A 72089-nucleotide genomic window follows, 5' to 3' on the forward strand; every position below is an offset into this window, starting at 1 on the left:
ATCTAGCTTTTGATTTTTTTTTTTTAAATTCATAATAAATGGTGAACATTGACTATTCAAATGGGCTTGGGAGTTGGGGGAAAAAATGATCTGCAGTCAAATGGGCTTGGCCATGAGCAAATAAACTAATTTGTCTCTTAACTATTTTATTGAGTTTCATAAAATAAAAATTATTGGGTACTAAAGTGTACTTTGTCATGACTTAAAAATAATTTAAAAACTTAATAGCTATTTATGTTTTTTTAGAATTTAATAATTCTTATTTGTATTATGAAAGTTATGTTATAAAAAATACTATCTATATTTGTTTTGGATTATTTTAGTTAAATTTTTAATTTTTAATTATTTAATATATTTATTTATAATTTAAATAATTATTAAATTAATTATGACGTCATCACGGTTCGACTTCAGTTTAACCCTGGTCCAACCTTAAAAACCTCGAACCTCTCACTTTTACGATTCATTGAAAGGTCCAGGTTTCAAAACCATGCCCGTTTATGCATGGAGATCCCATGCAATATACCACTAGGTTATTGTAGAGTGAAATTCTCTCACAAATATTTTGACATTTTTACTCTTTTTTTTTTTCAATTTTTTTTATTCAAGGGTTTAGATTCAAAGTTACAGAAGCAACTGTCAATCCAAACCTTTTAAAAATCTTTCTATTGATGAATAAAAAAGCTGGTGAGTTTATTTCATAAAGTCATTTTTTTATTCTTAAGTAGAAAGGATAAGATTAAAAAAATGCAAAACTATTTTATTAGCATGCTAATTACATGGAAACCTAATTCAATTAGGGGAGAAGTTCAATTAGAATTAGGAGAAGAAGCTGCAGGTCAAATGGAAACCTTATTCAATTAGAATTAGGAGACATAAGTTACCACATAGAATAGAAACCTAATTCAACCAAAATAGAAACCTAAATTCAATTAAAATTAGAAGAGACAGAAGTTACCACGTAGAATAGAAATCTAATTCAATTGGAATTAGTAGAGATAGCTAAGAACCTTGTATAATATAAAATCTATAATAGTGTTCCGTATTATATGTTAATATATTTATTTTTGGTTTTGAAATTTGCTATTATTGTTTTAAAGTGTGAATAATAAAAGAAAAAATGTTCCAGATTCAAAAGATATACTTTAACCCTCTATTCCAAATGTTAGTTTTATTACTTTTACAGTTTTACTTAAACTAAGTGATATTTGAATGTCGGTGGAATTTTCATAGTGAGGTTGTGTTTGAAATTGTAACTTTTAAATCAGTATGCTGAATCGTGATACTTTTTCGATTACTAATATTGTTTGGTTCCTTAGCATAATAGTTAGAACTTAGAAGCTATATGGGCGTGGCCATAAGAATATGTTTGTTCTATTTTTTTTTTTGTTTTTGAAATGAATATGTTTGTTCTATTCTCTGCCTTGTACAACACTTCAATATATAACATTGGTTAAACATTTTTGGATTGAATATTCACTTTAGTATGTTGATTATAATGAGAAGAATTTTGTGTAACAGGTCACCTTCTTTGAACTCTACCTTGGGGCCCAAATATTGGAAAAAATATTTCTTAGAGGACCTTTAATCCTTCCTTAACAATTGTAGTTGCTCTTGCTTGGGCTAAAATTTCCGACTTTTTAAATCAAATTGTTTTTCTTCTAAAAGCTTGTGTTATTACCCAATCCATTAAATATCATTATCTTTGTTTTCATACTAAAAGTTTGTGTTCTGGTCAATTAACATCTTTGTGGTGGGAAGCTTAATGAAAAGTTTTTAAAATCTCATATTCAATAGCCTCTCCGTGCATCGCACAAGTTAGCGACTAATTAGTATTATTTGTTTTCTTAATATGCAATAAATAATTAAGCTTTCTATATTTTATATTGTGTTTTTTGTAATTGATGCTAAAATAAAAACCTATGAATGATTTGTTCTGAATTGAGGAAATATTTTATGGTAAAAATTTATATTTATTATAATACACACACACATTTATTTATTTATAAATATAAAAATAACAGTAAACCCAAAAAAATACATCGGTATCAACCGGTACCAAAATATATCATTCCATTGGTCAAACCAGTACAGCCTCCAGTACGAGATTGACTCATTTGGTTTTAGCACAAATCCGAACTTTCAGTTTCCACTTATTCCTCATTGAATTACCAAATGCCTTTCACTTGAATGCTTAAAAACAAATTAATAAAAAGTAAATTAATTTTTTTTCCATTGATTTTTAGATTTCTAACCTCACCTCACTTTAGGATTGTTTTTGCTTTACTTTTCCGTGTTCAAGCCAATTTGGATCCCTTGCATTTTTCCCCCCTTTCAATTGTTTTGGCTAAGCTTTCTTTGTAATCGCTCATCAACCCTATCCTTGACTCTTGTACTTCTTTGATTAGGCAATAGTCACCAGACGAAGAATTAATGGGTATTCCCCTTTTTTTTCCTCTAAGCTTACTTTCGGTGCTCAAACTTGATGGATACATTTGTATCCGTGTATTTAGGCCAAGATTTCAATCCATGACCTAATTATACTTTCTTTCTTCTTTAATAATCATGGCCTAATTATAGTTAACACGTTTTGTTTGCCAATACTTTGAAATTACCAGGAACGTGTCATCTATCAACTGATGGGTTTGACCACCAAATTAAAAATATCTGTTCCCGTATATATTAACGAATGCATTTCTACCTTGACTAACAAATAGTGACTTGATTAGGTAAAGGAAAAGACTAACCAAGCAAAATGCCAAAGACTTAAGGTTTTAGGTTTTAGCAAAGCTTACTACAACATTTTCTAGTCTTGACAGTTAACACCTGATGATACATAGCAAATCAGTAGGCTAAATGCTCCGAGTTTCAATAGGCTTGAGGTTATTTGGAAGACCTGAAGAGAAAAAAGCACAAGATTAAAGGTGACCGAGATGAACCGGCCTAAAACCCTTCGATATTTAAGTTAGTTTTCTCTCTCGAACTCAGGAATTCTAACTTTATAAGTGGTGAAAACTTATCTTGATTTGACATGGCTGAGTCCTTTATATAGTGAGTTTTGGAGTGGTTACTTGTTTAGTAACTTCCCCAACGTGGGTGGAAGTTAGAAAGCTTAGACTTAACTTCTACAACTGTTATTGGAAGTTAAGAACTTAGTGGAAAGTTAGAGCGATCAATAAGGATTTTGCTCCCACTTCGGAATGTTAGAACATGATCCGAATTATAAGCTTTTGGATAGAGATTTACTCTCAAAGTTTCAAGCGTTGGGCGGTCGTCCAGGTGACTTCATGCTGGACAACCTTCTTGCACTTGGATAACCTCCTTCGGAGTCACTCTTAGGTTAAATCTCTATTGCAATTCTGAACATTTAATATATCAGGTGGACTACCCTTCTAGTCCTAGACAACACGATGGACAAACTAGAAATAGTCCAATTTTTGGTTCACCATCAGTACCCATACATGCAATTGACTTTAATCCATCCTTTCCACGGTAATTAAGCTATCTTGATGATTCTCTTTGGACTTTTCCCTACAATACGTATCCATTATGATTCTATAGGTTTCCAACTAGATAGTAGGTTGAGACCCTTATGGCTAGCTACTCAAGAGCACATTTTGTGTTACTATAATTTTAAAAAACAGAACCTTTTCTTTTTTCTAGAAACCATGCCAAATGTGAGGTGGTTTCTCATGCAACGCAAGGGAAAAATTGTCCTAAGAAAATGGGGACATGAACCGCTTTGTTGGACTTCCATGTACCATGATAGACTTTCCAATTTCCATGCCACTAAGAAGACTCACAATGATGTCCACCATTGACTACTATGATACATGTAAAGCTGCCTTGTAAAACAAGTAACAGAAAAAAAAAAAAAAAAAAAAAAAAAAAAAAAAAAAAAAGAAGAAGAAGAAGTTGAAGTTTCTTGTCCTTTTCATTTATTATATAAGCTTCAACTCAGAAAAATGAGTAACACCTGATGATACATAGAAAATCAGTAAGTTAAATACTCCGGGCTTCAATGGGCTTAAGATTGCTTAGAAGGCTTGAAAAGAAAGAAGCACAAGATCAAAAGTGACCAAGGTGAACCGGCCAAGAACCTTCCGATGTTTAAGTTAGTTTTCTCTCTCGAACTTAAGAATTCCAACTTTATAAGTGGTGAAAACTTACCTTGATTTGACATGGCTGAATCCTTTTTATAGTGAGTTTTGGAGTGATTATTTGTTTAGTAACTTCCCCAACGTGGGTGGAAGTTAGAAGGCTCAAACTTAACTTCTACAACTGTTATTAGAAGTTAAGAACTTAGTGGAAAGTTAAAGAATCAATAAAGATTTTGCTCCCACTTCAGAATGTTAGAACGTGGTCCAAATTATAAGCTTTTGGATAGAGATTTACTCTGGAAGTTTCTAAGTGTTGGGCGGTCGTCCAGGTGACTTCATGCTGGACAACCTTCTTGCACTTGGACGACCTCCTTCGGAGGCACTCTTAGGTTAAATCTCTATTACAATTCTGAACATTTAATATATCAGGTGGACGACCCTTTTGGTCTTAGACGACACGATGGACAAACTGGAGATAGTCCAATTTTTGGTTCACCATCAGTACCCATACATGCAATTGACTTTAATCCATCCTTTCCACGGTAATTAAGCTATCTTGATGATTCTCTTTGGACTTTTCCCTACAATACGTATCCATTATGATTCTATAGGTTTCCAACTAGATAGTAGCTTGAGACCCTTATGGCTAGCTACTCAAGAGCACGTTTTGTGTTACTGTAATTTTCAAAAACAGAACCTTTTCTTTTTTCTGGAAACCATGCCAAATGCGAGGTGGTTTCTCATGCAACGCAAGGGAAAATTTGTCCTGAGAAAATGGGGACATGAACCGCTTTGTTGGACTTCCATGTACCATGATATACTTTCCAATTTCCATGCCACTAAGAAGACTCACAATGATGTCCACCATTGACTACTATGATACATGTAAAGCTGCCTTGTAAAACAAGTAACAGGAAAAGGAAAAAAAAACAGTGGAAGTTGAAGTTTCTTGTCCATTTCATTTATTATATAAGCTTCGACTCAGAAAAACGAGTAACACCACTGTGAGCATATGTAAGAAGTCCCTATTCCAATGGCATTAAAGCTTTTTTTGCTTCTCTTGTTTCTCCATCTATTTTCCATAACAAAAGCTCAATCCCCCCCACAATCAAACATTACCACTGGCTCCACCCTTTACACAAATTCTACCCCAAATTTCTGGCCTTCTCCTTCTGGCTATTTTGCATTCGGGTTTTACCCTAGTGGCAATGGCTTCAAGGTTGGCATTTGGCTCGTTGGCAGCCCCAAAAACACAATAGTGTGGACGTCACATCAGAATGATACAGTGCTCTCACCTGGTGCAGCTCTTCTCTTTTCTACAGATGGTAGACTCTGCCTCCATAGCTCCATTGGACAAGTTGAATCAATTGCTAAAACAAATCAAAAGGCTTCAGTTGCTTCCATGCTTGATTCTGGTAACTTTGTTTTGTATGACTCTAGTTGGAACATCATTTGGGCCAGCTTTGATTATCCGAGCAATACCCTTTTGGTCGGACAAAAGCTAGTTCAAGGCCAAATTATGTATTCTAGCATCTCCGAAGCTGATAACTCAATTGGAAGCTTCAAGCTATGTATGCAAAGAGATGGAAACCTCAATGCTTATCCAATAAGAAGTTTTTTTGATGGAAGATATGCGTATTGGTCATCAAATAACCCACATGCTGAAAGAAACTCATCCTTGAATCTAGCAGCTGACAGCTGCATCTACCTTTCCAATTCCTTTGGGTTAAGCATAATGAATTTAACAGAAGGTGGATATCCTATTGATGTTAAAGCCTTGTATCGTGTAACGTTTGATGTGGACGGCATTTTGAGACTTTACCAGCATCAAATGGGGCTTAAAGGCAGCTCAAACTCTTCAATCTTGTGGACAACAATCCATGAAGAAGATCGTTGCAGGGTTAAAGGGATTTGCGGGCCAAACAGCATTTGCACCATCAATGATGCAGATGTTTCTTGCATCTGTCCCCCAGGTTTTGACTTTGTGGATTCTGAAAATCCTAATATTGGCTGCAAGTTAAACTTCACGATAATAGAAGATTGCTTTGGAAACAAGGGTAATGCAGATTATACTATTTTCCATCTTCCAAACACTCTATGGGAACCTAGCGAGTATGATGCACTGCTAACATCGAGTGAAGAAGCATGTTCCAAAGATTGTTTGGAGGACTGTAATTGTGTGGTGGCAACATTCAGAGACCAAATGTGCATCAAGCAAAAGCTTCCACTTAGATTTGGGAGGAGGAATAGTAGCAATCCAACTAAAGCATTGGTGAAGATTAGAAATGAAAGTTTGCCAAATGACTTGCCCACAGACACAAATGTTGTTGTCATCACAAAGAAGCTAGGGAAGAAACTTGGAGTTGTTGCTGTGGTTCTCATCACCTTCTCTATAATTTTTTTTCTGTTGTCCGGTTATCTTATTTTCTCACGTCGGATTTGGAGCTCTAAGATCAATACAAGGCAAGCTAGTAGTCCACCTGATGTTGTTGAAGAAATAAGTTTGAGATCATTTACCTATGATCAACTAGTAATAGCCACAGATAATTTCAAGGAAGAGATTGGTAGGGGAGCATCTGGGAAGGTTTATAGAGGCACCCTGGCAATGAATGGTGGACGAGAAATTGCAGTTAAGTGGCTATTGAATATGGTAGAAGGAGAACCAGAGTTCCGAAACGAAATGAAGATAATAGGAAGGACTCACCACAAGAATTTAGTCCACTTGATTGGCTTTTGCAGTGAAGGATCAAGCAGGCTCCTTGTGTATGAATTCATGAAAAATGGCTCATTGGGAAGCCTTCTCTTCAATGCCAGGGAACGTCCTAGTTGGAATGAGAGAATGAGAACTTCACTAGAGATAGCAAGGGGGATTCACTATCTCCATGAGGAGTGTCAGACCCGGATCATCCATTGTGACATTAAGCCACAGAATATACTCATGGATGAATCTTGGTCAGCCAAAATATCAGATTTTGGACTATCCAAACTATTGAAAACAGATCAAACAAGGACATATACCATGGCAAGGGGAACAAGAGGCTACGTAGCTCCTGAGTGGTACAAGAGCAATTCTGCAATCACAGTAAAAGCTGACATCTACAGCTTCGGGATACTGTTATTTGAAATCGTTTGCTGCAGAAAGAACATGGTTTTATCAGCCCCAGAGGAAGAAATAGTACTAATGGATTGGATTGATAGATGCTATGTGGCTGGAGAGCTTAGAAAAGTGGTGGGAGAAGAAGTGGTGGATATGGAGGAACTAGAAAAGATGGTCAAAGTGGGACTTTGGTGTGTGCAGACTGAACCAGATCAGCGCCCCTCGATGAAGTCTGTGATTTTGATGCTAGAAGGAACCATTGTGACACAACCACCTCCTCCACCATGTTCCTATGTTAGTGTCTAACTCCTACTCCTATGCTACAAGAATTCCGTTGTGACCTATATTGTTGCACATCAATGAAATAAATCAACACATCATGTTGACTTGAATAATTAATTCCATTTCTGCATATTTGTCATTCAAGTTTGCTATTAACGAGGAGGGGGTTAATAGACGTGTGATTAAAAAGATAGAAAAATGTGGGAAGGAACTTACTCGTTGGAGCCAAAATTGCTTCGGGAGTGTCAGAAAGGAGTTGGAAAGGAAGAAAAAAGAGCTGGCTCGGCTAGAGAAGATGGCATTACAGAATGGAGGGTCATCGCAGCTTGTGGAACTTCGAAAAGAGATAAACGTTCTCATGGGAAAAGAGGAGAGGATGTGGCGACAAAGGTCAAGGTCTCTATACTTAAAAGAAGGAGACCGAAACACACGATTTTTTCATTGTAAAGCTACCCAGAGGAAGAGGCGAAATAATATAGCAGGGATCCGAAACCAGGCTGATATGTGGTGTACAGAGCAATGTCAGATTCAGAAAATTTTCTTAGACTATTACAACCAGCTGTTTACTTCTTCCAACCCGAGTGAGATGGCTGCTGAAGTGGACTCTATTCCTAAGGTGGTGACTGAGGAAATGAATAACATGTTAACCAGGGAGTTCCAAACATGGGAAATAGACAATGCCTTGAAACAAATGGCACCATTAAAAGCTCCGGGACCGGACGGAATGCCTCCATTGTTTTATCAGAATTTTTGGGATTTGGTAAGAGGTGATGTTTGTGATTCTATTTTAAATTTTTTGAATTCGAGTTCCCTCCCTAACCCTTTAAATCATACCTTTGTGACTTTAATCCCCAAAACAAAAAATCCGGAAAGAGTGACGGAGTTTAGACCTATTAGCTTATGTAATGCGTTGTATAAAATTTTCTCTAAGGTGCTTGCAAATAGGTTGAAGAAAGTGCTGCCCTACATTATATTCGAACATCAAAGTGCCTTTATTAAGGGTCGTCTTATCACGGATAATATCCTAGTTGCCTATGAGACCTTACACTATATGGAAAACCACAACTCCGGGAAAGTTGGCTACATGGCACTTAAATTGGACATGAGCAAAGCGTATGATCGGGTTGAATGGTCCTTTCTTAGAGAAGTCATGGTACAAATGGGTTTTCAAGAACGATGGATAGCTTTAGTCATGGAGTGTGTCACCTCGGTAACGTATTCTCTCTTGATTAATGGAGAACCTTGTGGTAATATTAAACCAAGTAGGGGGATCCGTCAAGGTGATCCATTATCACCCTATCTTTTCTTGTTGTGTTCGGAAGGTCTTCATAGAATGATACATAAGGCAGCAAGCAATGGAGATATTCAAGGGGTGTCTATTTGTCGTAATGGTCCTAAACTAACCCACTTATTTTTTGCAGACGACAACCTTTTGTTTTGCAGGGCTACATCACATGATTGTCAAAAAGTGTTAGAGATTTTATCCTCCTATGAAAGAGTTTCGGGGCAAAAATTAAATAGGGACAAAACGGCGCTCTTCTTTAGTAAGTCCACTCCCATTGACATGCAAAACAAAATTATGGATGATCTTGGTGTGAATACTTTGAGAAATTATGATGAATACCTTGGATTACCATCTATGGTGGGGCGGAATAAGAGGGCCAGTTTTGAGCACTTGAAGCAAAGAGTGTGGAAACGTCTTCAAGGGTGGGAGGGGAAATTGTTATCCCAAGCCGGAAGAGAAGTGCTAATAAAGTCCGTCATTCAAGCTATACCCACTTATACAATGAGTTGTTTTAAACTCCCGGTCACATTGTGCCATGAATTAGAAACTCTTATTCGGAAGTTTTGGTGGGGTCAAAGGGGAGATAGAAGAAAAGTGCATTGGGTGAAGTGGGATGAATTGTGTCAACATAAAAATTACGGAGGTGTGGGATTCAAGGATCTCACAACTTTTAATGAGGCCATGTTGGCCAAATTAGCGTGGCGGCTTCTCCATGATACAAATTCTCTCTTCCATAGAGTCTTCAAAGCAAGATTTTTCCCTTTTGGTACAATCCTAGAGGCAAAAGACTCTTCTTCGGCCTCGTATGTTTGGAAAAGTATTCTCATAGGTCGAGATGTGATAGCTAAGGGAGCTATGTGGAGGGTAGGCGATGGGAAACAAATTAGAATTTGGGGTGACAGTTGGCTTCCAACAAAGAATAAAACCAGAATTACTACTCCGGTGCTACTTGGACAAGAGAATTCATGTGTTGAAGTGCTGATTGATTCGGTCTCCAGAAGGTGGCGGACTGATGTGATTGATCATGTTTTTGAGATAGCTGAAGCTGAAACCATTAAGAGTATTCCTCTAAGTTCTACCAGTCAACCCGACGTAATGGTTTGGCCTTTCACTCCTTCAGGCTGTTACTCAGTTCAGTCCGGTTACAGATTTTTGCAAGACAGTTCGGCTACAGAAGAGAGAGTAGACCGTGACTTGGATTTTTGGAGGAATCTATGGGGAATGGAAGTGCCAAGCAAAGTCAAAAATTTTGTGTGGCGAGCTTGTAAGGAAGCTCTACCAACAAGAAAGAACTTGCTTTGCAGAAAAATCACAATGTCTGGTCTTTGCGAAAACTGTAACTCATGTGATGAGGACTGTGCACATGCTATTTTTTATTGTTCTAACTTGCAGGCGATTTGGAGCTCGGACCCACAATGGAGTTGGCTGGTGGCTTTGCAGGGGAGTAGTGTCAAAGAAGTATTTCAAAGAGCCTTTGAAGAGAAAAGAGATGCTGAACTTTTAGCTTTTACGGGATGGGCAATCTGGAATCGCCGGAACCAAGTCAGGTTTAAGGAAGCTGTGTGTCCTTTAACCCATGTATTGCCGCTGTCAAAGGATAGGAAAGCTGAATTCCAGAATCTCCAACCGGCTGCAAAGACTGCTCAACACAGGAATCATACAAGATGGAAGCCGCCGGAGATCGAAACTTATAAGGTGAACTATGATGGCGCGATGTTTGCAGAAAAAGGAAGGGCTGGTATAGGAGTAGTCATTCGAAATGCTGAAGGTTCAGTCATGGCCTCTCTGTTACAACAGGTTCCTCTCCCAACAACGGTGGCCCAAGTAGAAGCTATGGCAGCTAGGAGAGCAGTTGAACTGGCCCTAGAGACTGGTTTTACAAATGTGATCATAGAAGGGGATTCAGATACCATTTACAAAGAACTCACCAATACGAAGCCATCCCTAGCTTTACACGGGCATGTGATCCAAGATATTAGGTGCTTAGCTTCTTCTTTTGTTAGTCATTGTTTCTCTCATACTCGTCGTCAAGGGAATAAAGTAGCTCATGCTTTGGCAAGATGGGCAATTAAAACGCCCAATTTAACTGTCTGGATGGAAGATGTACCACCAGACATTCAATATCTTGTACGGGCTGATTTAGCCGCCAATGATTAATGTTATGCTGCAGGATTCTCAAAAAAAAAAAAAAAAAAAAAAAGTTTGCTATTGATTCAAAAAAAAATTAGTAAACCACTAAGTACTGTCATTTATACAACTTAATTATAAAGATCGTATTTTTGTCTCTTCAAAGATGAGTAAATATGAAGGGTGATGCTGACAAAGCTTTTTTTAGGTTCACCCTTGTCTTGTTAATGAGTTCAATGCAATGATACAAGTAAATGGATTTTAAAAGGATTTCAGGAAACTATTCTTTGCATTAGAAAATGAAACACCCAACCAGACCTAAACTAATTGACTTCTCTGTTGCACAATAAACTTAAATTTTTTAACTTTTGGCTAGGCAATAGAAAATGATGAATCAAGGAAATCCCATCGTCCAGAGAGTCTGGACAATGGAAGAGCCATAAAGGCGCATTAAATACGTTTTCCGTTACTAAACGGACGAATAAATTAAGCATGACCATTGGACGGATATTGAAAGCACCGCAATAGACCACCAAAAGCATTACCAAAGCCATTAAGGCTACCATTGAAAACCTCCAACGGCTAGAAAAGCAAGGAACTATATAACTACATTAGACCTCAAACAAAGGTACAAAAATATAAGATACAATACTCTCTATTTTATCCTTATCTCTCTCTCTAAGATATCTAACTTTGTCATTAGAGGCTCATTAGCTAGTATCACGTCGGTGACATTTTCAAGAGAAACACTACTTCAGAGCTTGTGCAGGAATCAAGATTCAATTGGTCATACTCTGTCTGGACGAACCTATCGACCGACAAATTTGGCTTCATCAGTTTGGTGCCGTCTATGGGGAATGATCTTTCAAAATCTAGTTTAAAAATGTAGCTCTACCATTCTCAATATCCAGATGGAATCCAACATACCACAAGATGTCGCGGCATTGGCCTTGTAGATCCAAACACTCACGACCAATATAGAAGAACTCACCAGGCAGAATCAAGAGATGAGACAGTGGCTGCAACAAAAGGAAAATTGTTCACCAAGAAGGATCGAAAACAACAAGAATGAAGATGAGGTTCAAGGCACAGAGAATAGCCACGGAAGAGATGGCTCAAGGAGGAAAGAACGTTCTGATGGGGTGAGTGACGACCTCCTTAGAAGCATGAGAAAAGAGATGGACAAGTTAAAAAATACAATGAAGGAGAAAACGACTAAAAATTTGGACAAACTGGTGAAAATGACTGATTCTCCTTTCACAACAAAGGTCCTGGAATGCCCCTTACCACCGAAGTTCCGCCTTCCTCAACTTGAGTCGTATGACGGTCTAAAAGACCCATTGGATCACATAACCACCTTCAAGATGACCTTGAGCCTGCAACAAACCTTGGATAAGATTATGTACCAGACTGTCCCAGCGACCCTCAAGGGAGCCACACGGGTGTGGTTTAGCAAATTGGCCCAATCATCCATAGACAATTTTGAACAACTAAGCAACTTGTTTGTACATCACTTTGTTGGTGGGCAACAACTGAAAAGGTTAGCAGATCACCTACTCATAATTAGACAAAAAGAAGGGGAATCACTGAGATCACATGTGAAGTGCTTTAACAGGTAGTGTTAGAGGTTAACGAGGCTGAGGACAAAGTGCAACTAACTACATTCAAAGCCGGCTTGAAGTCCAATGAATTTGTGGTCGCACTTGCAAAAAGCCCTCCAGAGTCAATGACAAAACTATTATTAAAAGTCCAAAAATACATGAACGCAGAAGATGCTTTAACCACAATCAAAGTGGGCAAAACTTGGAGAGGCAAAAGAGACGTTTAAGAGGACTCAAAAGGGAAAAGAGGGAAAGAAAGGACTACTCATCCAGCCAAGATAACATCAAGCCTAGAAATGATAAGACCAGAAGGATGGTAAATTTCACGTCCTTAGTAATGCTTGTTGACAAAATCTTAATGCAAATTAAGGACGATCATCCACTCAAATGGCCGAAGCCGCTAAACTCTTCACCCAATGTTTGCAATAAGAAGAAGTATTACTGTTTCCACCAAGATCACAAACACTACACGGACGAGTATAGAGACTTAAAAGAATAGATAGAAGAGCTGATTTAGAAAAGGGAGTTAAAGAAGTTTGTGAAGAAAGATACACTAGGAAGGTACAAACATGACCTATAGGCAAGATTAGAAGATAAGCCCAAAGAAGAAGAGAAACAGCAAGATCGTCCAAAGAGTGTTATAGGAGATATAAGGATAATCAATGAAGGTCCAACACCAAGAGGATCTTTCAAGTCCCTCAAGAAGTCACAGCAAAGACAGATCAACAGCATCCACACAGCACCACCGTTGAAGCACAGAAAAAATAAATAAATAAAAATAAAAATAAAAACCATGGATGTGGTCTTCTCTGAGAAAGATGCTGGCGGAGTGAAACAACCACATGACGACCCACTAGTTATCATGCTCATGATAAAAGGATTCAACACTACACGAGTCCTAGTGGACAACGGGAGCTCCGCTAACATCATTTACCTTTCACCTTTCTAGCAGCTAAAGGTAGATCTAAAAAAAGTTCGTCCATTCAAATCTCCCCTCATCAATTTCAGCAAAGATAAAGTATACCTGAAAGGAATAGTAACTCTAACGGTCACGGCTAGCTCATACCCTCTTCAAGTAACCAAACAACTTAATTTTTGGGTAGTTGACTATCCCTCATCCTATTATGTGATCATAAGATGACCTACACTCAACTGTTGGAAAGCTACAACATCGACATACTACCTGAAGGAGAAATTCCTAACGAAACACGGGATAGGAGAGATAAAAGGAGACCAAGTGTTAGCTCGTGAATGCTATTGGGCAATACTGACCTCAAAAGTAAACCACACATGGATGATCAAGGAAAAGAATTCGGAAGTAGTAAAGGCACTGGAAAAAATTAAGCTAGTAGAAGGGGAGCTAACAAAGGTAACAAAAGTAGGGACGAGCCTCGATCCCTCAACAAAGGGAGAGATAATCAAGTTCCTGAATGAGAATCTAAACGTCTTTTCCTAGAGCTATGAAGATATGCCTGACATATTCGAAAATATCATTTAGCATCGCTTGAATGTAAATCTCAAAAGAAAACCAGTCTAGTAAAGAAGAAGGGTTTTTGGTCCTGAGTGAAATAAAGTCATAATGGACGAAGTAGACAAGTTGCTTATAGCCAATTTCATTTGGGAAGTCTATTACCCAGATTGGTTGGCCAACGTCATCATGGTGAAAAAGGCAAATAAAAAATGGAGAATGTGTGTAGATTTCACGGATTTGAACAGTGCCTGCCCAAAGGATAACTTCCTATTGCCAAGGATTGACCAGCTCGTTGACTCAATGGCAGGACATAAGCTCCTAACGGTCATGGATGCCTTCTCAGGTTACAACCAAATCCAGATTTAGGAGGATCAAGATAAGACGACATTCATCACCAATCAAGGACTAAAAAACGTAGGAGCTACTTACCAGAGGTTGGTGAACTAGATGTTCAGCAAGTTGATTGGAAGGAATATAAAGGTTTATGTTTCCAATATGCTCGTCAAGGGTAAAGAAGAAGGAAGCCATCTAGACGACCTTAAGGAAACTTTTGAAACACTAAGACAATACAAGATGAAGTTGAATCCGACAAAGTACGCATTCAGAGTTTCCTCTAGGAAATTCCTCGGCTTCATGGTGTCACAATAAGGAATTGAAGCCAACCCAGGAAAAGCGAAGGCCATACTGGAAATGGCATCACCCAAAATCGTCAAGGAGGTACAGAGACTGACTGGAAGAGTTGTAGCCCTCAAAAGATTCATCTCTAAGGCAACAGCCAAATGTCTTCCCTTCTTCAAGAGTCTCAAGCAGGCTTTCGCATGGATGAGCGATTGTGAAGTAGTTCATTCTGGGAATTAAAACGTTATCTTTGTAACCCACCACTTTTGAGTCCATCCAAAGATGGCAAGGACCTATTCTTGTATGTAGCAGCATCAGCCATAGCAATAAGCACTGCATTGATTCGAGAGGAGTCTAAAGTTCAACGCCCTGTATACTACATCAACCAAGCTTTCCAAGAAGCAAAGGCAAAATACCCACGCATGGAGAAGATCACCTTTACCTTCATCATCACTTCTCAAAAATTGCGTCCATACTTCTAGGCAAATCCTACTCCAGTAATGACTGATCAACTAATCAAGAAGGTAATGAACAAACCAAAAGTAGCAGGGCGAATGGTCTAGTGGGCAATTGAACTAAGCCAATTCGACATTGAGTACAAACCTGGAATAGCGATAGAAGCTCAAGTATTAGCTGATTTTATTGCTGAGTTTACTTCATCAGAATATGAGAAAATGCAGGATACATCAACACTATGGATGGTTCACACAAATAGATCGTCAGTACAAAAGATGGGTGAAGTAAGAGTCGTCATTACTTCCTCGGAGGGAGACATCCTGAAATATGGAATACAGCTCCAATTTCCTGCTACCAACAATGAAGTGGAGTATGAGGTGATATTGATGGAACTCAGGGAGGCAAGATCTTTAGGAGCCAAAAATGTACTCTTGAAAAGTGACTTAAAGCTAGTAATAGGGCAAATCAACGGTGAATACGAAGCAAAAGAAAGCAAGATGCAAAATTACCTAAAGCTGACGAACCAAATGATTGGGAAGTTAGAACAGGCAAGTTTCATACAAGTCCCACGAAGTCAAAACTCAGAAGCAGATGAAGTAGCTAGATATGCGTCATTAAAAGACTGAAGAAGCTTGCCAAATCTAAAGCTGGAGATACAAAAGTTCCCTAGCATCGAAGAATTCCACACATTTTCAATACAAGGTAACACCAGTTGGACAACCCTGATCCTATCATACCTCAAAGACAGACAATTGCCATCAGATTCAAACGAGGCAAGAAAGATTAAAAAGCGAGCCACCAGGTTCACAATCCTAAACAACATACTCTACAAAAGGTGCTTCTCACTACCCTACTTGAGATGTGTTGAACAGGATGAAGCTAAGTATATTTTGGACAAAGTTCATGAAGGTATATGCGAAGATCACTCGAGAGCAAGGTCTTTAGTGGGGAAGATCATCAAGACTGGTTATTTTTGGCCTAAAATGTAGAAAGAAGTAAAGAAGTTCGTTAGGAGGTGTGACAAATGCTAAAGGTATGGAAATGTCCAACGAGTGCCTAGGGAGAAGATGACAACCATAACATTACCATGGCTATTTGCACAATGGGGAATCGACATAGTGGGTCCCTTGCCTTAAGGTAAAAAGAAGGTATCCTACTTGTAATAATCGACTATTTCACAAAGTGAGTAAAAGCAGAGGCCTTGGCAACCATTACAGAAGCCAGAATACAGAATTTTGTATGGAAGAATATAGTTTGTAGGTTCGGCATACCAAGGATAATCATCTCAAATAATGGCCACCGATTTGAAAGTCAAGGATTTAGGTTGTTCTGCTCAAGCCTCAAAATCAAAAACCAATTCTCTTCACCAGGGCACCATCAGGCCAATACACAGACGAAGGTAACTAATCGAACACTGCTAAAGATCATCAAAGTTTGACTAGAGGGAGCAAAGGGTGCATGGCCTGATGAACTACCAAATGTCCTATGGACCTATTGAACCACAACCAAAACCCCAACAGGAGAAACATCATTCAATCTCACCTACCACACTAAAGCAGTAATCCCTGTCGAAATGGGGGTCACCAGCATGAGAAGGGAGTTTTTTGACCAAAAAGGCAGTAACGATCAACTGAAGGTGAACTTGGATTGCCTAGATGAAGTAAGAACTGAGGCGTCCCAAAGAATAGAAAAGTACCAACAAAAGATGACTAGTTACTACAACCAAAGAGTAAAGCTCAGAAGATTCAGCATAGGAGACCTCGTCTTACGAAAAGTCACACCGGCGACCAAAGATTCAACACAAGGCAAACTAGGGCCCTACAAGATCATCCACTACTCAAGACAAAGAAGCTACCTTCTGGAATCCATGAATGGAAGCAAATTACCTCGTCCATGGAACATTGAATACCTCAAGAGGTATCATTAGTAGATGTCAAGTTTTGTAATCAATGATAGTTTTTACTTATGTTTTAAAGCAACTCAATAAAAGAATTATTCAATCATAATCTTCACAAATGTGTTCAAATGATTGTTCAAAAGAAGAACCAACCAACCAATGTTAAAAATCCTTAACCAAAAAGGATATAAATCACCTTGATGGGGCCAGTGATAAAAATCTTTAACCAAAAAAGATATAAATCACCCTGACGAGGCCAGTAATAAAAATCATTAACCAAAAAGGATATAAATCACCTTGACAAGACCAGTGATAAAAATCCTTAAAAAAAAGGATATAAATCACCCTGACAAGGCCAATGATAAAACCCTCATCTAAGAGGATATAAATCACACAAAACATCCAAATGACAAAAATTCAATTAAGGAGAATGTGAATCATACGATGAATTGGACTAGCGCAAATCTTCCTAAGAACAAAAATCACATAGATATTCAAATGATCTGAATTTTCCTAAAGCAAATTTTGCACCATTGGACGAACTAAAGTGGCTTAGATCCTCTTAGCTTAGGAGAATGCAAGTCATCAAAAGTTTTCTTAATAAGGGTGCAAGTCATCTGACGAACCAAAAGCAAATGCAAAATCCAATATGCAGAATCTTATGGGGATCCATGCAATACAATAAAAAGCAAACACATATAAAGGTTAGCATTCAACGATCAAAGAAGCAAAGGATGAAGAAGAAATTAACTTCAACATAAAGAGGAAATATTATTCAAAATAAACCCAAAAGTTATACAGGGTAGATGTTTGAAAATAAAAGCCCAAAAACAAGGAAGGCACCAAAAAAAAAAAAAGGAAGAACTTAAGTAGGAACATCATGCAACAAGAGCATCATCTCAAACCACGAGTCCAAGGACATCGTCCTCAACCTCGGGTATATTGCCTTCAACAACGACCTTAGCGGCTTGGTTAGTTTCTATTTCTTTGTGTACTACCTCAAAATCTTTTTCAAATAGACCCCCAGATTATGCTTCATCAAGTACCTCCTCAGAAGTTTGAATCCTTTGAAAGCTGAATAGGATGGTGTTATACTCGTCAGTATGCTAGAAAGCTTGCACGGCCTCGGATTCTGCAAAAGTTATCCTCTAGTTGGTAGTTTGGAGTTACTCATCCTTCTACACCGTCAAAAGTTTCTAAACCCTCAGTTCTTCGGTCAAAGTCTTAACCTGCTCCTTCACCTTATTCCCAATGTCCATGGCTGTTATGAGATCCTTTCTTAGCTTAGAACTTTCAGCTTCAAGTGTCTCCACTTTTGAGTCAGCCATGATCACCTTCTCTTCATTAGTAAGATACTCGGTGGTAACCTACCACATATGAAAGTAAGTAAAAAAAGAAAAATGACTCTAAAGAAAGCAAAAAAGGTAGTACAGATGAAGGGTACCTAGATGAGCTTATGAATATGATGATTCACAATTTCGTGAGAAGGAACCCGAGAAAGCTCCTTAAGGTCATCAGAAGTGACAACGTTGTGAGCCCTCCCCAATATTGTGATGGCATCTTCCCAAACACTAGCTCCAATCTTGTCTTTTTCTTTATCACCACTTTTGTCCTTCTTATGACAAGGATTGATCTCTTTAAGAGAGACCGTCGGAGATTCAACTCTTGGCTCTTGAAGAACGAGCACATGTGAAGCCTTCTTGACAACCTCTTCCTCAGCCACTCTTGGCCTTTTCTGGCCAATGCTAGACAAAGGCTCGTTCTTCTTGGTCTTCATCTTAGCATACACCTCCTAGCTGAATCTGGTCGCCATTTTTGTAACAACAACAAAAATTGCAAATAAAGCACAAGTAAGCCATATATAAGCATGAAATTTTTCATGGCAAAACACTTACTTTGCTCATCTCTCAACTGTCGATTCCTTATGGCAATCAATCACCCATCATGGTGACGCTCGCACGCCCTTTGATCACGTACACAGGTTGTGTATGCGAGTTCGGAGCTCGGGTGCTGTGACGAAGGGTAGACCTCTAGTGTGTGTGACGTAATCAGGTCAATTTTAAACAAATTACCAAAGGTAAGTGAAGTCATCACCAATCATTGGATTTTTTTTAAGGTGTGATTGGTCACCTGATTCTATTTGATTTTTTTATTACCAATCCTAGTTTATGAAAAATGTCATTTTTCCTAATCTAATATGGACGAATAAAAAATCTTGATTCTTGAGATCGGAAGTCTGGTTATGTGTGGGAAATGTGTTAGACACCCCATAACGCTTGTTCATAGACAGTCCTTTATTTTGGTAAAATCTTAATTTTTAGACATTGGCAATTAGAAACAAGCTATTGGCATTGGCTTTCGAGGCTTTATCGGAATTGGGCTTTGATGTTTGATTTCAGAAAGGGTGTGGTCTTAATCAATGCTTCGCTAGTATATTTGGAATCGTTGCCAAATTTCCACGACAAAAATCCGGCAGCATTTTGCCTTGTTTTCACGGCATCCAGCAACACTTTGCCTCAAGTGCGTCATAGCACACAAAACGCTATTCTCACTAAACTTTTGTTATAAGAATACGACAATGAAGGTGCCCCATTTTTACGACAAAAAACTCAACAGAGTTTCGCATTTGGTGCCCTATGGTGCACCAACAGGGTTTCGTGCCTGTGTATGTAGTGTGTGGCAACATGCTCGTACTAAGACAAGCTAAAGTCCCTCAAAGCATTAAGCATATTGATGCGTGTAGCATATACGGGGAAACCAATGTCACTTAGGTGACATGGATCGAGACAATTACACTACAATGATCACACTCACAATATAGCGTGAATATGCACCTACGGCAAGTGCCTTGAGCACATACCCACACTACAAGGTCAAGAGCACTCATGACTAGAGAGGGTCACTCTCCTAATCATGAGAGTCTGTCATTCAAAGTGCACGATCACCCACAAGCAAGCATATATAAATATACATACATCATGCACAATGCTATCACACAGAGCGGGAAAGTAAAGCAGACATCACTAACATCCTAAAGGTATCACCTAGCAAGGTACAGGAAATATAAAATAGACATTGCCATACCCTAGAGATGCGGCCCAAGCAAGGTCCAAGGAAAAAGAAACCCTAGTACATGGATCTAGAGAAGGCTAAAGAGAGAAAGAGAGAGAGAAAGAGAAGACCATTTGAAGAGGCTAGGCCTCCTAATCTACTGAACATTGCCCTTTTCGGCTTGCATCTTCTCGCTTGCATCCTTGCCCTTTCTGCTTATGCCTAGGAGAACGCGTCCTTGCTCCAAGTATCCTTGCTCCATGTGTTTACATGCAACAATCAAAGAAAACAAACCAAAAAACAAGCAAAGAAATAGCTAGAAAGAAAGCATGTGAAAGGACAAACTAACAAAGGGAGCCAAACGGGGGCAAACAAGTATGTTATCAAACAAAGAAGGTGTCCTTAGAGGACAAAATGTAGGTTTGGATTGGGTGTTCACAATTCCATGAGATTGGAGTATGGACGACACACGTGTCATCAAGCAAAATTCCTAAAAAAGACTCGGGGTCAAGGACGGGTGTGAACTCGCATGAGATTGTAGGAATTAGGCTTGATGACACAAAGAAGCACACATAAGGACACATGTATGAACATATATGCAAACATACAAAGATGCAAAGAAACAAAGAGAGCCAAACGGGATGGCACAAAGCAAGCAAGGCAAGCATATCATCACACGAAGTGAAGAAGGGTATGCATCAATATAGACACCGCATTTTGTACTCCTTACGACTTGGGCCCCCGTTCCCCAATAATGCTTGAACTCTAAGGCCCAAGGCCAGTTTAGAGCCCAATCAAATATTAAATTGACTTGAGGAGTGTTAAAATGGAAAATATAACCTTTTAAATAAACAAAACTTTATTTTTGGAAATAAATTGACCAAAGTAACCCTTGGCCTGCATACGTGGATCACGGCCTGCATACATGAGCCACTGCATGCGTACGCAGGCACAATCCTACGCATGCAGCTAGGTTTCAAAAGTATAAGAAATGGAAGTTTTCTCCAATAATGGCTGAGGTTTGGAACAAATCCCACATCATCTGGGAGTAACTCCAAACCCCATTTTTTCTACTATATAAAGCCTTACATGGTACATTTTCAAAACACGCAGAAATCCCACGGGAAATAACCTAAGATTGACTAGAAAATATTGAATCAAAAGGGAGTTTTTAACAAGACACCCTCAAGTCTCTTTTTATTTGGTTGGGAACTTTTCTGGTCCCAATCCTTGAGTTTAAGATTACTAATCACTCTTTCATTGAATTGTGATAGATTTGACTGAAGGGAACGGTCAAAAATCAAGCTTAGAAGCTTTGGCTTTGAGGTATGCTTCAAGAGCTTTTCTTTTATTTTCTACCTTGATCTTTGTTTTAATCTGTTTCTTTTGCTTAGTTTATGTTTATATGTGTTTGTTTAGGTTAGTTCTAGGGTTTCTTTAAGTTTTTAAGCATGATAGGCTGCTAGATTTTACGTTTTTGGTTGCTACTCTATTTCTCTGTTGATTAGGGTTTCTAGGTAACGACATTACGCATAATCTAACCTATGCACGCAGGCTAAACTCATGTGTACGCAAACCTGTTCCAGTGTGCGTACTGTCGTTACCCAAAAAACCCTAATTTTTGTTTGTTTTGATTCTGCCTTCACATGCTTGTCAGCATAGCACTCTTTTTCATGTTTTTAAGCCTCACAAAATGTTTAGGCACCTTTTTAAAATGCTTGTTTGTTATCACATGTCTAGATTAGGGTTTGGTCTAGGGTTTCTTCATTTAATGTTATTCATTCACATGTTCATGCATTGGTGTCACAGGTGTTGTGTTGCTGAGAGGTAAGTAAACGGTAAGTCATGCATTAGTAATGTTCATGCATTTATGTTAGGTTTTCTTAGATGTTTGATTAGGGTTTCTAACATGTTAGCGTTTTGTGTCTAATTTGTTTTGTTTGATGATATGTTTGCTGCCATATTTTGTTTTAGATAGGGTTTTTCATATGTTAGATGTATGATTAGGGTTTGTTTTGTTTGGCTCTCTTTTGTTTGGATAGATGGATAAGTATGTTTGTTTAGGGTTAAAGATGTCATGTTGTTTGTTAGATGCATGTTAGTGTGTGTGTGAGTCTAGAATACAAGTATTTAGATAGTTTTTTAATAGGGCTAAGATATAGGACACAATGATAGGAGGTCAACCTTAAGGTTGGGCGATCTTGGGTGCCTAACACATTCCTAAGAGCTTATCTAAACTTTGAGCCCAAACTCTAGTAGTAAGATCTGTGAGAAGGGTGCTCTCAAAAAAGAGATTCAGGTGCTTAGGGCACCTCTCTTTTGGGTAATTGTGTGGAGTCGTCACTTATTTTTTATACAAAAGCATAAGATACAATTACATGACCAAAAATTCCTCAAATGTTATTAATTGATTAAAGAAGTACAATTTGGTAGAATAACCTTACAACACTTTGGTCCTAAATACAATCTATGCAAAAAATGCAAAGCTTTGATCCTAGTTACAATCTACCAAAACTAAAGACAAAACACTAATCATCTAACCAAAAACCTAAGTTCGGGGCTAGGTTACAGAATGAGAATGTGTTAAGCACCCATTCCGCCCAAACGAAGCCTGGTCTTCTAAACTTTAATGACCATTATATACCATTTTGTATGATATTGAATGATATGTTGTAACACACATAACAAACACTTGACAAAATTAATTTAAGAAAATTTGTCTTATGAATATGCCCTCTTTTTAAAGAAAATTCATATATGTTTTGTAAAATTGAGAAAAGTGAATTTCGGTTAACAAAAAAAAAAAATCAGATCAGTTTTATAAGGGGTAAAAAGAAGGATTTTGTTAAGAAAAATCAGATCTATTTTTGGTAAGTAAAAAAATGAGATTTGATTGGTAAAAATCAAAATTGTTTTTGGAAAGGGTAAAAAGAAGGATTCTGTTAAAAAAAAATCAGATATGTTTTGAAAAATTAAAAGAAAAATGAGATTTTTTCAAAAAGGGTTCATATTCATAATTCAAATCTATTATGCATGCATCACATATAAAATAAAAAATAAAAAAGAACTTTAGCCTAACTCTTAATTCATTCTTTGGAATTTCAAAATCTACAGCTTTATTAAAAAAACTTTTTCAAAAAAACTTTCAGATTTGTATTTAATGAAAATACAGATCTATTTTGTGCGTTTGAAAAATTCAGATCCGTATTTAATGAAAATACAAATCTGTTTTGTAACCAAAAAAAAATTTTCAAATTTGTATTTAGTGAAAATACAAATCATTTTTATTTTTTATTTTTAAATGTTTTGGCGATAATCAGGAGATTTTGAAATCAAAGAAAAAATTAAAACATACAATCAAGTAGAGAACATATCAAAGAAAATTTCAACTAAGCAAATAAGCATGGCAAATATGAATTAAGAACAAGGCATAATAAAATCAAACATATTAACCAAATTCATGCAATGAACAATCACAACATATTAATTAATGGAAAAGAAAAATAAACAGAAGAATGAAACTAAATACCTCTTGCATGAGTGTGCCCTTCAATAGAAGAATATTTTAGAAATCAAAGGATTTTCACTTCTTTGAGGTCTAAAATTACTTACAAAAAAGAAGTTCTTAAAGCCAAAGCTTCCAGAACGTCTTTAAAGTAAGGGGAGTAGAGAAGTTAGAAAAGAAGAGCCCTGAATTTTGATCTTTTTCCTCCATTTATAGAGGTTGGGATGCTTAGAAAGTAAGCTGAATGAGATTAGATACAAATTGAAACGCGTCCTTATCTCTAAAATCCAAAAAAGATAGGTTTTATCTTAATTAGGAGGTTCCTAAGCCGAGCCACGCATTTGAGCCAATCGGCAATTGGGAAGTGTTGAACGGCACTTGCCATGTGCTGATCGACACTCTAAGAGTGCCGACAAGCCCTCTTGGGTGCCAGGCCTGCTTTTGAGTTTTGGCTCGATTTGGACTCCTTTTTTGAGGATTTTTTAGCCAGAAATTGCACCTAGACGCGTTTTTTATTCGTATTCTAAAAATTAATCCATTTTTCTTGATATTCAAGTCTTTAAAGTGATAATTATTTGATAGAAAAATATTCTAAAAATACTTAATTATCCACAACTTCTTTGTTATCTAATTATCCACTTTATTCCCATGCAAGCAAACCTATTTTTGGCACTAACCAACAACCAATCACAAAATTATTTAATTAATTTCAATAGTTTAACCGATTAGAATTAATTGAAACTAATCATGCGTGGTCGGTTCCACCCAAACAAAATGCATACAGACCATGAAAACTTGATCATGTAATATCTTTCAATCCGACAAACCGATTTGGGAATCGAGCATACTGTTGCGACCATTAGAATTTCAAGATCATTTTTATGATATGCAATGAATGAATTAATGCATGTAATGCAACTCTAAATATTGGGTATATGAATGGTCATTCTAGCCAACTTTCAAGATTAAATTATGGGTGCAAAATCGAGTGTCTACAAGATCAAAGGTCCTTCCTTGAAAGGACGCTATATTCACGGTTCCTAGACCATATAACTAGGTGGCGACTCCATTTTCGTTGTGTCCACAATCAAGCAAACCCGTAACACGGAGATGTGTTCTCACAAATAGTTGCATCCAAACAAACCACAGGAGGGACGGATGCAACCAAACAGGCAAGTGGTCCCAAAGGCCAATAAGCACAAACCCACGGAGGGCACAAAGCATGGCAAGAACCTAGATCTAGACAAACAAACATGAAACCAAAGCATAAAAGCAAGCAAGCATACACATGCTTAAGGAAATTATCCAAACACAAGAAAAAGGCCAAAACACAAGAAAAAGGCATAACAAGAAGTAAAAGGCTTTAAAAGCACAAGGCATAGCATCCAATGTGTAGATATAAGTATAAAAATGGCAAGGAGCACATGAACATATAGATTCAAGCATAAACATGGCATAAAGCATGGAAACAAGGTGTAAAGCACCTAGGCACATAGATCTAAGCACAAACAAGTTATTAAGGCATATCCTAGCCCAAGAAGGCTAGGCCAACATTATCAAAGCAATAAAATGTACTAGAAAGCAAGGAGACATGCTAGAAAAGCTATAAAACATGCTAGAAAGTAAGATAAAGCAAGAGACATACTATGGAAAGCAGTAAAGCATATAAGCAAGATAAAGCAAATGGTGTAGATAGTAGCTAAAAAGCTACATCTACACCCCAAAACCTCAAATCCAAGGTTCTAAGACCAAGGAGAGGGAAAGGAGTGTAAGAACACTACCTCTTGATGTGTTTGGGAGAGAATTTAGGGAGGAAAAGAAGGAGAATCTGCCTAGAAAAGTGCTCTAAAATGGCCAAAATCCTTTTTTTTTTTTTGGTCTGAGGGGGGTTTGGGGGCATTTAGAGGCTGTTTATGACCCTTCAACTTCCAGTAGCCACTAAGTCAGCTCCGACAACCCTTTAAGGTGCGTTGGGCCCGGTTTAGTTACATCAACAATTTTGTCTTGTCCCGCCCAAATTTGATTACATATTTGAAGGTCTTACTAGACTTCAATTAAGTTGATCTTGGTATCCCTAAAAAGTTTTGGATGTCTAGTTTTCAAAACACTAAAGAAATTGAAATTCCGACGGTTGGATCAAAAGTTATGAGTGTAGGAAGCGTGCTAATGCACTTCACATGGTTTTCAAGATATCTCAACCATTTTAACTCCGATTTCGACCCATGAATAGTCGTTAGAAATGGAATTTGATAATCTTTGGAATGACACTAGCCCCAACCCATTTTGACAATCGAATCAAAATTAGGGTTTTTGGTGCCCAATGAGTCAACCTCAAGTCCAACTTAGTCAAAGTTGACAAAAATCTCCGAGTAGCTCGGGTTTGATGCGAAAAAATGAAAAAAAAAAAAAAAGGATAATTTTGATAATCTTTGACTTTTGGTCAACCTAGAGTTGACTAGGGGCATTTTGGTCAATTTGACTAAAAAGGCACTTCGAGTGCTCCGATGCCCAAACGGGTTGTGCCACGTCAATCTGAATGTTTTTATGGTCCTATGGAGAGAAGTTAATATTTTTGGAATTTTCGGGGCCCATGAAAATCGATGGTAGACAAAATACAATATCTACATCAACAAAGACCTCAAGATGTAAGGAGAAGGCTCGACACCTAGGAAATGACGATACAGAGTATGAGGGTCAATAAGATTGTCAAAACCATCAATGGTCTTCACGTAATCAAAAGCCGCCTCAACCCGTCCTTTGTATCTACTCTACAACTTTGGATGAACTGTGACTAAAAGGCAAGCACACAAGACGAAGATCAGAATCCTGTTAAATAGCAACAAGAGAAAGTTAAGAGTTTTTTTGCAGAAACAACACACCAAGTTTTGGGACTTCCCACCTACACAACAATCTGGGGATATCACCTTGAAAATCATTAAACAGAGTTTTTGAACCACTATTGGAGATGAAGAAAACTATAGATTTCCAATGTCAAAAGGACGAAGGCAAATCAACTATGAGCCTAGCTTTCCTATCCTAAGGTACAAGCTCATAATACCCAAATTGCTTAGACTCCTTGAGATGATACAATTGTAAAAGCTCGTTCATCCTAATCATATCCCCGTCATTTACGATCAACCAAATTGTCATGCAACTAATGACGGTCCACCATGAGTTCGGCATGAGTTGCCCCGAAGCAATATTAAGACGATGAAAGAGCTCCATCATGAAGGGATGAACGGGAAACCTAAGGCCGCACAAAAAAATAGCTTCATAAAAACAAACCTTGCCATGAGCAAAGGCACAAAATTTTTTGTTCTCACGAGAAAGACAAATCTTAGTTTCATATGGAAATTGAAACCTATCCCTAAATCTAAAGAGCGTCTCTTTGTCCAAACTGCACGATTCTTTAAGGGCATGGAAGGACCTAGGCTTAGTAGAAGATGAGGGTTTTGAAGAAAAGGGTTTGGAGGATGAAGGTTTCAAAGTGACAATATCTATCTCCACTTCCACAGGTTTATCACTAGATGATAAACCCGTCTCTAGCTCACTGAACTTAACAATAGACCTCCCTCCCCCTTCCATAGACATTTCACACAATAGACGACACCAATTTAAAGATAGATGCAATAGTGGGTACAAACCGGTCAAAATTGGTCTAAATGCACTATCCCTAGAAACAAAAAGACCAACGTGGAGGCAATGGCCACTTGAAGTTTCAAGAAAAGCTCCTAGGCGAGTGTGGTGGGCCTTTGTGATTTTGGGCTGGACTGCCTCCTGCTGTACTGAGGTCCAAGTGTTATGGATAGGAGAGTTGGAATCGGTCCAATTGCAACCCACCTTAGGCCCACTTGTGCACAAACTATGCCCCTTCTGCTGAAACTTTGGTCACATGCCCATGGCAGGCGAAGCTGTTACAGAAGAGTTATGGCAAGCAAATACAGTATATAAAGGGCTTTCGCCGTACACAGTAAAAGAATGGCGAAGCTGTTACAGAAGAGTTATGGCAAGCACGACAGACAGTATATAAAGGGCTCTCACCGTACACAGTAAAAGAATGGCAACAATAGCAACCACTAGGAGAAAATCACAGTGCCTCCACCACTATAACACTACATGAGCAAGCACTAAGAAAGAAAGAAAATAGTGGGGAAAGAATGAAAGTAACAAAATTAGGAAGAGAAATATAGTGTAGAATGGCAGGTATGCTCGCCGTACACAGTAAAAGCCCTTTATATACTGTTTGTCGTGCTTGCCACCAACTTTTACCATTTTACCCTTTAACTACTTTTGTCTGGATGTGGGTATCCCTCTTGACCACCCACTGATTTTTTAATTGCCCGGCCACCACCACTTACCTGTGCTGGCCGTGCCACTCCCCATTACCAAACAAAGAAAATTATTTTGTTTGCTTGTTCACCGTGGCATTCTTATCCACCACAGTGTGGGTATTCTCTCTTACTATCACTTATAGCATGCACCTAGTGGTTCCAACTCATCCTTCCCTCTTTTGGATGGTATGTCATCCTAGCAGAACATTTCCTCCAAAAGAGTTTGAGCGGGAACCCCAAAATAGGTCTTCCCTTCTCCCCACTACCAGACCATACCCTTTCTTACCTCTTACCCATGACCCACTATTCTTGTATTGGCTGGGTACAAGTTGGTGGTGCTTGGGCCTTGTGCGTGCTCCACTTCCATGTATGTCCAAAACTTGCATGTTGCTTATGCGTTTGCCATGGTCTAGAGGCTTACCTGTGCATTCTACAGCTTGTTCTTGATCTCTTGTGGTGTGAACTATTTTCTGACCCTCCGCTGTTTAGGGTATGCTTCCTTTAAGGGCTGGGCCTTGCCCGATCGTGGGCTTTTCTCTCTTTTAGCCCACTGTTTGATCCTTATATTGGCTTGCCAGTACTCCTGTCATGCCATCCTGTTATTCCTACTGCGATACTATTTGATCCATGCTTGCTGGGCCTCTTCTGCTGTGTGCTTTTCTCTCAATTAGTTACAATGATCCAGTATTGTTATTGGGTCCATGCTTATGCTTCTTTGGGCTTTCTTAACCCATGACATTGCTTATGGGCTCCTTTGGCCCATTTCTTCCTCCTTGGGCATCCTCGTCCCATTTCCAATTCTACATTCCCTTGGAATTTTACTAACTCTTTTGGGCTTCCCCGACCCAATTATCATATCCTCCATCCTTGGGGTTCATGGGCTCTCCATCAACCCCTTACTTTCTTACTTCATTACTTCAGGCCTGTTGTGGCCCATTCTCACTTTTCTGCATCACATAATGCCGATGGGTTCACTGCTTCTTCCTTTGGGCTCCTTTAGGCCCATTTGCTTTTCCTAATGCCCATTTGTTTACTTCATGGGCCTATGACCCATTATTCCTGTCATTCGGACTTGATGGGTTTTTCTCTCAATCTGCTAACACTTTTCCTACCCATATTGTTGGTTTTCTTCTTGCTGTTGGGATTTTCCAAAATGGGCATCAACAGCAAGCAAAAAAGAAAGAGACGGATGGACAAAGGTTCCTAACTTCAAAAAAATCTACTATTAACGATGAATCAAGAAAATCCCTTTGTCTAGAGAGGCCTTTGGACGAGTCATGAAGGTGCATTAAATACGTTTTTCATTACTAAACGAACGAATAAATCAAGCATGACCGTTGGACAAATATTGAAAGCACCACAATAAACCACTAGAAGCATTACCAAAGCCATTAAAGCTACCATTGAAGAATTTCAACGGTTAGAAAAGCAAACAACTATATAAACTACATCAGACCTCAAACAAAGGTACAAAAATATAAGATACAATACTCTCAATATTTATCCTTATCTCTCTCTCTCTCTCTCTCTCTCTCTCTCTCTCTCTCTCTCTCTCTCTCTCTCTCTCTCTCTCTCTCTCTCTAAGATATCTGACTTTGTCATCAGAGACTCATAGGCTGGCACCACGCTGGTGACCTTTTCAAGAGAAACACTACTTCTGATCTTGTACATGAATCAAGATTCAGTTGGTCATACTCCATCTGAACAAACCTATCGACTGACGAATTTGGCTTCATCAAAAAACATTGGCTGACTTGGCTATAGAGTTTGTTGGGTTATTTTGGATTTCGAAATTTTAATTACACCGTGACAGACAAACATGCAAGTAGAATGGTACAGAAGCCAAACTTGTTGTGAAATAGAAGGCAAACCTCTCTCTGCTTCTTACTTTATTTGAAAACAAAAACTTATTGTTTAAGCTAATGAAAATTTTTACTAGTAAAATTCAAGATTCAATTGTTTGTCAAGCATTTGAACTTATCCAATACAAGGCCATCCTAAAAAATGTTCTGACCAGCACATCTCAAAAATTCCAATTCAAAAGGTCCATATTTAACCCATGATAAAAATCTTTTAGTCTCAAAACCAAATCGCATAATAATTCATCTAATATCTAAAATAAGCAAATAATCTAAACTCCATAGGGTTCAAACAAAAACACTAATCCCAAATAACTTCTCACAAAAGTAATCTTTTTACTTATTTTCACTGTCATCTTCACATGAAGAAAATTACACGGCTGGGCTAGATTCCAAAAAGGCTTCAAGGAAAAAATGCACTCGACTCAACCACAGTACAAGTAAATTTTAAAATTGGTCTTGCAATGAGAAACATGGAGTAATATGAGGAGGTATGAGTGTCCGACCGAGTGTTGGAGCAATGCCAGTGTACTAGTATCCCAGCGCTAGTGAGTGATCTTGCTGTAAGTTAGGCGTGGTGGTGCTTGGAAGTGTAGATTATGGATTGGTGACTGGCAGTCATGTTAAGAGTGAGATTGTATTTGTTGCATATAATTATGATATTAAATGAATCTTGTGATAGTTCATCAACAAAAAAAAAAAAGAAGAATCTTGTGATGCATCTGTCATTCTAACATTCGTTCATTGGTTGTGATTGTGAGCAAGTGATGCATGTGTTTTTGTATCCTTATGACGTGTTCTTAAAATAGGGGTTCTTTTGGGTTTCCACGAGCTTTAATTAAGAGCATCAGCAGCGGAAAGGGGGCAATGTCAAATGTAAGCCTATTTTACCATTCAAGCCCAAAATGCCTACTCCATTAGAAGTTGTAAAATGTAACTATTGAAAAAAAAAATACAATTGTGCTACAGTGCGATTCTAAATATAGAATCCCACTGTAACTCAATGGTAAAAACAAAAATTGTTTTTTAATCTATTTGGTCTTCTCTCTCCTCTCTCATTATTTCATAATTTTCATTATCTTCCTCTCTCTCTTTCTTTTTGCTCTCTCTTCTTCCTGCTCTCTCTTCTTCAACGGCATGGAGGCAATGGCGTGGAGGCTCAATCAGCTTCTGTGGTGGAGATGTGAAGGTCGTGAATTTGTTCATGGGTTTTCAGTGTGGGTTTGTTCATGGATTTCTGTGAGTTTGTTCATGGATTTCCAGCGTTTGGGTCAAATTTGGGTGGCGTTTGGGTGGTGTTTGGGTGGTTGGATTTAGGTCCCGTGGCTATGACTTTTTCCGATGGGTTGGGGGATTTGTTTCGATGGGTTTGATGGTGGGTTTCGGTGTTTGCTAGGTTTGTTTGGTAGTGGGTTTCGGTGAAGATGATGATGATGATGATGAGAAAGAGTTGGTGAGAACAGATGGGTTTGGGATAATTAGAGATGGCGACAAGCGATGGCAGAAGTAGGGGGCGATGGTGGCGGCAGCAGCTGCTTAAAGACTGGGTCAATGGCTGTGGGTTTGCTTAGGGTTTGGGATGAGTTTTTGTGTTGGTTTTTTTTTTTTTTTTTTATAAACTGTGTTGGGGTTTTAGGTCTTCACGGTGGTAATGGAGGTGATGAGAGAGAGAGAGAGAGAGAGAGACAAAAATTAGAGAGACATAAATATATTTTATTGTATAAATATATTATTTTAATGTATTGTATAAGAAAAAAAAAGTTGGGATGCTAAAAGCATTATAAAATGGTATAGTATAATTGATAAAATAATTTTTTGAGATAATGAAATAGGATAGAATGGGAGAAACCATTGTGAATGCTCTAATATGCAAAGTTTCAAGTGCCAATATTTATTTTTTGTTAGAAATGTGATCAAAAGCTTTTTACTTGGTATTCTTCTGTGAAATTATTTTTGTTTTATTTTGATCAAATGGCATTACTTCTCGTTTTTTTAACTGCATGAGATGGGATAAGGGTGGAGTATTTAAAAACGGATTCAGATCCTCTAGAGTTCCTAGGGAACTCTACCAGTAGATTTCATTAAATCCTAACCGTTCTTTAATGATTTAATGGTTTAAATTCTGCCATGTCAGCATTTCATTAATAATATTCTTGAAATAATAAAATAATGTTGAAAACAAAACAATTAAGATTATTATTAATGAAATGCTGACATGGCAGAATCTAGACCATTAAATCATTTAAGAGTGGTTAGGATTTAATGAAATCTACTTGGTAGAGTACCCTAGGAACTCTAGAAGATCTGAATCCTTTAAAAACATAAGGAAACATTTGGTTAAAAGATGATTGGATAATTTGGATTAATAAATTTAATAAAATAATTTAAAATGTGGGACCGAATTACAATGTTCCCTTTAGAAAAATGGTACTTGTGGTTTGGCCTAAATATCTTTCTTTTTACTAATTTGAAAAGTGTTATTTTACCTATTTGAGGTAAATTCTATTTATTTTTCGTAATCTGCCTCTATTAAAAATAGAAGTAACTTTTTACGACTCTCCTCAAATAAAGAAAAAAAATAAAAAAAAAAAGACAAGTAAAAATAAAATAAAAAAGTGCTATTTGTAAAAAATTGAAGAGGAACAACGTCAAAGTGTTCATCCAAAATTAATACATTCATTCCAGAATTAACAAGCTATAAGATTCAACCACCAAATCAACCAACTAAAAACAAACCAAAGGGGAAAAAATATTTCGGCCATAGTAAACAAAGCCAAACAAAAACGCCACCGCAAGAACACCACATGAATTTAGGAAAAAATAAAAGAGAAATGATATGTCCACAACATTTTCACAACATTTTTACAACAAATCCTAAGTGGCAGGATGTTACTGGTTGTTATTGTTGGGGCAAAAAAGTAATATTAGTATTAGGTTCAAATTTGAACCAATAACAACTAACCACCTATGATTTGTTGTAAAAATATTATGGACGTAGCACCTCTCAAAATAAAAAGAAAATCCACAACCCAATCAACCTTCTTCTTTTTTTCCATACTGGGTATAACACTTAATTACTTTCTATGGAAAGATAATCTATAGAATCAGCTATTGAACGACCCAATCAACCTGGATCAGTGGGTTGCCAAACCAAATTTTTACATTTTTATCATAGTGTTCGTACCTTCACCACAAGGGGACTTCCCGGCGGTGATGTGCAAATCCTTGGTGGGGATTTTCACCGCGTCCTTATCCTCAACATCTAGTCACCAAGAACCAAATCCACACAAACCTTCTCAAGATTTTTACACTCTTTTTATTTTATGGATCTGCTCCTTTTCCTCTAGATCCGGCTTAATTTCGAACCTCCTATTCAAACAAAACCCCAATCCAAAGTTTCAAACACAAACCCAATCAATGAAAATTCATATGAGCAAACCAATAAAAATTCCAGCTCAACGAAAATTTCCATGAGAGAGAAGATAAGAGAGTTTTGGACTTTTTGGTCTGATAGAGGGAGGCGAGAGACAATGGCAGAAAGAAGAAAAGAGAAACAGATATCGGTAGAAAGTGGGTTGGCGAGCAACAAATATAAAATTAGTAGAAAGTGGGCTTTAGCTATAAAATTATGGAGATTGATTTGGATTTTATTTTTCTGAGTGCATGTTCTTCATGTTCAACAGGGAAAGAGTGACCAATTCCATTTTGATCTTATTTTTATTGTGTTTTTAAGTAAAAAGAGAACAAAAATATATATTTAATTCACTTTTTAACAGTGAGTTACGAAAATTAAATAGAGTTTACATTTTTTTTTTAAAATTAAATAGAATTTATCTCAAATAGGTAAATTGATATTTTTTCAAATTCGAGTAGGTAAAACAATTTTAAGTCACACCACATGTGAAATTAATGCAATTACCCATTTTCTTTATTAAAAAAAAAATAGTGAAGAGATTTGAGGTGAAAACATAAAAGATAAAGAAAATGTGAAGGCCTTTACGTGAAATTTGGAGGGGTGGGTGGACGTGGGTACATGGGGATTGTTTTAAATTGAAACTATTCAATTAGAATCTGTGTAAAGCGAAAGAAGAAATTAGGAAATATAAATTATTTATCCCCCATTAATTACAGTTTGTTATGTTTTTACTTGTCATGTGAGGCAATTTGAGATAATTAAAAAGTCAAATCCAAATAGAGGAATCTTATTTTTAGTAGTACATAACTATATATGGAACTCATTTTGAATATTTATACCTTGTATAATAGTATTTTATAATATTTGAAAATTTTAATTTTAATTATATTACACGTCATCTACTATATTTGCAAATTTTTTATTTTATAGGATTGTAAAGTTTTTTTTATTATTATATATTATGTGTCACTAAAATGAGATTAAAAAAAATATAAATTGTTGGTCAAATGTTACATTATCCCTTTATATTCTTCGTCCTTGCAAAATATTGAGATGATTAGAGATTAACAACTATTATATTGGTAAAACATTTGGTCAAATCTTGTCAACCTAAGTATTAATGGAAAACGAATCGCATAACCAAAACGAAAACAAAAAAGAAGAAGGAAGGACTCAAAGCTCAAATTGAAGGGTTTCAGGAATCAATTTCGTACTGGAAGCTGTACCAATTTGGTTAGGAGAATAATATATTTCAATAACAATTAATACCAGTATACCGTTTTGGAATTATTGCTAATATATATTTTATATGTATATGTGGGGTCATGGATTTTGGGATTTGGCCGAGAGCATGTGGTTTTGGCCGAGAAGCATGGGTGGTCCGAGTCCGAGGAGTACTATCTCCTCGGATAAAGCTAAACGCAAATCTGATATAGATCCTAATGATTAAGGATGACCTTTCAGAAAGTTCTAATGGTAGCAATGAGCATCATGAACGTACAAGAGAGATAAGGACTCAAAAATATCTAAGGGAAAGCTGCTACCACCGCATTAATAAGGAAGTGACCTCTGAACAGTATTATGGCAGCCTTACAGCCACCCCAGAAGACTTTTAGAGAGGGCTGATGGGACAAGTATCAGCATAAACCATCAACTGTCCACATGTAGTCCACGTGTAGGGTAAGCATGAAGGGAGATATGTAATATAAACAAGGGTAGAGATCCTAGAGAACAAAGAGGATGAAAAAAGTAGAAGAGAAAGCACTATAGCAATCTCAACAACTCCTGTAACCATTGTCATCAAATATATACTAGAACAGAGCTCCTCGGACTGTGCCGAGGACAAACTTTTTTGCACAAACCGGGTTCAATTCTTGTTGGCTCATCATTCAAACCATATTAACTGTTATCCATGCACTAAAGTCTAGCTCTTTAACCCACTCTCTACAAATTTATTATATTGGGTTTACTAGGCCAAGATCCCTTACATTTTGAGCTTGGTCTCAAAATCGTGTCCCTACAGTATATTTATTTATTTATTTATTTGTATTGGTCAAAGCCTATATTATTTGACAAGAGCGAACCCAATGTATTAATCTCTAATCATACCCAAATTAGTAATAACAATTAGTAACATATTTACCCAAAAAAAGGAAAAAAGAAAAAGAAAGAAAGCACACGTGGTGTCAAAATTCGAAAGTGAGAAGTTTGTTTATTCAAATTTCAAAATTATAAATACAATACAACAATCATTTGCATTAAATAATATAATCATATAACCAATTATAAATATTGTTTCAAATTAATAATATATATTATGTTCATATGTTATATAATATATATTTATCAATTTAATAATAAATATAAATAATAAATAAAAAAAACAGTTAAAGAAAAGGCACTACATAGCTGTGATTTTTAACCATACACGTGATGACTCCTTGAAAAGTGGAGCAAATGGTACAAGATTTTTTACTACAAATGTGCAGTCACTAGCCTCTTGAAAAGTGGAGTAAATGGAACAATAATTTTTTATTAGAAATCCGTCTTTCGATACGACACCTTACTTTAAAAACCAACCCAAACTAATTGAAGTGAAAAGATATAAATAAGGTGTACGTGCAAATTAGATTTGTGAACTTGTATGAAAAATGAATAAATTATCTAACAGAATATTTTGATGGAAAAAACTAGAAAGTGATAAAAATAAAAGTTTTAACATCATAAAATCGAGAGAAAAAGAAAGCATTACAAGGAAAGTGAAGAAAACAATGGGAAATGTGCATGAAAAACCCTTAAGAAGGGATGGAAAACCACGGGTGAGCAAGGGTGAATACCCCTTACTCCTTCAAGCTCTCTATTATGTAAAAATTGAAGTTTTCCTTGCACAATGGTGGTATTCTTACTAAAAGAGTGGTTTTTTCTCTACCTCACTTCCTTACAAACTTTCTACTCTTTTATCTAGTGTTCTCTCCTGATTCTTACTCTAATGGTCTAGTAACCAGGGTGGTCAATACCGTACCAGTACCGACCGTACCGGCCAGTGCACCGGTACCGGTACACTTCTATTTTATACCGAAAAAAATACTGGCCGTACCGGATTGAAACACAAAATGCTGTGTTTTTTTTTTTTTTTTTTTTTGTAATTGTGGTAGTTTTTGTCTCTAAAATAATCAATAATGAAATTATTTTGTAGATAATTTCATTATTTCACCTAACCTTTAATCTATTAAATTTTTTTACTTAATTTGGATTTGGTATTTGAGTTAAGAGTTTCATTTTCTTCTTTTTTAATTGTTTTACCTGCATCAATTCTAATCTCCAGTTGATCTTTAGGTTGCTGTATCAATCAGTACACAATAGTTGAAATGAAAGGTATTTATGAGACTAAAAGTTGGAGAGTCTGTGTGTGTATGTGTGCGTAAATAGAGATTTTGTGTGTGTGTGTGTGTATTAAATATATAAAATAACGGTAAACCCAAAATGGTACACTGGTATTGACTGGTATCCGAAATATATCGTACCGGTGGCCAAATCGGAACAGCCTCCGGTACGGTATTGACTTCCTTGCCAGTAACATGTTTCTCTTATAGTCCAAGAAATGTTGCCAAGTACAAAAGACAGGTGTCAAACCATGATTCCCCCATTTGAACTTTAATACAGTTGTTGTACTATGTAATGGCTAGAGGAGAGTGAATGAGCACGCCGAAGTTAGGGTAGTGACATAGAGAGTGACCTTGCCACTACGTGGGGAGCAATTCTTAGACAAGGAAAGGGACATCAAGGGCGTTAGGAGTGATGCACGTGTCCTTGACAGTGGTCCAGCACAAGCATAGCCAATAAAAATGAGGGATTTCATAGCCTCTGATCACAGGGAGTCACTATCTCCCTTTTGTGAGTGTTGGATGTCCATGTCAGGTGCAAATCTCATTCTTCCTTAAGATGGTCACGCCGTTGGCACGAACCAAAGATCCTTTCCCCCAACCAACGGACAGTGGCAATAGGTGTAGGAAGGATATGGTACTGGTGGTACTGGTGCAAAAATTTTATTTCCATTAATATGTAGGTTGACAATATATGTAGTAGATATACCTATAAATCTAGGAAAGTAGAAAGAAATATATGAAGAGACCCTTTAGCATGAGTCATGATTGAAAGTAGGGGGTTACTACTGTACTAGCCGGTATGGCTGGAATTTTTCGTATTGCTCTACACATTGATTGGTACTGTCAATACCAGATGTATTGGGTGATACTAGCCATTTTGGTCAAAAAACAAAAAGTCAGCTGGTATAAAAATTGGAAAAAAAGAAAAAGAAAAGAAGGGTCAGAGATTTTCATATGGTGATATTGCTGAAGGTCACCACCACAACTACAACCAGTGGTGGAGCCACACTAGGGCCAAGGGGAGCCTCATTTAGAAGAAAAAAAAAAAAAAACTCTCTTGCCTGTGTCCGTGCTCTATTCTTGTTCATCTTCAAAAAATGAGACCATCAATAACTCCTTTGGCCTTCCTCAAACTCTGCCTCTCCTCTTCAGTGATTTTTTCCTTAATTTTTCTTATTCTTTTTTCTCTCCCTCTTTGTTCAATTTATTACCTTGTGTACAGTACACTAGCCAAGGCATGTGAGAATGCTGACATGGTTGGATCCGAACCCTACACGTGGAATGACTGTGAGCAAAGGATCATAGGTACCAAAAACTCTACCTATCGAATCATGGGTGACTCCTTACTCCCAGATGAAGATGTCAGGACCGTTTCCACCAAAGCCGACCTTACTATTCTCTCTGAGCCCTCAACCTAGCTACCTTGGATTCACCCAACGCATAGGTATTCTATTGTGCTTGAATTGGAGTTCCTCCATGTCCAACACTTTAATCAAACAAATGTTGTTGAGAAATTAGGTGTGAAATTCATTGACATGGTGAATGGTGTGACGCCAATTGAGGATGTTGATTCTTTACTAGTGAATATTCCATGGACTTGATGAATAGTTGTCAACAGAGATTCTGCATCAATTGAAGGCGCATCAACAAGTGCGATTGACAAGTTGGTCAAAAACAATAGCTTTGTTGCGAGTTACAATTAAGAATAGCATGAATTTTGAAGTGGGTTTTACCTTTAGTATATGTTTGGAGGAACCAAAAGCATGGAAAAAGCTCGTTCATATTAACAACTCTTATATATATCACTAACTTTTTTTTTTATCTGCATATATGTCACCAAATTTTTTATATGAAGTATGAACTGCTCTTATTGGAATGAATTTGATGTGAATTTTTGTTCGGAATGGTGCCCTAAAACCCAATTGAATGACATTATCTTTTTAATAATAAAAGTTATTTCAATGATGGACAGTATAGAAACAAAAACAATCTAACTGTCCCTAATGATATTTAGAACAAAATAAATTATATTCATATTTTATGCACCTTTCGTGTTTGCCTTTTTAACCTTTTCATATGTATGAAGCTTCTTCTTATTTTTTCCCTTCAAACTGTTCCAATTAAGAGGTGAATTGTCTAAAACATTAGATATAAATTTGTATTTTCATTTTTAAAACAATTTTATAATTGAAAAAAAAATGGTAAGTTTAAGAATCACCAAAGATTTATTGCAAAATCAAAACTCAATTTCACTGTATCTTCATATGCAAAACCAATAAGCTCCTACTGTAGAAGCCATCAACAAGACAAACCATAAGATCAACTTCTCAATCTCATCATGATAAATTTTACATAAGTTAAATTGTTGTATCTAGCAAAGCTTAAAAGGAAAAAAAAATCCAAACTTTGAATTTCTTTCCTATTGTCAACTTTTCCTGAAAAAAAAAAAAAAATTTATCATGCCGCGACTCAAGGTTAATTTGATTGGATTGGGTCCAGATTTTAATATAGTGTCATATAATCCTAGATCTTTAAAAAATAAATTGTCCAAAGATCCAAAAAAATGAGAGGTTCAAGGTTTAAGATTGAACAGAAATGTGACCATGAGTCAAATTGTGATATTTTCATAATTAATTAAAATACGAATAATAATGTGAAAGTTTTTTTATAAAATAACAAAATTTACGATAAAAATATCTAAAGAAATTTAGTAATATTTAAACTACTTATAAATGAGAATTAAATATGTCAAGTGATTACACGTGGATAGTCATTTCTAACAAAATGTATAAGAGGAATTTTTTCCCAATCAATTTTGAGGTAAACTATGTCTCATTCATTGAAGCATACAACAAAACAATGTACAACATAGCCATGTAGCTCACCACTACTACTTCTCCACAAAAAAAAAAAATCACTCCATTTACATGTATTCTTGCATTTCTAATTTTCTAAGCTTAAAAAGTGCTTGATTTTTTTCAATTCAAAATACAAAAGTTATGCGTGGCTAATCTGATTTTTAAAAGATCAACTTTCTTTTATTTACAACTTTTTATTTACAAATTTCTAAAGTAGCACGTTGTGAATAGTGGACTATTATTTTTATATGAACCCACTACTAACATCATTTTTATTTCCACCACTTATGACCTACCACTTCAGCCAATCGTGGCAAAAGTGATAAAAGTTGTGCCCCACATTTATTCGAAGAGATTTTGCTATCAACAACAACGATTCCTTTTAACAAAAGTGTCTATATGTTTAAGGATTATTTTCTCTCTTAGTCAAGGATTATTTTCATTCCTCAGGATGACTCTTTTAGAGCATTAGCATTGGAAGTTCTAAAACTCCTAATTTGCTATTTTATAACATCAAACCAAAAATTAGATACATTACCCGAGTTGCTAGTTGTATAAATTTTTACAACTTAACTATAGTAATATCTTAAAAATAAAACTTATTGTAGCAATGTGGGTAAAATAAAATAATAGGATTAATTGTATCTCTCTTCCTAAATATCTGCCTTCTCTCTTCCTCTTCGGTCTCTTATCTCCTTCTTCCTCGACAGACTCTCTCTCTCCCTCACCAAGCCAATCACTCTCTCTCCCCATGCCACTTAAACCAACACTCTAGTACACTATCCCTCTACCCATTTTTCTCTTCGCTTTATCGCTTTCTTTATCTCTTCCCTCTCAATTCTCTCTTTAAGGCGGTACAGTGATTAAGGTGTAGTGGGTTGTGGATTTCAAGTTTTTGTGGGTTGTGGTTGCATGGGTTGTGGATCATGGGGTGGTGTGGTTGTGGTGGTGGTGGTGTGGGTTATACAGTGGGTCGCGATGGCATGGATTGTTGTAGGCCATGGGTCATGGGTTGTGGGATGTGGGTTTTAGAGGGTCATATGGTGGTGCCTCTAGTTTGTAAGGTGGTATTGTGGTAGATTGCGGTGGTGGGTTGGTTTGGTCTGGTGATGGTGGTGGTGGTAGCTGGTTGCGGTTGTTGATGGTTATGGTGGTGGTGCTAATGGATTGCTCATGGTTGTTGTTGGGTGAACGTTCGATGGTGGTGGCAGTGTGGTTATGTATTTGGTGGTGGTTTTAGATTTAGGCCCCGTTCATTTGGAGTGAAAATAGGGGGGATGGAAAACAAAGGGAGGAAAATAGAGCGAAAAATAGTATTTTCGACTGTTCGTTTAGAGAAAAAAAAATAGGAATGATGGAAAACCCGGAAGGAAAATTTTCCTCTCGAGCCCACATATATTTTCCTCCTAGATTGGGAGGAAAACGTTGGGGAGAAAAGTGGTCCTCTCCCCAACGTTTTTTTTTTTCCAACGTTCAGGACCTGAACGTTCTTCTTTTCTTTTTTCTTTTTTTCTTTTTTTGTCAACGTTTAGGACCTAAACGTTCTTTTTTTTTTTCAACGAACGTTCTTTCTCTTTTTTTCGTGACTTAATCTAATTTTTACATTATAATAATAAAAATAATAATATAAATTTATATATATGATGTGATAAATTTTATATTATGTAATGAGTACAAATAAATCTATTCCTTACATATTATGTAACAAGGGTATAATAGTCAATTTATATAAATTACATTTTTCATCCTTCCATTTTTCTCTCCAACCGAACAAAAAAGTTTTCCACCTCCCACTTTTTTAACCCTCCAACCGAACACACAAGAGGGAAAACTAAAATATTTTCCATCCTCCTACAATTTTTCATCCTCCCACTTTTCCACTCCTCCAACCGAACGGACCCTTAATGGGCTTTGATAGTTTTTTTTTTGCGTAAATACACTTTTAGTCCCTACATTTTGGTGTTTTTCCATTTTGGTCCCTACATTTTAATTTTACCACTTTTAGTCCCTAAACCAATTAACGCGTGTTATTTTCGTCCTTTCCATCGGTCAACCAAAAAAAATAACTGAGGTGGCAGCCGTAGGAATTAAAATATTATAAAAAATGTCACCTCACCATGACACATCAGCATATAAATTTAACAAAATTAAAAAACATAAAAACAAAATTTAAAACATAAAAATACATTAGATTTGAATAAAAATAAACAAGATGAACCCAGATTCAATCTTCTGAACCCAGATTACAACAACACAAACGAAAAAAGAAAAAGAAAAAAACAGAGATCAAACACAAACACAGACCCAGATCACAAATAGAAATCAAACACAGCATCCAAGAACTCAAACCCATCACAAGAACACCAAAGAAAAGAAAAAACAAATTATCATCTCTCACTCTTTCATTGATGAACCCGAGCTCTCCCATTCATTCCCAACAAGAACAACTCTCTTGGTCTCAAGACCCAAACAACATGACCACTCAAAATCAAGATTAACTCTCACGGTCTCAAGACCCAAACAGCATGACCCATAAGACAAACCCCAGCAAGACCTAAACAGAATGACCAATCTGAAGAAGAGCACCGCCGCTTCGGTGGTGGAGGTGGACTTGCTGAGGTCGGCGGAGGAGAGAGAGGCTGATCTGATTCACCACGCATCGTTAATCTAACCCACCACGCATCGTCGATCTAACCCACCACGCACCACCGAATCCATCGCCTTTATCGTCATCAACAAACTCGTTATCTAATCACCGGAAGAGCTTTCCTCTGCCGGCCAAATTTTTTAGAGCAGCGCCAACTTGGAAAGTGAAATGATTGGCGTGTCGATGGCGGCAGCGTCGCCAGCTCCGGCCTTTCCGTCTTCTTCCAATGCTTCGGTTCGCTCCCAACATCCAATCTTTTCTTTGATTCTCTTTTGTTTCTTGGGATTCTGGATTTGATTATTTTCTTTGGGTTTGAGAAAATTGGGGGTTTTGGTTTGTTTTTCCTGTGGGCATCTGACCCGTTCTTCATTGACGATTCATTTTCTCTCTCACAATTCAACCAATTTGGATTTTTTGTGTTTGTTTCTCAAGAAAATTTATGGGTTTGAAGGTTAAGGTTTGCTTTTTTGGAGATTGGATCTCTGTGTGTATCAGTATTTGAGTTTGACTTTGACTTTGAGATGAGAGAATAGAGTTTGAGTTTGAGATGAAAGTGTGTGGCCGATTTGAGAATAGTGTTCAGGTTGGGATCTTATGTTAATTTTTTGGGTTTAAAAATTTTTGGGTTGGTGATATTGTTCAAAAAAAAATTTAGATCTCAATTAATATGAATTTTGATTTTTTATTTTATTTTATTTTTTATTTAGTTAAAATTAATAAATTAATTTTTTTTAATTTATATGCTGGTGTGTCATGGATGAGGTGGCATTTTTTATAATATTTTAATTTCTCCGACTGCCACCTCAGCTATTTCCGTCGGTTGACCGACAGAAAGGAAGAAAATAACACGTGTTAATTGATTTAGGGATTAAAAGTGATAAAATTAAAATGTAGGGACCAAAATGAAAAAAACGTCAAAATGTAGGGACTAAAAGTGCATTTACGTCTTTTTTTTAATGGGTTTTGGTGGTTGGCATGTTGGTGGTGACTATGGTTGTTGTGGTTGGTAGCATGATTGGTTGTGGTGGTTGCAAGTGGTGATTTCAATTTTTGTTGGTGGAGGTGATTGAGTTTCAAAGGTTGGGATGATATGGGTTTGGGTGGTGAGTGATAGATAGGATGATCTAAGTATGGATTTGGGTTGTGGGTGGTGGCCGATGGATGTGTTGATTTTTTTTGGGTGTTGGGTGATTAAGTGAGAGAGAGAGAGAGAGAGAGAGAGAGAGGAGAATGGAGAAGAAAACAAAGAGATGGGAAGAAGTAAAAGGAGATGTGATAAATTATTTTATGGGATAGTGTATATTAGTTTAATGGGTTGAATGTTAAAATATAGTTTGGGATGTTGGGTATTTTGTAAAGTAGTATCGTATAATAAATAAAATAACTTTTTAGATGGAAAATAGAAACTATTATGCAATTTTAGATGCTAATGCCCTTACTACCTACAATTGTAAACCTACACATTCACATAAACTACCATGCCCTTCATACACCTACTACCATTATCCAAGTTCAATAATGTCGTAGATAGTTATCAAAAACTGTGTCGAACAATGGACGAGTCCCTACTCCTAGTTGAAGATGTGAGGATCGTTTCCATGCCTTCCTTGTTAGATACATAGAGCATATGATTGAAGCATAAAGACACATGTTCCAAACAGGTTCAAAGGTCTAAAAATTGTAAAGAAACAGGGTCAACCCTAGGTCTAGGCCATGGTTTTGAAAACCGAATACTACAAATTATTTTATATTAGCTTTGCAAATTGATGTGTAACAAATCATAAGAAGTAATTTAAATACTAATTTTTTTCTTAAGTGCTACATTTATTACCACAATAGTTTGTAAGCATATTGCAATAAAATTTGTAATAGCTTTACCATTTACCCAAAAATGATGTATAGATATCCAATATTAAGTGAATTGGTCATGCTTAGCCAAAAAAAAGGAAAAAATAATTAGTCATATTAAAAAAATAAGAATAATAGACTTTAAATTAAAAAATATATATCGTATAGAAATTAACTAAATTTTATCTAAGTTTTTTTTTTTAATTTTAAAAAAAAAAAACTCATTAAAAATTATTGCCTTAGTCCTCAAAATGTATTGAGCTGACCCTAAAAAAAACCATAATATTTTACTTTAGAACCCATTTATAAGCTTCATCTAGTGGTCATATAAGTTCTTACTAGTATTTGAAAAATTATTTGAAAAGAGAATTATCTCAAATTTTATGAATCGAAATCCACTATATTCTCAATGTGTCATTATGCTATATATATATCTTTGTCACCAACTTTTCTTTGTGCTATCTCATTTCTCTCTCATAAGCTCTTTCTTGATATGAAATGAGTCTTTTTCTTAACTGTAGCAATGAGTTTTCCTTAGTTTTCAAACTAGGCATGTTAACTTTTGTCTCACCAAAAAACTTACTCAACAAAAATATAGTTCAAATGCCTCTTTAATACTTTCTAATATGGATGCCTAATGGCAATTATTAAGGTAGAATTCTCAATGCAATCAAACCACTATTTTTTAGGTAGTCAAACTAATATGGATCTTGTTATTAAGCGCCCTAATGGCAATTGTTAAGATAGAATTCCTAATGCAGTCAAACTACTTTTTTTTAGGCAGTCAAGTCAGATTCTGTTAAAAAATCCAACTTGCAAATTTTGCTGCTTCCCATTGTGGGTAAGGACTCGAATAATTCTCCTTAATGATTGCCCACCCAATAACATATTCCTTTTAATATAGGTAAAAGACAAACAAAAAGGCCAAAATGGGCTTTTGCCCTTTTCACTAAAAAAATCAGCATGTTGTCTCCTTTCCCAAACAAATTAGGGAAATGCCCCCCTTTTAAAGCTCAATTTTCTCAAAATCGAGTTAAGCCCTATAGCGACGTTTTAAGGAACCTATAGTAACGTTTTTAAGGACTTATAGCGGCGTTTTGTAACTCGAGCTCCATGAAGTCGAGTTATAGATAAATAAAAATAAATAATAAAAAAATAATAAAAAAAACTTGCATACAACTCGATTTCATGGAGGTCGAGTTACAAAACGCCGCTATAGGTCCTTAAAACGTCACTATAGATTTCTTAAAACGTCGTTATAGGGCTCCAGAAATTTTTTTTTTTAAACTCAATTTTCTCAAAATCGAGTTTCAAATGAAGGACATTTCCTTAATTAGTTTGAAAAATGGGGCATTTGCTCTTTTTTTTTGTGCAAAATGGGCATTTGCCCATTTTCGCCCAAATAAAAGGGATTGAGACCGGTGCAATAACTAAGACTATTGCACCATGCAATTTTATCACTTTGAGATGTAAAAATTGACAAGGTAAAAAAGTTTGAAAGATATTTTTAAAAAATTACCCAATCAACAATACATCTTAAATGGAGTGATAATTACATGGTGCTAATAACTAACTCATCAATTTATCATGATGACGAAGATGGCATCCTTCTTTTCTAATGCATACACAAATTGAGCCTACCCCTATAATTTTGTTGCTGTAAAGTTTTTCTTCCTTTGTTTTTTTTTTTTTTTTTTCACTTAAGAAGAATAACATTAACGGAAAATTATGGATTTGAGTACAAAATGGTGATAAATTTCAAAATCATCCATAAAAGAGCAACTATGTTTTCAAATATTTTGTTGGTAGAATCTTTAACAAGATAGAAAATAAAAACTAACCAAACACTCAAACAAGTGTTAACTATTCCTTCCTATCAAAAAAAAAAAAAGTGTTAACTATTCCTCCTATCAAAAAAAGAAAGTGTGAACTATTCCCTTTCCTTTTATACATAACTTTTATTTTGCTGAAACCACTTTTATACATACTTATCCATTATCAATTTTTTTTTAAGTATCAATTACTCCATTAATTAAGTTGCACACTTCTCTAAAAAAATAGAAAATTACTTTTTTAACCTTAACTGGATAAGGAATGGTTCCACAAGGCCTGTCACCTAAGTTTCACGGAACCCAAACATTGTAGCGCCACGTAGTCAATACTCTCAAAATCAAACTTAAATGCTGAAGAGACGTAATACGATACAAAAGTCACCTGCGGCAAACCTCAGAAGATCGCGAATAAAAAATATATATATATACCAACAAAATAGTAGGTTGTAATTTGCAGGCTAGCATAATCTTGAAAGAAAATATTGTTGGTTAGTAAAATTTTGAAACTATTTAGGAATTTAGGGTCTACTTTTTATACCATTTCAAACTTACTTTTTTACATTTTAAATAATATCACATATATTTTCACACATTTTTTTACGCATACGTATTTCAAAAAACTACAAAAATCACATCTCAACTTACTCTATCAAACACTCCCTTAGCATCTCAAGTCTATAAAACTTGAGTTCGGTAACAAAATTGAGCCTCAAGGACTAGAATTCTAGTGCTAAGATGGAGTAATTTATTCATGTGAAACTCAAGTTTCTCAAACTCGAATTTTATAGAAGTATTTGAAGAATAAAGTTAAAGATGAAGACGATCTAAAGAACCGATCTGGAAAACGCATGAAGATGAAGACGATCTGAAGCACCGAAGAACTAGATCCGAAGGAAAAAGAAGCACGATCTGGAAAATAAAGACGATTTGAAGAACCGATCTGGAAAACGCATGAAGATTCGAAGACGATCTAAAGAACCGATCTGGAAAATGCCGATCTGGAAAACGCAAAGGAAGAATCTGTAGAAGCAGGTGAGGAAGATGAAGTGCAGAGGAGGTACTCGAGTATTATAAACTTAAGTTCCACATGGATTCCATGTGGTTAATTTTTGTTTTCCATCTCAGGAAGTCGAGCATTTAAGACTCGAGTTCTATCATGAAACTCAAATCTTAGAAACTCGAGATGCTATTTTTCCATATTGTTTTGCAAATGTCACCACTAATGAAATTGTTAAAAATTTAAGGCCAAATGGAAAAAAAATTCTAAATATTAGTAAATGCTAAGAGGATTGGTAGGAGGATTTTTATTTTTGTTTTCAAAATAGTATATGATGGGAATGATTTTTACCAACTCCAATATCGTCCATGGAGGTCGTCCTGGAGAAAACCAGGAAGGCAAGATTAGAAATCTCGTCCATACAGGAAGGTGCTCGGACGAGATTAACATGGTCATGTTTGATAGAACCATTGTCTCGTCCAAGATCCATCCACCTCGATCTGAATAAGGTCGTCCATGGAGGGGACGACCTTCCATGGAAGTAATATGCTCGACTAAAGAATCTCTGGACGAGGAACCCTGAACAAGCCCTTAACACTTGGGAAAATTCTCGTGTACAAGTAACTTTGTATTACACGTATAACCTCCAGTGACCGTTATGTGAGAAAAAGCAACTCTTAAACAGTTGTGGAAGTTATTCCCGAACCTTTACACCTCCTCGAATCTAGGGGAGGTTATAAGTCTGATAACCGTTCTTAGGACATTATATAAACGCTCAATCTAGCAAAACAAAGGTACGTTTTTTACTTTTCCCAAAAAAGTTGGAACTCCGAAAATATAGAGAGAAAACTAACTTTGCCATCGGAGGGTTCTTCACCGGCAACCCCAGTCACCTTTGATCGCTTTTTTTTTTTTTTTTTTAGGCCATCGAAATAGCAAGTAGCCCTTTCAAGTCCGAAGTATCCAGTCTACTGATTTCCTTCGCATCATCAATATAAAAATTATTTTCAAAAAATTGAATTTGAAACTAGTTTTCAGATAATAATTTTTTTATTTTACGTGTTTGGCTCCTACTCTTAAGAATAATTTTCAAAATACTAAAAAAAAAATTGTTTGGAAGACCATTTTTATTTTTGAGATTTAAAAAAAAAACATTTCAAAAAGTAACGGGTTTCTATAAATTACCTTTTTTGTGGATAATAATAAGGGAATAGAGCTCATCGTGTTTTTTTTTTTAATGATAAGTTTCAAATTTAAAGTGTTAAAATTCTTTTTGTGATAAAGATGTGGGGTTTACTGTTTTCAATTTATTTACAATTATGTCATTAAAAACATTTTCTATATCCGAAAAACACCCCTTAAACCGTTTTCAAAATCCTATTTTAAATCAGGAAAATAAGATACAGTTTTTTGAAAACTGTATTTAAAAAATATTAGCCAAACAATAAATTCAAGTATAAAACCCATCATTTTATAGATGGGCAAAACAACAAACTATATTTAAACACGCTTACCAAACTCCTAAAATTTCTAAGAATTTTATATCATGGATTTCGACTGTATAATAACTAATTAATATTAAATAAAACTTGTAGTAACTCATAAATATTTATAAGTTACAGGATAAGTATAAATATTTATACACCTCCTTTATGCGTTGAAGTGAGTTTTCTTTTTCTTTTTTGAGAAAGATCGAATTGAGTTTTCAAATACACAGAGAATTTCAATACGAGGTGGTAATATGACAGTTGATCGACTCTGTCTGTCCGTCTCCTCAAAATCTAGGTTAGGATTTCGCTCTCTCTCTAGCTTTTTTTTTTTCTCAGAAAACTCTTTCTCCAGGTACAATTCTTTTCTTTTTTTTTTCCAATTTTTCTCCATGGTTAATTATTTTTTGTTGTTTCTAAAATATATATATATATTTTTTTTAGAAATATGTTTTTGCAGGTATCGTCTGTAGTGTTTTTTTTTTTTTTTTAAATTGGCTCAGAATTATATCTGAAGAAAAAGTTTTTAATTTGTCCCCCCCAATACTAATTGATTCTTAACATTCGTTGCTTTGCTGAATTAAATTTGGTGTTGATTTGTTTTAGGTTTAATATTTAATTATTGTCAAGAGTTTTTAGATAATAGAGATTGGTAAAGATGAGCATGGCTGGCAGCGAGAGTTCGAAAGATGGTTCAGGTTATGCAGAGCCTCCTCATATTCTTGAGATTGATCCAACTAGTCGCTACATTCGGGTAAGATTATATCTTCTATTTTATTTTGTCTTTCTGCTTAGTTTGCGTTTGATTAATGAGAAAATTCAGGAAAAGGGAAAGGCAATGATGGTTTAAATTTCATGCTACGATCCCTCAACTAAGTCACATTTCTGTATGATGTGTTTTTTTTTGGATTAAAAGTAGTCTAAGCATCAACCAAACTCGATGTTCATATTATGTTCATGGGCTTTGATTATTGCATTTATATCTTGGTTTTGGGTTTTGACAGTATAAAGATGTCCTTGGGAAAGGTGCCTTCAAGACAGTGTATCCTTCATTCTTCCATTAAAATTATGTTGGCGGCCTTTATTTAATTTCTTCATGTTATCATTATGTGTATGTGTGTATCAAGTGGGAAACTTAATTGGAAAAATATGTGATCACTTAGTGGATGTAGAAAAAATAAGCAACGATTATATATTTTATTTTACTTGAGTTGAGTTAATCTTCTTGTTGTATTTGTCTGTCTTCCTTAAATTTATAATCAACTAGTTACAAGGCCTTTGATGAAGTTGATGGGCTTGAAGTAGCATGGAACCAAGTTCGAATTGATGAGGTGCTACAGTCACCAGATGACTTAGAGAGGCTGTACTCAGAAGTGCATCTCTTAAAATCACTGAAACATAGCAATATATTAAAGTTTTACAATTCGTGGATCGATGATAAGAACAAGACTGTTAATATTATCACTGAGTTGTTCTCCTCTGGCAACCTTAGACAGTAAGTTTAGTTTCCTTCTTACAACTTTACTTAAGTTTCTTGTTTTGTTTTATGGTGCCATCAGCCTTGTAGTTAGTGGATGTAATCCGTGATTTAGGTATCGTAAGAAACACAAAAAGATTGAGATGAAGGCTGTGAAGGGATGGGCAAGGCAGATTTTGACAGGTTTGAACTACCTTCACAGTCACAACCCACCAATTATACATAGGGACCTCAAGTGTGATAACATATTTATCAACGGTAACCAAGGAGAAGTTAAAATTGGAGATCTCGGGTTGGCAACTGTCATGGAGCAGGCTAATGCCAAAAGTGTAATTGGTACATTTTCCATGCTCTGGCTTTACCTTATTGATACTCACTGTCTGATACACATGGCTGGGCCATAGATTGTTGGAGTAATAAATCTTAAAACAATGTGGACATTATTGCTCAGATAGCTGTCTTAAGGAATATGCCTTTTTGTTTCCCAATAGTCTGGTCTTATGTTTATTAACTTGTGAATGTGATCTTGATAGGAACTCCTGAGTTTATGGCACCTGAACTATATGATGAGGATTACAATGAGTTGGCCGATATATATTCATTTGGCATGTGCATGCTAGAGATGGTGACTTTTGAATATCCTTACAGTGAATGTAAAAATTCAGCTCAAATATACAAGAAAGTTTCATCTGTGAGTTTTTCATGATTAATTAAATTGTTTCTTCTTACTTATGAATATTAGCTATAGTCATGGTCAATCCTAAAATTATAAGACCTAACAGGGAATAAAGCCTGTCGCACTCACTAAAGTAAAAGATCCAGCAATGAAACAATTTATCGAGAAATGTTTGGTCCCAGCATCTCAAAGGCTGTCAGCAAAAGAGCTTTTGATGGACCCTTTTCTCCAAGTAAACAAATTGGCAAAGAATCGTCCTCTACCACTTCCAGATATTGTTCTTCCCAAAATGGGAGCTTTTGGAGATCGTTGGTTGATGTCAGAAGGACCTGCTAGCACACGAACTAAACCCCATTCCATAGATGCTGACAATGATGGTAATCTACCCATTATCACCACTATTGATGATGGGTCCCATTCTGTGTGTGTGGAGGTAAAAAGAGCACAAAAAGAAAATTCCTTTTGGTTAAAAGGTGAAGGAAATGATGAGCACTCAGTCTCATTAATACTTCGGATAGCTGATCGGAATGGTATGTATATATCTGACATAGTTCATTGCCATTCTGATTAAGTTTTATTGTTAATTTATTCCTAGAGAACTATATATTCTGTTATTTACATGCAGGTCGTGCAAGGAATATCCACTTCCTATTCTACCTTGATAGTGATACAGCCATCTCAGTTTCAAGTGAGATGGTTGAGCAACTAGAATTAGCTGATGAGGATGTTATGTTTATAGCGGAGTTGATTGATTTGTTGTTGATGAAGTTAGTGCCTAAATGGAAGCCTTGTGTTCGCATTGATCATGTGGTTGCTCCAAATGGAATACAAACTCATGAAGCCCATCAAGAAGTCTCTCAGTTGCTAAAACATGGTGGAAACTTAGTACAATCACACCAAAATGCGTGTGAGCCCAGTTTCACCAATTCTACCTCATCTGGCGGGTCCATTCAACCAGTACAGGAAACCAATGACAAACTTGAAGAGGTCAGGTCTCATGATAATTTTGGTCTTCAAAGTGCAACCACGACTGAAGATCGGTGTTCTGAGATTTCATATGTTTCTGCAACCTCTTCTGAATGGAATGATAAAAATAATTCTATTGATTCATACATGTCTGCAGAGATGGGGTATGGGTTGGACAGAAGAGTGAGGGAATCCCCATCTGAAGTGGAAATGGGTGCATCCCCTGATCACAGTAGCAAGGTTATAGATTTGGAAAGCAGCAGTTTAGTGACTTTCCCAGCTTATACAATCAATTATGATCAAGATGGAGATGAGGAGTTGAGAATGGAGATGGAAACGATTGAGCTGCAATACCAGGAGGCCATTAGAGAAATATCCAAGAGAAGACATGAAGCTATCATGGAGACGAGGAGGAGGAGGTTGTCTCAGAAAAAAATAGAGTCAATTTGTTAGTCAATTCTTGTAGTTATTTGTTTTATTTCCTTCCCGCTTTTTCCTCCTTTTCTCTTCCTTGAAAGTGTAGATAGTTTTTTCTAGGAAGAGAAAATTAATTGTAATTAAACACATTTTTTTAAATTTTTTTTCAAAATATCTAACTAGAGCTAAAGATCGACTCTAGTCAAATAGGAATGAAATGAGTAATTATGTGATTCATTTGACCTTCTGGTGTTTTTTAGTTACTTTTATTGATAAGGTGGGCATTTGTCAATTTGGTCTCTATAGTTTCAATTTTGGCAATGCTGATACTAGAGTTTAGGTTGAGTTGTTCTCAATTTAACCCCTTCGTTCAACTTTGTTACCCGAGTCCATTGGATGGGTTGGTATGATACTAATCATCCTCACTCTTTACAGACCCACCCATGTGTTCCTTTTCACTCAAATGGGCCATCGCCCTTCCAATAATTCATTTGTGTGTGAACCCGAATTGTGTTGATACACAATGCGACATTCACGAGCAAAACAGAGCTATGAAAGTCGTTCTCAATCCTTGGTCTTCGCCTTTGGTTTGTTATTGCCTTAGAGCACCAGTACCCGGCCTTTCAAATGGTATATGTTGGTATATTTTAGCATCAAAGCACCAAAAAACTTCATTTCAACGTTCGCATCGGGTTTTTACAAAAAATTTCATTTTACCATCTCAAAAGTTACTTTATCATATATACTATATCATTCAGGGGCGGCTCCAGGATTTTTGTTCAGGGGGGTCAATAAGAAATATAAATTATATAAAATCTAAAACAAAAGAGACTTAAATATATCAATATCACAAAAAAAAAAAAAAAAAAACATAAAATTCTACAATTGTCTTCTACGAGGTTTCATATTTTGAAACCGTTGCATGATAGATTCATTATCAATCCTACGAGCTATATCTTTTTCAATGTACACAGTCAAACAATCATTCAACCACTGATCCCCCATTCGATTGCGCAATTCATTTTTGATATATTTCATTGCTGAAAAACTTCTTTCCACTGTTGCAGTCGCAACAGGAAGGGTCAAAACTAACTTCACAAGCAAATATACCAATGGATATATGACATCCTTATTTGTTTCCACCATCTTTCTAGCAAGGTCCCCAATTCCTTTAAGCTCTAAAAACTCGTTATTGGAGCGCATATCAACAATGTAAGTCTGAAGCTGATTATCAAGTGCCAATACATCTGTCTCGGAAAAATCAGATGGATAGAACTTTGCAAGATGGGTCAATTTTTGTATATCAAAAGCCGAAAACGAATCACTTGGATTCAAGCAAGCCATACAAAGTAGCAACTCAGTAGTCACCTCTGAAAAACGATTATTAAGCTCTTGAAGTTGCAGATCTATGACTTCAAAGAATAAATCAACACGATAGTGATGTAAATTTGTAATTTGTGGGGCGTTGCGTCGTGGCCTCACACCAACTACAAATATTTCTTCCATGTTCAAGATAGGAATATCATGCTTGCTACAAAATGTGGATACTTCAGTCAATAGAGCTTCCCATTCATCATCTCTCATCATTTGTAATCGTTGCTTAGACACTCTAACAAGCGTCATAGCATTTACAATATCTTGATTTTTCTTTTGCAATGCTATTGACAACTCATTTGTGATCCCCAAAATATTTTTCATCAAGTGTAAAGCAAAGGAAAATTCAAAAGATAGAATTAACCTTAAAATAGATCGAGCTTCAACTCTTTGCTCAGAGAGCAGGCTATCCTTTTCAATCATCTCAAGTACATCAACTGTGGAAGAGAACATCAAAATCAAGTTGAGGATTGTCCTATAATGTGATCCCCAACGTGTATCACCAGCACGTTTAAGACTTGTCTCTTGGTTCAAACCTTGCCCACTTTCAAGTTCACCCAAGTTTAATGCTTCTGTGATTTTTGCAAGTTGTGCATTTCGTAAAAATTCTCGTCTTTTACAAGAAGCTCCAACAATAGTTACTATTTTACTAACCAAGCTAAAAAATTCAGCAATATCAGTATGCTTATTAGCAACAGCTACAAGAGTCAATTGAAGTTGATGAGCAAAGCAATGGACATAAAATGCTGATTTATTATCCTTCAGAATTAAAGTTTTAAGACCATTGAATTCACCTTGCATGTTACTGGCCCCATCATAACCTTGCCCACGTAGTCTTGATAAACTCAATGAATATTTACAGAATAAAAATTCAATAGCAGCTTTTAGAGACAAGGCAGAGGTATCTGTTACATGTACAATACCAAGAAATCGCTCTGTAACAATTCCCTTTTTGTCCACATAACGCAAAACAACAGCCATTTGTTCTTTTATTGAGATATCACGGGACTCATCAACTAAAATTGAAAAAGAACTCACTTTGCCAAGATCTTCGATGATGGCATTGGTAGTTTTATATGCAATTGCATTCACAATGTCTTTTTGAATATCGGGATGGGTTAGCTTGCGTTTTTTGGAGTTTTCCGCAATACTTCATTAATAACATCATTATGATACGCCAAAAATTGTACAAGCTCAAGGAAATTTCCTTTATCACTTGAATCATCGATTCATCATGACCACGGAAAGCTAACCCCCGATGCAAAGGAATCTTATGCAATCAACTATTGCATTTAATTGAGTCCGATATATAATTTTATCTTGATTTGATTGCTTAACAAAAACACTTTGAATGTGTTGATTTTGCTTCATTAGATTTTCACCATCCTTAAGAGCTTGGTTATGGGCACTATTAACACCTCCAACATGTTGGTCTAACTTTTCTTTCTTATTCCAACTATTGAATCCCTTTGTCACAAAACTATCACCTCCGAGATTGCATACCAACATCTTGTCTAAATAGGTAACAATATAAACAATATGCGGCATCCTTTTCAATACTATATTCCAACCAACTTTCATACTCTTTAAACCATTTAGGATTAAATCGACGCATAAGTCCACCAATTTTTGTTTGAGGAAAATCGTGTTTATAAGGTTGACATGGTTTTTTTTGTAAATAATATCTTCTTATTTCATCTCGATCATTAGGATGATAAAATGAAATCTTTTTTCTTAGCCCAGGGTCTGAAGGAAGATCGTTCACATCAATACGACCATGCTTAGAAGATGAATCTTGAGTAGAAGATGAATCTTGAATGGAAGATGAATCTTGAGTAAGACATGAATCTTGAGTAGAAGATAAATCTTGCGGCCTACGGGGTTTCCTTATTATAAATTTATCCATAACACTAGCAAAAAACAAAAAATAAACTATTAGTTTATTTGACATTTTTTTCTAATACAATAAATATATTAATTATTTTTGTTAAGTAATTTTTTTGCATTTTTTTAATTTATAAGTTTAAAATTCTTTAAATATTTTATATTTTTATTGTCTTTAGTGTTAGTGTAATGACCAAGTCATATTGCTAACAACTCACATTCAACAAGATTAAAAGACTAATCAAATAGTTGAAGTGATAAGTCATGACTCAAGTCACTCTTATATCAAATCAATCTAACACTCACAAGCTCACAGCAAGTCAGCAACTCTGCCCAAAAGCAAAGAAACTCACACTATAAATAATAAACTAATAAAATTGCAACTCTGCAACACGCCACCCAAAAGTAAAGAAACTCCCTATAAACTAATAAAATTATAAAAGTAATGAGTCCTTAGTCCTAAAAGTCTCTAACCCATTAACCCCTTTGTCAGACTTTTCACTTTAACTGTTCAGAAGTTCATAAATCAGAACACACTCAACACAATTCGAATGCCACAGCTCCCACATACACACGGTCCAAGATTCAAAGACTCAATAAAAAAAAAAATCAAAGGATAAATCTACACAACGGTGATTCATTCAGACACTCGCACAAATTTAGTGAAATAGCATATCAAAACACTATAAACACACTCTTACAATGAAAGAAAGAGAGAAAGAGAGAGTTGAAAAACCAGATCAAGCAGCGGCAGAAGGCAGACCAGGCGGAGGCGGCAGATTTTGTATGTGATGCAGAGACAGCTTTTTTCCTTTGGGTTTGGAGAGTAAAGAAGGATAATGAGAGATTTTGGAGGTTAGGCAGCTAGAAATTATTAGGTTTTATATTTTACCCTTTTTTTATTTATGATTTTTCAAATTTTGATTTATGGGCTTTTTATTTCTGAGATTAAAGACCTAAATTTTTTTTTGGACTTCTTTTTTTTCTCGGAGTTTAAGTTGGGCTTTAAAAAATAAGGGGGTCAGGATCATGGTGAGAGGGTGCAAACTTGTATGGCAGGGGGTTCAAATTTTTTTTTTTTAATATTTTATATATATATATATATATATATATATATATAAATTCAGGTCAGGGGGTTCATTTGAACCCCCTGACTATAACGTACCGCCGCCCCTGATATCATTTTACAACACAACCAACATTCTAACTTTTATTTTCCTATACAATACATTAAAATAATATATTTGTCCAATAAAATATATAACCCAAAAGTGATTGAGAGAGAGAGAGAGAGAGAGGTGATTCAGGAAGAGTGTGAGAGGAGAAATTAATAAAATTTAAATTTTAAGTTTTACAAGTTGCTACAGTACCGTCTTATATGTAAGACGGTACTGTAGCACTACTACAAATTTTTTTTTTTGCAATTAGCAGTGCGGATAAAGCATGTCTTTTGCGCTTTGATGGAAAAATATCTCAACATATGCAATATACAAGTGCGAGTGTGAATGCTCATCTTCCGATTGTAAAAAAATTTACAATTGTACTATAATACCATCCTAAATTTATGATGGTACTGTAGATCAATTGAAAAAATATAATACTAATTCATTCTCCTCAAACATTATCTTCTCTCTCTATGTGACTCTCTCTCTCTCTCTCTCGTTGAAGGCGGTGACTTGATTAGTGGATGTGGTAGTGTGATCAGTGGATCGGCATGGGTGTCTCCCTCTTGGCGTGGATTAGTGGATCGGAGTAGGTTTTGGGTCGGTGGGTGGCGGCGGCGTGGTGGGTTGTGGGTGTCTAAGTTTCAGTGATGGCTCTAGTGGGTGGTGGGTGGTTGGTCGTTGTAAGGTTATCTATTCTTGGTCATGTTTGTTCATGGTGCATGCTTTCTATTCTTATCGTGTTTGGTCTTGGTACATGCTCTCTGTGCTCGATGGTGGTGTGACTAGGAGGCGGTGGTGGGTGATGGGCAGTGAGGCAATGGGTTTTGTTGGTCAATTGTGGTTTTTGAGTTATATTATCATTTGTGAGTTTTGATTTTGCGGTGGTGGGTGATAGGCAATGAGGCGGTGGTGGATGATGAGTGTCAACATTTTGAAACAAGGGCCAAAAATGCAAGATTAGCCCAAATCTACCATTGGGTTCTTTAGAAGTGTTTATTTGTGGAGAATCAAGCCCAAAATTCCAAATGTATAATGAACAAAAGGCTATTGGTGCTTAACAAGAGAGAAATCAAAATACCAATAACAAAAATGTAGAGAAATGCATAAAACATAACAGGTACGAAATTTCGACCTATAGTCAACAAGAAGAGAAAATTGAGAGAGGTTGTGAGGAAGAGAGAGAAGATTGTCCTACACCTATATTTCCATCTCCAAGCTTTAGAATTGCGAGGATGTTATCTAGCTGAATGGGCTTTTATTTTAAAGTTTAAGCTCTGTGGGGGAAAACATGGTTGGCTTTGTTTTGAACTGAAGGGAGAGTTTTATAGCAGCCTCTGATTGTCCTGAATGACTGGTTTTTAGGCTAAAGATGAGGCTATGGACCTCCCAGGAGCTAAATTGATGTTTGGTTCATATTTACTTTAGTTGGGTAAAAGATTTAACTTGCTTTATGCATAATTTGGGAAATATTTGACTAAGCCCCCATTGGCTCCTCATTTTTAGTTGTTTTAGACTCTTGGGAGGCTCACCTAAGTGAGAGCTAGCAGCTAGAGTTGGTGAATGAGAGCCAACTATATTTTAAAGGGAAAAATGGGTTCACGCAAGACTTTGGGCCATAGTTAGTCAAAGTATAAAAGCTCTTTTGGGGTGAAAATTTTAGGTACAAGATGTCCTCCATGAGCCTAAGGTGCTACTAATGTCCTTGTCCACTTGGTAGCACGCATGGGCTAGGCTCATGTAAAAGGTTTAAAAGAAACTGACTCATACTCTCCAAACCACACTTCCTCAATTTCCCCCAATATATCATATGGGCTTGGGTCATGCCTAAAAGAATAAAATATAATCTAATATATGAATTGGGCCCATAATGAGGTTAGGCTTGATTGAGAATGTGTTGCGAAAATAAGTATCAACAATGGGCAGTGAGGTAGTGGTAGGGTGATGGGCAGTTGAGGCAGTGGATTTATTGGCTATTTGTGGGTTTTGAGTTATATTATTTTATAGTGTAGATATACTATTTTAATATGTTGTATGATAAAATAAAAGTTAGAATGTTGGGTGTATTTTAAAATGGTATAATATAATAGATAAAGTAATTTTTAAGATGGTAAAATGGGATATTGGGGAGAAACCAGATGCTAATTATCTTATTAGTATATTTGCAGGCTCGCTCTTCCCATCAACTCACCTCTCACAAAGCTTGGAGGCAGAGTTTGTTATTTATGATTGTTTTGAAGTAAAATATTTTCAAGTGTTTGGTGTAACATCTAAAATTTTTCAAGCAAATTACCAAAACTGGTGGCTTAGCCATCAAAGCTGTTGGTGCTGGAGTTTTGATGTCCAAATAGTTGGAATCAACACCAGTAATTGTGGCTTCGACAACTAGACCGCCAAAACCAATAGTCAAAATGGTGGCTCTGGCGACCGAAACAACTTCTCTAGGCACCATATCACTGGCGGAATGGCGGCTCTGACTTGCCCCACCCGTCATACTAGTGACTTAGCCACTAAATATTGGGGGGGGGGGGGGATGCCATTATGTGTTTTTATAAAATGTTTTACCAAGTTTTTAAAGGTAAAACGTTCATAACTTTTTATAAAGAATTTTATGTTTTACAAAAAATATTTTACAAATTTGACCACATTTTACACGCAAATAATTACTTGAAAATGGAAAAATGTTTTACAAAAAAAAAATTAATTCTAAACAAACTCAGTGTAAATCCCATTTATTCTTTATTTTGACTATTTTTATTATCTAAGATTGTTTTGGTTATTTAATCAGTTTTTAATCTCGTTATTTAATCATATTTAATGTTATGTATTCCACATTTCTTTTAAGATAATATCAATTTATTGTATAATTATGGTTTATCTTTAGAGAGTATTATAATTTACTAATTGTTAACCTGTATAATGCACGAAATAGTTTAACAATAATTATATATAGTTATGTTAATAATTACATATAGTTGTTAACTTGAAGGATCGATGACTTAAAACTAAATGACAATAAGTCATTTGTTTAAAAAATGCATATTCAAATAAGATTCAAGCATGTGTACATTTATCAGTTCCAATTAGCTCAACTGGTAAAGTTTCTGATGGTTGTATAAGAGATCTAGGGTTCAATTCCGCCTACACTAAAAACTGATTGGTGTCTTGGTCTAATGATAAAGAGCTATTATCAGGAGCGGATACCATAGGTTGAAACTCTTTAAAAAAAAAAGTGTGTGTACATATAATGTTGGCTAAAACATAATGTAAATCTCAAAGTAGGTATTTAAGAAAGGGAGATTTTTTTGAGCAATTAAGAGTCTTGTAGCTAAACTAGTTGGCACTTCTTGATACAAATCCCCCTACCCCCAACTATTGAAATATTTAAAAAAAAAAAAATGGGGATGAGAGGAGGAATTAATGAAGGTCATTTAGAAAGGGTAAACAAGAATTAAGCTTGTAATTAAGTAGTGATGACTGATGACAATTAATTTTCTAAAGAATCAAATGGAGAAATAAATAGCAAGTAAGGTTCTTAATTAAGGAAAAAGTTTGTCTACAAACTTGGTTGTAGTCTAAGGCTACGACTTCACTTAATATCTTTTTATTGGATGTGAATTTTGACAAATTCACTAGTAAATTATATTTTTTTTCTCATGTCCTCCATGTTTGCAAAATTGCTAATAGATCAAAGATCAATAGTTAGTCTAAGATTAGCAATTTCTTTCTCTCTCAAGAGCTCTATCCCTTTAAGAGCATTAGCATTGGGGGGTGTGAACACCCCCTAATTGCTATTATACACACTAAACCCATAAAAATGAGCTCCATCCGGGTATAGAAACCTAAAAAAGTTTTGCAACCTGCTACAATAAGTATGGGTATATACAACCTACTGTAGCAGATGATGGATAAATAAAATATTATTATTTCTTTCCTCTCTCTTCTCTTTCTTCTCAATCTCTGCCTCTCTCTCTCTCTCTCTTCTCTCTCTTCTTCTTTTCTTTTTCAATCACTCTCACTCTTTGTCTCTGATCCCTATCTTTTCTTCTCCAACTCTTCTCTGTTCTTTTTTCATATTTCTCTCTTGATTTGGAGGTATTTTTTTCTTGGTTGTGGGTTGTGGGTCGAGTGGGGCTGTGGTGGAGACACAGGTTGTGGGTCAGATGGGGTTGTGGTGGAGACGAAATTTGTGGGTTTTTGGTGGTCGTGGGCTATGCAATGGTGGTGGCATGGGGATTGTGCGTCGAATGGGCTGTGGGTTTTGGTGGGCATGGGATGGGCTGTGGCTTGGTGTTTAGGTGGCCAAATCGGTGTTGGTATGGTGATTGGGTGGCTGGATTAGTGATTTTGGTATTTGGGTGGTTGGATTGGTGGTGGTTTGGTGTTTGGGTGGTGGTTGTGCTTGGTGATTGGTATTTGCTATTTTTTTTCTCTGTTTTGTTGGTGGTTTTTGCCTTAGTGGGGTGTTTGTGATGGTGGGGTGGTGGTGGTTGCTACCTTGTTGGGCATGTGTGGTGGTTCAATGGTGGTTGTGAATGGTTTGCTTGGGAGATAGAGACAAACCGGAGAGATAAAGACAGAGAAAGAGAGGAATGTAAGAGATATATATATATATACATATATATATATTTTTTTATTTTTTGGTATGGTTTATATTATTTCAATCACTTGGATGTAAAAATAGAAACTGGGATGTTGGAGGAGTTGTAAAATGAGATGATAAAATAGATAAAGTAGGTTTTTGAGGAGGCAAAATAGAACTTTTTTGCATCCCCGGCTGGCTGCTAATGCTTTAAGGGTCACCGCCAACAGTACTGCCTCTGTTTAGGCAGTCTAATCAATCTCTTTACCTACACTCTCCTCTTTTTCTACGCCTCACTCTCTTAATGAACTGTAGTTGTCTTTTCTTGACAAAATGGGAATTAACCCTGTTTGCCAAATAATATAATTAGTAGGCACTGTTACAAACTATATTTTTTACTAATATCTCGAGTTTAAAAGACTCGATTTGGGGCTTATTAATCGAGTCTCACAGACTCGGTTTCAGTGTTTTGATCACGTCAGATTTGACGTTTTTTTCACGTGGCATCCACCTGAAAACCGAGTCTCTAAGACTCGATTTTTAAGCTGACCCTTCAAAACAAGTAAAATGTTTTAAGCCTGCATCTTTGGCCTCCTTACACACATGTTCAGCTCTCTCATGTGCAAACCATTCCCCCCACCCCACCTTCTCATCAAACATGACCACCATAGTTGAAGCCCTTACATCGCCGCCTACGGCCTCTCATCACCGCTATCACGATGGTGGCTTCCTTCACCTTCATCTGTTATGATCGGTACCTCTCTCTCTCTCTCTCTCGTGTTTTCTCTCTTTCAGTGAAGCCTCCATGGCCGATCGGCCTCCAGGACAGTGGGTTCCTCTCAAGTTCCAATCTGACTTTTAGGGTCGTGGGTTTTTGGATTTTCTTGCAGAGAACCCCGATCAACAACCCAAGTGGGTTGTGGGTTTTGGGGTTTTTATTTTTTTTAATCTGGATTTTAGGTGGTTGTTGGGGGTGGATTTGGTTGGATTTGTGTTGAATTGTTGGATTAATGCTCGGATTTGTGGTTGGATTTGTGCTGAACCTTTCATCTACTTCCACCCTTCCAACCTTTCATCTTCATAAATTCTACGGTTCACTTTTTTGAACCTTTCATCTCCTCTTACTCTTCCTCTTCCAACTTCATTTTCTTGTAAATTTCTTTTACTTCATTTCTATCTCTCTCCCCTATTCCTTCCAAGATGTTCATTGAAAAAAAGGTCAATTATCTCTCTCTCTCTCCAATTTTGTCTCTTTTGATGCTTTTTTTAATTGTTTCAACCACTCCCCCCCCCCCTAATGGTTCTTTTTGTTATTGTTGATTTAATTGTCACTTCACATTTGTTTCTCTTTTTGGAAAATTTGTATCGACTTTTATGCATATTTAAGTATTATGGTATTTGGATTCCCGATAAAAAAAATCCTTTTTTTTTTGTGATTCAATTAGATGTTCAACTACGAGACTTTACTAGAGACTTTACTAAATTTTGATTATTTTTAAATCATTTTGCGTGAACAAAATTGTAGTTTTTATAGAGAAAGTACTCTTAATTGTTGTATTAGAAATACTCTATAGTGTCACTTATTTAGATAAAAGCAAAGGTCAAATGGAACTAATTGAATAAGTGACATATTTTAGCTTCGCAATTGTATTTTCATTATTATTTTTGTTATTATTGTTGTTATTATTATTAATTATTATAATGATGCACAGAGAAATTTAATTATGAGATTTTGCAAATAATTGTTTATTCTATAATCTTTTTGAGTGGACAAATTTGCAGTTTCTGCAGAGAAAATAATCTTAATAGATTATAAATAAAAAGTTATTTTCTTAATCGATCAAATTAATCATTGTTAAGCAATGATTGATATGACATTTTGCAAAACGATGATTGATGAGACATTCTGTTTTTTTGCAAAGCATCTTTATATAGGTATGTTTTGATTCGATATATTTTTATGGATATATTGACATAAGTAATATATTCAAGAAGAGGGATCATGATTGTACTTTGTATACTTCAAAAGAGATAGATTGATTTGAAATTAAAGATAACATTAAAATAAGATGCTAGAAGTTGAAATTTATTAATGGTGGGAAAAAGCTATTTTTCTCATTATTTTCTAAATGTCATAATTGGAAAATTTTAATCCAACTGTATTCTATCACTAGCAAATTGGCTCGTAATATGAATAGATGAAAATAATCTTAATATAAAATAAAATTTTTTATTTATAGGGAACAAAAAATTCATTAATTAAAAAAAAGACCTTGCCCTTTGTTGGTTTCATAAATAGTATATATTAAAAAAGAAATTTTCTTAGTTAATAGTTTAATACATTTAAAATGAAATTCTCTTATGAGAAAACACTATGTTAGTCCTAATATATAATTTTATGAATATTTTAAAAAATAAATTATATATTACATTTTATTTTAAAATAATTAGATATTTCCTCGTATCGCATGGAGTTGTGACTAGTTTTTATAACACTTAAACACGTATTTTTACAATATTGAAAACTGAACAACAATACTAAAACACTAATTCCAGACAGACCCTTCTTTTCTTGAATACTCGCTAACTTAATTCAGGTTTTTTCTTTTTCTTTTCTTTTTATACACAATTTTTTATTTGAGAGAAATTTGATCCACAATGTAACTGAGTATTGAGTGTAGTGTTTATAACTTATCTCTATATCGTTAGTCAAGTTTTTCCAATTTGATCCACAATCTTGTTTCTAATTCCCAGATTCGCCATAAAATTAAAGGAGTGATAAGTATAAGTATAATATATGGTAAAGGAAAAAACAAAACAAAGATATAACATTAAAAAAGACCATCAACTCAGAAGGTAATTTATGTTCCTGGTTTCTATGATAAGTCGGGTTTAGAGGGAGAATTTGCCGGTGGGTCGGGGAAGAGTGTTGAACATACGGCAGAGGCAATCAGTGTACAGGCGGCGCCGGTGGGGGATGTTGCTCCAATGGAATCTGAGACAGGTGGGGTAAACATTAATGCGGACGTTACAGACCAGTTAATGGCAGGTTTGAATTCGAAGTTAATTTCTGATGAATTGCTGGAGGTTAATGCGGAGGAGGATTTTTCTCAAAACTTAAATCCTCCTCATATTAATCACGTAGCTGGTGGAGTGAAGCATAAGCGGGATTTGGGGGATTTAATTGGAGAAATAAGTGAGGACGTGGGAGCACAGATTAAGGGTGAGCTGTTATCAAATAGTGTGGGTGCGGTTTCAAAAGGAAATTTGCCACGTGAGTGTCATACTACTCAAGACATGCGACACATTGAGGTGGGGGAAGGCGGTTTTAATAATTTTGAGTCAGCAAATAAGGAGGATGACGTGGGAATAAGAAAGGCCGAGTCAAGAAAAAAGGAAGATGCAGGCAATATATTTGACAAACCCGATACCCTCTCAGCCCTAGGTGTGTCCAGCAGGCGTACTCTATCAAACTTGCATGAGATTGAAATCCAGCAGGCAGAGGAGTGTGAGGAAGAGACTCATGGTTCTCAATCCCGAAAGAGAGGACATACTTGCACTCGTCTTCAAAAGTCTAGGGCTGATCATACGGTTTCTTTGGATGTGGTGGTTGGACAAAAGAGAAGCAAGCAAGCAGCTCCTTTTGAGTCAGAAATTCAACCAAAGAAGAGGATAGCAGTCCGAGGTGAGAAAATTCAGAGCAATGGAGTGGCGGAGGCTGGTGTCCAGCCCTGCCAAAGACAATGAGTATTTTATGTTGGAACTGTCAGGGGCTTGGGAACTGCCAGTTCAAGAGCTCGGGGACTTGGTCCGGGCACAAGATCCTACAGTTGTGTTTTTAGCCGAGACATGGCTGCTTAATGCAAGGCTAGGAGGAATAAAAGAGAAATTGCAGATGGGGGATTGTTTTGGAGTTTCAAAAGTTTCGTTGGGGGGTGGTTTAGCTCTTTTTTGGAAAAAGGATGTTATGGTGGATGTAGAATCGTCGTCATTGAATCACATTGACGTTCTAATAAATAAAGGGAAGGATGATTAGTGGAGATTTGCCGGATTTTATGGTGTTTGGAGATTCAAAGGAGGATGGAAATATGGGACTTGTTAAGAAGCTTACATAATCGGTTCTCGGTACCATAGCTTGTTGCAAGTGATTTTAATGAGATTACAAAGTCTTCAGAAAAGAAAGGTGGTAGGCTACGCCCATACTTTCAAATGCAAAACTTTTGTGATGTATTGGATGAATGTGGGTTGATGGATTTGGGCTTTGTGGGAAGTAGATATACATGGTTTAAGAAGTGTGCAAATGATGTTTATGTATGGGAAAGGTTGGATAGAGGGGTGGCAACCACGGATTGGTTAGATAAGTACCCGGCTGCACAAGTTAAGGTGTTGGAGTGTGGCTCATCAAATCACAAACCACTCCTTATACATCCAAATGGGGTACTGACAAAATTAAATAGGCCATGGAGATTCGAGCAAGTTTGGCTTGAGGATGAGGGGTGTCATGGCACGGTGGCAGCAGCATGGAGGGAGGATGGGGGGGACTTGCCGATGGCTAAGGTGATAAAGAAGGTAGAGAAGTGTCAAGAAAAATTAAAAAAGTGGAGTCGATGTTGTTTTAGCAATATCACTTGAGAAATAGCTGAGAAAAAGAAGCAGATAGTACAAGTAGAGAGAACGGTGATAAATGGAGGTGATGGGGCTGCCTTGGTTCAATTAAAACAAGAACTAGCAGGACTTTTGGTAAAGGAAGAAAAAATGTGGCAACAACGCTAAAAAACGCATTGGATGAAAGAGGGAGACAAAAATTCAAAGTCTTTCCATCATAGAGCTTCCCAAAGGTATAGAAGGAACCGGATTTTGGGTTTGAGAAACTCAAGGGGCGTTATGTGTATGGGCGATGATAATGTGGCGGGCTTGCTGGAAGATTTTTATAAGGAGCTTTTTACTAGCTCAAACCTGGGTAATATGGAGCAGGTATTGCAGCACATAAAGGGGGTAGTAACGAAGGAGATGAATAGGGAGTTGGTGGGAGAGTTTACACGTGCTGAGATTGATTTGGCACTTAATCAAATGGCACCTGTTAAAAGCACCGGGTTCGGATGGGATGCCATCGCTCTTTTATCAATATTACTGGCAAAGCATTGGAGATGACGTTTTTGAAGCTGTTTTGGATTGTTTGAATGCTGGTAAAATACCAACAGGTTTGAATCATACGTTCCTTACTCTTATTCCAAAAATAAAGAGTCCTGAAAAAGTTTCTGATTTTAGACCTATAGCTCTTTGTAATATTTTGTACAAATTAATATCCAAAGTGCTAGCAAATAGGTTAAAGAAAATCTTGCCACTAATTATTTCTGAGTCTCAAAGTGCTTTTCAGGCAGATAAAGCTATCTCAGATAATATATTAGTGGCTTTTGAAACTCTTCATCACATGCAAAATAAGAAAGCGGGGAAAAATGGTTATATGGCTATGAAATTGGATATGAGTAAAGCCTATGATAGGGTCGAGTGGAACTTCTTGATAAAAATTATGGAAAAGATGGGGTTTCATCAAAAATGGGTTGGATGGATTTATGAATGTGTGAGTACTGTTTCTTTCTCTATTATGGTGAATGGGGAGCCTAGGGGGCATATTGTCCCATCTAGGGGGTTGAGACAAGGGGACCCTTTATCACCATATCTTTTCCTACTATGTTCTGAAGGGCTAAATGGTTTGATAAATAATGCAGTGCACGAAGGGAAAATTCAGGATTTCTCTCTATGTAGGACTGATCCAAAGATATCTCACTTATTTTTTACAGATGACAGCCTGCTATTTTGTAGAGCGAGTTTGGAAGATGTCACAACCATCCAAAATATTATGGGGGTATATGAAACTGCATCTGGGCAATAGATAAACAAGGAGAAAATTACTCTTTTCTTTGGCAAGTCAGTTTGTGAGGAAGTAAAAAATTCAGTGAAAGAGATCCTTGGAGTACCAGAGATAAAACAGTATGAAAAATATTTGAGCTTACCGGCAATCATTGGGAGAAACAAAAGTGCAAGTTTGAACTATATAAAAGATCGTATTTGGAATAAATTGCAAGGGTGGAAGGAAAAACTCCTATCACAAGCCGGAAAAGAGGTGTTGTTAAAAGCTGTGGTCCAAGCTATACCAACATTTGCAATGAGATGTTTCAAGCTTCCAATGGGGCTATGTAGGGACATTGAAATGCTTATCCGAAAATTTTGGTGGGGACAAAGGGGTGATAGAAGAAAGTTCACTGGAAAAATTGGGAAACACTTTGCAAACCGAAACAAGAAGGTGGGTTGGGTTTTAAGAAGCTAGCAAAGTTCAATGATGCCATGTTGGCAAAACAGGTATGGAGACTTATTCATAATAAAAATTCATTGTTTCATCGTGTGTTTAAGTCAAAATACTTCCCAAATGGCACCATTTTTTATGCAAAACAGTCTTTGGGGTCTTTTGCTTGGAAAAGCATTTTGAAGTCTAGAAGAGTAATTTCCATGGGTGCAAAGTGGAGAGTGGGGGATGGTAGTTCTATAAGTGTATTCAAGGATAATTGGCTTCCTAATGCTTCGGGTGGGAGAGTGATGGCTTTGGTACCAGGTGTGGATAATAATCTGAAAGTGGCTGACTTGATGGATGCTAGAAAGGGAGGTTGGGATAATCAAGTGATTGATTCATGCCTGCTGCCTTATGATGTTGCACGGGTTAAGGCAGTGCCTTTGGCTGATTTTCCACAAGCTGATGTCATGTACTGGGCCCTTGAAAGGAATGGTATTTATTCGGTGAAGTCTGGGTACCGTGCACTATGTGAGGAAGCAAGGAGAGAAGAGGCTTCAGTTTCAGATTCGGGACAGGTTGCTAGTTCTTGGACAAAACTTTGGAAATTGAATGTACCAGGGAAAGTTAAGCATTTCCTCTGGAAGGCTTGCACAAATAGTTTGCCAACCAAACTCAATTTGGTGAAGAGGAGAATTATGACTGATTCGGTCTGTCATCTTTGTGGACGAGCTGATGAAGATACACTCCATGCATTGTGGGGCTGTGAGGCTGTCAAACAAGTATGGGACCGTGACTTAAACTGGGTTAATCAGTTTGAGGCAGCTCAAGGATCGTTTCAAGACTTAGTGGCAAAGGTTCTGTCAAAACCGAGAGTGCGAGAGGTGTTTGCAGCAACTGCCTGGTTCGTCTGGATGCACAGAAATAAGACGAGACTGAATGAAAAAACACTACCCCTCAGCGGTATTAGAGAGGCTGTGGGAAACTTTCTGCTCTTACATCGCTCCTGCCATGAAGTACCTGTTACAACCAAGATGGTGAGGTGATGCAGGTGGTTACCTCCAAATCCAGGTGAGTACAAAGTCAATTTTGATGGACCTATGTTCAATGAAAGTGCTGAAGCGGGAGTGGGTGTGGTGGTGTGTGATTCAAGAGGCTTAGTGGTGGCGGCAATGTCGGGAAAAATCATTAAACCACATTCTGTGGAGTGCTTGGAGCTGTTGGCAGCAAGGCGTGCAGTGTTTTTTGCAAAGGAAATTGGGTCACAATAGTCTCACTTCGAAGGTGATTCTGAAACAGTCATCAAATGGCTGCTGGAAGGTGGTATGCAATTCTCATCTCTTGGGCACCTGTTTAGAGATATTTTATTTCATGTAAGCTCCTTGCGGAGTTTTTCTTTTGCTAATATTGTAAGGCAAAACAATATGGTAGCACATGCTTTAGCCCAAATAGCAAGGTTATCTTTTCATTTTTCTGCTTGGATGGAGTTTGTTCCATCGGACATTGATGGTTTTGTACGTGCTGACATCCATACTTTGAATAATCAATAATATCAGTTCGCTGTCTTCCATCTCAAAAAAGAAAAGAAAAAAGTCACGGCACTTGTGGTCTTCTCTCCATATAGCAACTATATTTTTAAGTTTAAATAGAAGAGAAATGATATGTCTACAATATTTTTACAACAAATCTTAAGTGGTAGGTTGTTACTGAATATTATTGTTAGGGCAAAAAAAGTAATCTTAATGTTAGGTTCAAATTTGAACCAATAACAATTAACCACTTATGATTTGTTGTAAAAATATTGTAAGAATGTCATAGAGGTTACACCTCTCTACGTCGACAACATATTTCCATTTAAAATAATTATATAAAAAGAAAACACACAGCACATAAACCAAATAATGTCTAATGTCTCCATCTCTTCACTAATTTTTTCACTTCAATTCCTAGACTCTTTTACAGTTTTAACTTTTAAACTCTAGGGTTTTGCTACTCAAGTTTTATAAATAACTAGTCGCAAGCCCACTTGATGCGTGGGAATATACAACTATTTTGTAACGTGTTATAATGTATGATTTATTACCAAAATGTACTGGAGAAATTATTTCTAAAATTATTTTTCATCTCTCCAATTCTACAAATATATCATTCTATTATTTTGAGTTTTTTTTTTTTTTTTGAAAAACTTAAGTGTATTTGATTGATATTATTCCATCTTTTTGTGATAAAACTTAGAAGTACTATTCTTTTTTCAAGTGATCTATATTATTCAAACTTTTGTATGGTTTTTTATGGTTTTTTTCTACAACTAAAACTTTTAAGTTCCAAAATTAATTATTTAAATTTCTCATTCTCTTAAGAAGATTATTATGATAATCAAACCTCATTACAAAATTACAATTGATATTACTCAAATAATTTATAGACACATTCAAATACAGAATCATGTAGATTGTATTTTGATATAAACTCAAATTCTCACTTCTAAAATATCTAAAAATTAACTCAAAACCAAAACTATATGAGGGATAGAGATTACACGTGATAAATAACTCAAAACACACACCACAAAAGTGTATCATCCAAAAGTAGAGACAAAAAAAAAAACATTATAAATCTAAAGTAGAGTTGCAAGAAAGAATTAATAAGAGAGAGAGAGAGAGAGTAATCACTTTTTTTTGAAGAGAATGTGAGACAAATAACAAAAATTATATAAAAGAAGATGAGTAGAAGAATATTCAAAAGAAAACGTATAGTTGTAAACACCAAATTATCCTAGTCATGCTATGTATTAGAATAACATTAAACATTCTGTAATTTCATAGGATAATATGTAACAAACAAAAATTAAAACATAACCCAATCATATTAACCGAAAGTAGAGTTATACATAAAAATTCATCAATCTAAATTAGAGGTATAATAAAGAGTTAAAAATCCATCAAAAGAAAGAATATATATATATATATATATATATAGAGAGAGAGAGAGAGAGACAGAGAGAGAGAGAGAGAGAGAGAGAGAGAGAGAGAAGAGAGAGAGAGAGAGTATTCACTTTTTTGTGTGAGAAAAATATGGATTGAATGGAAGAGGAAATAATAAATTTGTATAGTAAAAAAATGGGGAGAAGAAGAGTTAAAATAAAAGGAAGATGAAGGAATTGAGAAATTGTAAAATTAAGGTATAGAGTAGTGGAAAGATAAAAAGATAAAAGTAAGTAATTGTTGGAGAAGGTGTAATTGTAAAGTGGAAAATTAATAAGGAGAAAAATAATTAAAAATAAGAGAGAAAATATTGAAAATAGTTTGCTGGTGTGGTTCAACAGGAGCACAACAACATTAAACATTGCGCTTCAATTTTTAGATATATTTAGATATAGATGCTAAGAACTCAAGTTTTATAAATAACTAGTCGCAGACCCGATACGTGAGAATATACAACTATTTTGTAACGTAGTATAATGTTTGATTTATCCTCCAAAACGTACTAGAGATATTATTTTCAAAATTATTTTTCATCTTTCCATTTCTACAAATATATCATTCTATTATTTTGAGTTTTTTATTTTTGAAAAACTTAAGTGTATTTGATTAATATTATTAAATTTTTGTATGATAATTGATAGAAATATTATTCTTTTTTCAAGTAATCTATATTATTCAAACTTTTGTATAGTTTGTTATGGTTTATTTTTTCTACAACTAAAATTTTTAAGTTCCAAAATTAATTAGTTGAATTTCTCATTCTCTTAAGAAGGTTATTATGATAACAAAACCTCATCACAAATTTATAATTGATATTACTCAAATAATTTATAGACACATTCAAATATATAATCATGTAGATTGTATTTTGATATCAACTCAAATTCTCACTTTTAAAATATCTAAAAATTTACTCAAACCAAAACTATAAGAGGGATGGAGAGTACATGTGATAAATAACTTAAAAAACACACCACCAAAGTGTATCATCTAAAAGTAGAGACAAAAAAAAAAAAAAATTCATCAATCTAAAGTAGAGTTGCAAGAAAGAGTTAATAAAAGAGAGAGAGAGAGAGAGAGAGAGAGAGAGAGAGAGAGAATAATCACCTCTCTTTTTTTTTTGAAGAGAATGTGAGACAGATAACAAAATAATATGAAAGAAGATGAGTAGAAGAGTATTAAAAAAGAAAATGTAGAGTTGTAAACGCTAAATTTTCCAAATCATGCTATGTATTAAAATAACATTAAATTATTCTGTAATTTCATAGGATAACATGTAACAAACAAAAAAAAAATTAAAAAAAAAAGATAAAAAATTAAAATATAACCAAATCATATCAACCTAAAGTAGAGTTATACATAAAAATTCATCAATTTAAATTAGAGGTATAATAAAGGATTAAAAATTCATCAAAAGAAAGAATATATGTATATATATATATATATATAGAGAGAGAGAGAGAGAGAGAGAGAGAGAGAGAGAGAGAGAGAGTATTCACCTTTTTGTGTGAGAAAAATATGGATTTAATGAAAGAGAAAATAAAAAAATTTTATAGTAAAAAAAATGGGGAGAAGAAGAGTCAAAATAAATGGAAGATAAATGGATGAAGAAATTGTAAGGTTAGGGTATAGAGTAGTGGGGAGATAAAAAGGTAAAAGTAAGTAAATGTTAGAGAAGGTGTAATTGTAAAGTGGGAAATTAATATGGAAAAATAGTAATTAAAAATGAGATAGAAAATATTGAAATTAGATTGATGATGTGGCGCTGATGTAGTTCAACAGGATTGCAGTAACATTAAATGTTACGTTTCAACTTTTAGATATAATATATATGTATATATATATAGGTATAGATTAAAATAATAAAGAAAATTAAATTCTACGCAATAATTTTTTAAATGATTTTGCTAATGTGTGCCCTAAGGACACACAATAATTATTCATTTTTGTAAAAATATTTCTCGGAGATTGAAAAAGTGTTGACAGCTTTTTCAATTCTTAAGAAAATTTTACCATAAATAGATAGCTTAATGTGTGCCCTTAGGGCACACATTAACGGACCCTTTTTTAAAAGCAATCAAAGCACTGACGAGGCATATAACTTTTCAAGCATTACTATACTTTCAACAC

At 35.9% G+C, this 72089-nt stretch overlaps 3 protein-coding genes and 1 pseudogene across 7 annotated transcripts; 3 read left to right on the top strand and 1 right to left on the bottom strand.

Annotated features, from left to right (window-relative positions):
* The first annotated feature begins 5114 nt into the window (after positions 1 to 5114).
* LOC142623158 (G-type lectin S-receptor-like serine/threonine-protein kinase LECRK3) lies at positions 5115 to 8018 on the top strand. The gene has a single exon (XM_075796560.1). The coding sequence runs from the start codon at positions 5134 to 5136 to the stop codon at positions 7501 to 7503; it is 2370 nt and encodes a 789-aa protein (XP_075652675.1). The 5' UTR covers positions 5115 to 5133; the 3' UTR covers positions 7504 to 8018.
* A 6635-nt stretch (positions 8019 to 14653) lies between these two features.
* LOC142625199 (uncharacterized) lies at positions 14654 to 15663 on the top strand. Its single transcript, XM_075798893.1, has 2 exons — positions 14654 to 14800; positions 15145 to 15663. Exons 1-2 carry the CDS (start codon positions 14654 to 14656, stop codon positions 15661 to 15663), a joined length of 666 nt encoding a protein of 221 aa, XP_075655008.1.
* Positions 15664 to 48306: 32643 nt separating this feature from the next.
* LOC142626124 (putative serine/threonine-protein kinase WNK6) lies at positions 48307 to 51922 on the top strand. 5 transcript variants are annotated; one of them, XM_075799910.1, is made up of 8 exons: positions 48307 to 48448; positions 48790 to 48904; positions 49155 to 49192; positions 49418 to 49645; positions 49743 to 49963; positions 50161 to 50318; positions 50410 to 50833; positions 50929 to 51922. In XM_075799910.1, exons 2-8 carry the CDS (start codon positions 48809 to 48811, stop codon positions 51720 to 51722), a joined length of 1959 nt encoding a protein of 652 aa, XP_075656025.1. In that variant the 5' UTR covers positions 48307 to 48448; positions 48790 to 48808; the 3' UTR covers positions 51723 to 51922. The 5 variants fall into 5 exon arrangements, with proteins under 5 accessions (XP_075656025.1, XP_075656028.1, XP_075656029.1 ...); XM_075799912.1 differs by having other exon boundaries at positions 48326 to 48505; XM_075799913.1 differs by having other exon boundaries at positions 48318 to 48448; positions 48757 to 48904; positions 49155 to 49645.
* Positions 51923 to 52565: 643 nt separating this feature from the next.
* LOC142625200 (uncharacterized) lies at positions 52566 to 54690 on the bottom strand (annotated as a pseudogene).
* Between the last annotated feature and the right edge of the window lie 17399 nt (positions 54691 to 72089).

The sequence above is a fragment of the Castanea sativa genome, chromosome 2, assembly GCF_040712315.1.
Source record: "Castanea sativa cultivar Marrone di Chiusa Pesio chromosome 2, ASM4071231v1".
Taxonomy (NCBI): Eukaryota; Viridiplantae; Streptophyta; class Magnoliopsida; order Fagales; family Fagaceae; genus Castanea; species Castanea sativa.

What these genes read in the sequence shown, in the direction of transcription:
- LOC142626124 (XM_075799910.1), top strand. Translation starts at nt 48,809, where the DNA reads ATGAGCATGGCTGGCAGCGAGAGTTCGAAAGATGGTTCAGGTTATGCA. An exon ending in CAACTAGTCGCTACATTCGG is followed by an intron (nt 48,905 to 49,154) that starts GTAAGATTATAT and finishes GGGTTTTGACAG; the next exon opens with TATAAAGATGTCCTTGGGAA. An exon ending in TATACAAGAAAGTTTCATCT is followed by an intron (nt 50,319 to 50,409) that starts GTGAGTTTTTCA and finishes AAGACCTAACAG; the next exon opens with GGAATAAAGCCTGTCGCACT.
- LOC142625199 (XM_075798893.1), top strand. Translation starts at nt 14,654, where the DNA reads ATGGCATCACCCAAAATCGTCAAGGAGGTACAGAGACTGACTGGAAGA. An exon ending in CATGGATGAGCGATTGTGAA is followed by an intron (nt 14,801 to 15,144) that starts GTAGTTCATTCT and finishes CGAATGGTCTAG; the next exon opens with TGGGCAATTGAACTAAGCCA.
- LOC142623158 (XM_075796560.1), top strand. Translation starts at nt 5,134, where the DNA reads ATGGCATTAAAGCTTTTTTTGCTTCTCTTGTTTCTCCATCTATTTTCC.